The sequence below is a fragment of the Vigna umbellata genome, chromosome 11 (genome assembly GCF_029865625.1).
Source record: "Vigna umbellata cultivar VRB3 chromosome 11, Vumbellata_1.0, whole genome shotgun sequence".
NCBI classification, from domain to species: domain Eukaryota; kingdom Viridiplantae; phylum Streptophyta; class Magnoliopsida; order Fabales; family Fabaceae; genus Vigna; species Vigna umbellata.
The window spans coordinates 22068954-22141042 of record NC_142175.1 but is presented as its reverse complement, the minus strand read 5'-3'; the positions used below and the strand labels follow the sequence as shown (position 1 = coordinate 22141042).

General features: G+C 32.4%; 3 protein-coding genes and 1 long non-coding RNA gene across 8 annotated transcripts; 2 read left to right on the top strand and 2 right to left on the bottom strand.

Annotated features, from left to right (window-relative positions):
• Positions 1–9176: 9176 nt before the first annotated feature.
• LOC124841737 (uncharacterized) lies at positions 9177–10977 on the bottom strand. Its single transcript, XR_015783087.1, has 3 exons — positions 10742–10977; positions 9630–9707; positions 9177–9548 (listed from the first exon to the last, which is right to left on the bottom strand). It is a non-coding gene; the product is annotated as an uncharacterized LOC124841737 (long non-coding RNA).
• Positions 10978–12382: 1405 nt separating this feature from the next.
• Positions 12383–29026, top strand: LOC124846805 (polygalacturonate 4-alpha-galacturonosyltransferase-like). The gene is made up of 11 exons (XM_088102569.1): positions 12383–12639; positions 12729–12886; positions 25483–25517; positions 25619–25678; positions 25779–25901; positions 26016–26076; positions 26158–26204; positions 26680–27014; positions 27116–27473; positions 27641–28228; positions 28337–29026. Exons 2-11 carry the CDS (start codon positions 12754–12756, stop codon positions 28610–28612), a joined length of 2016 nt encoding a protein of 671 aa, XP_087958695.1. The 5' UTR covers positions 12383–12639; positions 12729–12753; the 3' UTR covers positions 28613–29026.
• A 26081-nt stretch (positions 29027–55107) lies between these two features.
• LOC124824344 (gibberellin 20 oxidase 2-like) lies at positions 55108–57229 on the top strand. The gene is made up of 3 exons (XM_047296770.2): positions 55108–55730; positions 56058–56379; positions 56597–57229. The coding sequence occupies exons 1-3, from the start codon at positions 55198–55200 to the stop codon at positions 56858–56860; spliced, it is 1119 nt and encodes a 372-aa protein (XP_047152726.1). The 5' UTR covers positions 55108–55197; the 3' UTR covers positions 56861–57229.
• Positions 57230–64676: 7447 nt separating this feature from the next.
• On the bottom strand, positions 64677–66956 carry LOC124824345 (phenylpyruvate reductase-like). Of its 5 annotated transcripts, none has more exons than XM_047296772.2 (3): positions 66830–66956; positions 65867–66360; positions 64677–65347 (listed from the first exon to the last, which is right to left on the bottom strand). In XM_047296772.2, the coding sequence occupies exons 2-3, from the start codon at positions 66344–66346 to the stop codon at positions 64847–64849; spliced, it is 981 nt and encodes a 326-aa protein (XP_047152728.2). In that variant the 5' UTR covers positions 66347–66360; positions 66830–66956; the 3' UTR covers positions 64677–64846. The 5 variants fall into 5 exon arrangements, with proteins under 5 accessions (XP_047152728.2, XP_047152730.2, XP_047152729.2 ...); XM_047296774.2 differs by having other exon boundaries at positions 65867–66373; positions 66830–66942; XM_047296773.2 differs by having other exon boundaries at positions 65867–66381; positions 66830–66923.
• Positions 66957–72089: the final 5133 nt, after the last annotated feature.

The following is a 72089-nucleotide window of genomic DNA, read 5'->3' as shown; positions in this document are numbered from 1 at the left end:
TTATTGAAATGTAATCATTTTTAATTAACCTCACTGCTTTGCCCGGAGCCTTAGGGTTCCTATTTTAGGGTTGACACTTTCTTTTGCATTTGGTTTAACATTAAATCATGTTTGTTTCATTTTTTTCTCGAGTCTTAAATATTTTATCAAATAACATGGATATGACAATGAATGTTTTGAAAACAATAATGTTGTTTTTCCTAATTTTGAGCACCCTATCGAAAACATGGAAGATGATTATGACTGACCCGGAATCCTCTCCAAAGTTAATGATATTTGTGAAGCAAGATTCTAAAGAAATAAAACCCCATCAAGTAAAGGTTGAAATCTTTAGTGTAAGAGAAGAAAGCGAGAGAAAAAAGGCAAAAGTCGACACTAGCACGAAGAAAGAGTTCAACACGAGTTACTACTCAAGCCAAAATGTCTTCAGAATCAAAGATGAAGTGCAAAAAGCAGTTCGATGCAAGATTTCTAGCTGGGGCAAGATACTCCCAATAGGTGGCAAGTATCGTGTTGAAGAAGGACTATAATGAGCAAATGCATGTCAACTATCATGATTTAAAGACAATTTCTCATTGCCGCAAACTTGAACAATCAAACTTCCTATCGTCGTCCAAAGATGAATGGGACAGTCAAGGCCGCTAATAAAAGGATATCAAGAGGAATATACCTTCAGTTACCTCACATCGGTACGCATATCGACTGGGGCAATACCTTTGGCATGTGGAACAGAAGCAGTACTACGCTTCGAGGTAGAAATCCCATCCCTACAAGTGTTAGTGGAAACCAGTTAGAAGAAGCAGATGGAGTTCAAAACCGGTTTGATCAGCTCAATCTTATTGAAAAAAATTGACCGCAACATGCCATGGGCAACTATACCAGCAAAGGGAATTCCAAGAAGGTGAATTGGTCCTAAAAAAGATTTTGCCAATACTAAAGGATCATAGGGGCAAGTGGACTCCAAATTATGAAGGTCCGTATGTAGTAAAGAAGACTCTTGGTGGTGGTGCATTTATTCTCACCAGAATGGATGGAAAGGGGTTACCTTTGCCAGTTAATTCTGGCGCAGTAAAAAATTTCTAATGATTCCATGATAGGGAATGCTTTTAAAGTGGAATTGACAATATTATATTATTCAATAAATCTTCTTTTCATCTTTCAAAATCCTTCCCGAAAATAATAAGCATCACAGGCATTCACAGGGTGCGAGCTTGTCCTTAAGGGATGTCGTGGATTTAAAACAAAAACAGAATATATAATACAATATTTGGGTCTCACATGATTTTTCACCCATACATTCATACATTCATCATAGTGTAGGCATCATTATAGGAAAAGCATGGCACACCATGCATCGCCAACATTCAACGGGAATTCGTATTTTCGATAGCATACAGTTCAAGGAAAATACATCAGTGACGAAATTCAGAATTTTCAAATAAAAAAGAACAAAAGAAAAAATATTTGTTTCGAGATTGTCAAAGCCCAGTTTTCTTTCTGGCACCAGAGAACTAAAAAAAAAAAGGTTTATGCATCTCTTCAGCGAAATTCATAGGGTAAGTACACCTCTTAAGCGAAATCAAAGGTGATACCCCCTCCACAGCGAGATTCATAGGGCAAGTACACCTCTTAAGCGAAATCAAAGGTGATACCCCCTCCACAGCGAGATTCCAGGGCAAGTACACCTCTTAAGCGAAATCAAAGGTGATACCCCCTCCACAGCGAGATTCATAGGGCAAGTACACCTCTTAAGCGAAATCAAAGGTGATACCCCCTCCACAGCGAGATTCATAGGGCAAGTACACCTCTTAAGCGAAATCAAAGGTGATACCCCCTCCACAGCGAGATTCATAGGGCAAGTACACCCTTAAGCGAAATCAAAGGTGATACCCCCTCCACAGCGAGATTCATAGGGCAAGTACACCTCTTAAGCGAAATCAAAGGTGATACCCCCTCCACAGCGAGATTCATAGGGCAAGTACACCTCTTAAGCGAAATCAAAGGTGATACCCCCTCCACAGCGAGATTCATAGGGCAAGTACACCTCTTAAGCGAAATCAAAGGTGGTACCCCCTCCACAAGGTTCGTGCGCCTCTCCATTTAATTTTACGAGGTTCATGCGCCTCTACATTTAATTTTACGAGGTTCGTGCGCCTCTACATTTAATTTTACGAGGTTCGTACGCCTCACCATCAAGTTATACGAGGTTCGTGCGCCTCTTCATTTAATTTTACGAGGTTCGTGCGCCTCTCCATTTAATTTTACAAGTTACGAGGTTCGTGCGCCTCACCATTTAATTTTACGAGGTTCGTGCGCCTCTGCATTTAATTTTAACGAGGTTCGTGCGCCTCACCATTAAGTTACAAGGTGTCAGGGCTCTTTAGCAAGGTCCACAAGGTTCCTACATGCTCTACCAGGTACGCTCCGAGGTAATCTTTTTCCTTTTCCTTGGACCCAAACGAAATTAGTGTCTTTATCTTTATTTAGCTTTTACAAGGATAACACAAAAACTCTAAGGTTCATGTTATCCAGCAAAATCCAAATGAAGAGGGGCAGCTGTCAACACCCAATTTCGTCCAGGTAAGTAAATATTTAAAAATAGTAAAAAATAAGATAATAATAATTAATGGTGGGTAAAAAGGGATAAAATAATGACTTTAATACAATATTTTTGAAATGTTAGTTTAATATGGTAATAATTTGAATTAATATTATGCTAATAATTATGAACAATAATTAAAATAGTATATTAATATAATTTGTTGCATCAGTTGCTTTTAAAGAGGAAAATATGATTTTCTGACCATAATGATAATCAATGTTTTGAATATTATTTAAATTTGTTTTCTAGCAACCATGACCATTTCTTTCCCTATTTTGTTTTATTGTCATTTAATTCACAATTAAAGTAATTCTTTCCCTATTTTTTTTTATTAATTCACAATTAAGGTAAGATTTCCATAATATTACGATGTGTGTATATAAATACACACTCTGCCATAAAAAAAAGGGGAGAAAAGGAGGAGAAAAAGAAGAAAAAAATAGAGAGAGACACTATGGAATAATGGAGATAGAAAAGGTATAAGAGAGTATAGAGAAAAGTAATTTATCACGCTAGAGGAACTCTGTCAACAGAAATTACCAAGGAAGAATTAGAGAGTATTGAAAGCTGAAAAGGTACGTCATCTTCACACCCTCTTTTTTTTCTTTTTGTTGCAATTTGAAGGTTTTTTCTAAAGGTTTTATTTTTTTTATATACAAATGACGTTCTTTTAAAAATCATGATTTTTGACATATAAGTACGCGTAGACCTATGGTCGGCTTCTTTCCTCTTTCCCACCGTTCTTAAAAATAAATAAAAAATACAAAAATCTTTAAAATAAAAAATATCAATCTTGTTAAACCAAATCTTTTTTCGGGTTCACTCTTCAAAAATCCAAATAAATCTATAATATTTTTTTACACAAACTCACAAACCTTTTTCTACATAAAGAACTACGTGATCCCTGATTGTCCATTAAATGGATGTACGTAGGACCAAGATCAATTCTTGTCGGGTTCATAAAACAAAAAATATATTTTTGTCTCTTAATAGTTTATTTATATCATTTTTTTTAGGGAAAATTAAACATTTAAAAAACCACTTCAATCTTTATACATTTAATTAAAGGTACTGCCTTTAGGCAGGCGCGATAGGGTGCTAACACCTTCCTTACGCGTAACCGATTCCCGAACCTGAAAATCTCTTTTCGCAGACCATGTCTTATTTTTTGGTTTTTCATAGTTTTTCCATAATAAATTATGGTGGCGACTCCACGAATCTTTTTCTCAAACCCGTTTGTTTTTTCGGGTCGCTGTCCCGTCGCGATCTCGGTTGCGACAGTTATGAAGGCCACAAGTTCTTCTTGCACTCGTATCTTCATTGATTCTCCACTGTGCACACCTACACAAAGAACCATCATTTCAACAATGACGTAAAAACTCTAGCTTCCATGACGTCATGTCCTTTACTTTGGTTCACCTGTTGCCTCCTCCTCTACATAGAGAATGACTTCCGCTTGAGTTCGGTCCAGGTTTGTTGACTTTTGGAGTTCTCTTCCCGTGACCATGAAACCCTTGTCGTTGCGTCAGAAAGTTTTAATCCTGCAACCACCACTGTGTCTTTTCACCTTCGGCGAAGCTTCCAAAGCTTACGATAAACTCCCAAATTGGAAAGGATGAAACCCTAGATCCTAGAACTCAAATCCTTGGGTTTATTTTGTACTCAAATCCTTGGGTTTCTTCTTTATTTATCTCTGCCAACCACAAACCTCAACAATAAAAGTTGTTGTTGCACATCATTCGGCCAAAGTGATTACATTGGTATTAAATTTAAGGTTATTCTTATATTAAATGAGATTGACTTAGATGATGTGATGAATTTTGTTATGGATGAGGTAGGTTGTATGCTACAAAGGGGTTTTAGAGGTCAGGTTATACAAATATACAAGGCTTTGTCACAACCCCAAGTCTTGATTTATCATGTGACAATGTCTAATGATTTAAAGAAGATGAATAACACTATGGTGAAATGTATAATGATTATCTCTATTGGAAACCTAATAGAGTAAAGTAAATAAGGTAATGAAACACATAGCTATTTGGTTGAGTCAAAGAAAAAGAAGCCGAAATTATTTGATATTAATAAAGAGTATTATCCAATCAAGATGTTTCTTTTGGTATTGAGTAAGTAGACAAAATAAATTTCTTGAAATGCTATATGAGAAAAATTCTTAAGACTCACCTTGTGTGACTTACCAAAGGATTTTTACAATAGGTAATAATACTTTTTCTTGTAGTGATCTTTGTCTATAAAGACTAGATAATTTTAGTTTAAGCAATTGAGATAAATACAGTATCACATCAAAATACTATGTTATGTTCAATTCTCTTTTACAAACTATTCAATATTTCATTTATCACTTATAATGAATCTACAAAATGAATCTTAATTATCCTACTTTTCTCTCTTAATGATTCATTTGTTTCAGCTAATGGAAATACATCTATTTACTATTTAGGGAGAAAACACCGGAACAAGACAATATAACTACACAAATTGAAAAAAAAAACTCTTTGCTTAATTTTCTATTCAACATTGAAGGGATTTGTGATGAAAGTGTGATAATTTTTTTTAAATAAAATTATATTTAATATAAACAATATAAATAAAAATAATAATAATTGTCTAATTTTATCAATTAAAACATTTTTTTATCTATTAAATTCCTTACATCATTTATTAATTTTCATAAACTTTATTTCCTTTTATCTCACCAAAACCAAACAACTTTTCTTACAATGAAAAACATAAATTGTCTAAATTGTTTTTATATGTGAAGACAATACTCTTTTAACTATTTTAATTAGCCAATTGAAATAATTGTTATATTAATATGTTAGTGAATAAATTGTCTAACATAATCGTAAGGTGTGGTTAATTAATCCACACAAGTAACAAATTGAAAAAAAGTTATTATAAGAATTTTTATAAATAATAATTTTTCATAACAAATATTTATAATTTTGCTAAAAATCGACTTTTCATTTGCCTCCTTGCAATTCTCATGCTACTATATAAAATCTTTTTATTCTGCTGTCTTTATGTATCTTTTATCATTTTGAAATCCTCACTGGTGGAGGTAGATGATCAAGTTACATCATGAAGGCATCTTTTATGATTTGAAAATGATCACATTTTCTTAACCTTAACCACTCTCTATGAATTGTACTAATATTTTAAAATTTAAGCAAAATTTAGGAACAATGCAGACATGATGTAAGGAAAAATAATGTATAACAGACCTATTGTTTAATAAGAAGTTAATTATAAACAAAATAATACTTTTATAACATGATATAATATTATTGTTGACCATTTGGTTAACTTGAACTGAATGGTTCATACAATTAAAAATACAACAAAAATAATCATGATGACCACTTCTGAGATCTAGCGATTGTAATCTACAAACCAAATGGTCATCTTTAAGGATGATTATACTTGATGGTGATTAACTTACAATAAACATTATTAGTAGCAATTGGGTCATGATTAGATCCTCAGTAATCTAAAATCCATTCAAAAATATATAAATATAGATTTGAGATAAAGAGGTGAGTAATTGTATTTATTACGTATTATCTACTCAAATTGTCATATTTTTACTGACTTTGGTATTGAAGTATCTTCTATAGATAATTTTTGAAATTGACCAAGAGATTGAAGAACAAATAATGACAAATACTAACATCAAGACATCCAGATCCTAGTAAAAGTGTAACCTCGATTCTATGACTGAAACAATTACATTTATTGAATAATTAAGGAAAAAAATATAAACATGTATACCGAATTTTAATTTAATATAGTGTATTGAAATTGAAATTTATAAGCTTCAAATTTAGAAATATATACTGAAATTTTTTGTGATTAACAAATGTAATAAGATGGTTACTTAAATGTAATGTAAGTATTAGCATTTAAGAAAAAGTTAAAAAGAAAAAACAGACTGTTTGAGAGCTGCTTGATGTGAAAGAAAGGAAACAAATTAACTTTTTCCCTTTAATTTCATATTGAACGAAATATTTTAAAAAATTATTTATCATTAATATTTTGAGAATTTCTCAGTTTCTTATCACTTTGAATTGGATAATTTTATATCTTTAACTATTAATATTTCGGTATTTTTATTTCACAAATAATAAAAAATAATATAAAACATTAATCATAAATCTAAATATAACTTATATATTAAAAGTTATTTATTGATCATAAATTTAGTTATATAAAACAAACATTTTTTAAACATACTAAAATACCATTTGAAGAATTTGAATTCTCCCATAAATTTTCTATATTGTCCTTCTGTTAAGAATTTAGAAAACACTAATTTAAAATTTTAAAATATTTTAAGTCTTTTTAATATAGGTTAAATATGTTTTTAGTCCTTAAACTATCAGTGAATTTGTTTTTAGTCCCTATTTCAAAATAAGCTACATTTTGATCATTTTCCAGGAAACCATAATTTTTCGTCCTCTAAAACCAACCACGTTAAAAAGAAGCTGAGCTGCCTATCGGTGGAGTGTCATGTCAATTTTTTTTCTATCACTCCTGTCATGTCAGCATCTCCTTCAACCTTTCTCCCCAGAACCCTAATTTCCCTCAGCCGCAAGCCGCCGTCAATGTCACACTGCCAACACAATACCAACCTAGAGGGACTACATACAGAGGAGCGCTTCGGTGGCATCAGAGAGCATGTGGACGAATCCCGTGGCCAGAATCACCCCGGCGACAAAGGCCTTGGCACCCACGAGGGCGGTTGTCGCGAAGGAGAAACGTGCTGGAATTTCTTCCCTGTAGTAGCACGTTGGAGGTTCTGATTTAGGGTTTGCTTGCAGGTTTTATAACGTCGCGAATGGAGGTGGTGAGGCGTTGTGGGGGTTGCGCGAGCTCAAGGCATGCGTTAGAGTTTCTGTTCTAGGTTTGATTTGGGGGTTTTTAGGTTGCTGCGTTTTCTAGGTTTTGTCTTGCAGGTCAGGAGGAGAAAGTCGCGAGGAGCTTCACCGTTTGGATGTTCGATGGCGTTGCTTGCGGCGTTGCGATTCTGATGGTTATGGCTGTGGAGGCTCGCGACGACGGCGAATGGTTGCTCATGGTGGTGATTCGATGCGAGCTTGGAGGATGACGAGGTTTTGATGGCAGCCTCGCGATGATGAAGGGAGAGTGGTGGCGTAGAGATTGAACTCCTAATGTTACTGCTCGCGTTGGGTGGTGGCGTGATGAGGTTGCCCGCGTCTGGGTGTTGATGGTGGAGGTGTGTGATGGAGGATGGCGGCAACTAGGGTTTCTGCGGCGACGGCTTCACGGCGACATGGTGGCTAGCCGACGCGTCATTGTGTTGGCAATGCGGCACTGATGGCGGCTTGCGACTAAGGGAAATTAGGGTTATGTGGAGAAGGGTTAAAGGAGATGCTGACAAGTGACAAAAAAAAATTGACATGATACTCCACCGTTAGCCAACTCAGCTTCCTTTTTAACGTTGTTGGCTTTGAAGGACGAAAAATTATGGTTTCCTTCTTACGAAGAAGAATCAAAATGTAGCTTACTTTGAAAGAGTGACTAAAAACAAATTCACTTGATAGTTTAAGAAGTAAAAGCATATTTAATCCTTTAATATATCAATATCAGTATATTTTAAAAACTTAATAAAGGTCAATACCAGCAACTTATAATAAGAGAATCTAAACTTAGTTTTCAATCATTAATAAAAAAAAGTATATACATAAGAAAAATACTATCCTATATAATAATCCTTGCATGCATATATATATATATATATATATATATATATATATATATATATATATATATATATATATATATATATAAAGTTAAATATAATTTTGCTCTCTGATTTCGTCTATGTTATTCAATTTGATTTCTTTTATTGATTTTTGTTAATTTTCATTAAGATATCATTTTTTGGTGATAAAGTTTAAATAATTAATGAAAGGTTAACATTGTACACCACATGTTAGCTTGTGTTTTCTTTTTAAGTATATTTTATTTTATTTTACTCTTTCAAATTGTTTTTAATTAAAAGAAATCCACTTCCCAAAGTCAACATTGTGTTAAGTTAGTGTTAGTGTGATGTGTAAAGTGAATATCAATGTTACTTATCAATAGTTTATATTAATTGAGTCTTAATTTTTCTTAATATTATTTAATATAGTTACAATTTTCATTAACTTAATTTAATTTGTTCCAATTTTTTTCATTTGAGACTAAATTTATTTTTTATATAAATATTATACTAAATCTTTTATTAAAACTTATATTTTTATTAAGAAAATTAATTATTAACCCTAATTATATTATTGGAAAGAAATATTATATTTATGTAGGGGTGGGCAAACTGCCCTACAGTGCACTGCACTATAAAAGTTTATAGTTAACTATAAACTACTTCAAGAAAATTGCACTGAACTAAAAAATAGTTCAGAGTAACTGAACTGAACTATTTTTTAGTTTAGAGTAACTGAACTGCACTAAAAACTCTAATACAATATCACATCAATTAAAATGAATTTCAATAACTATTTTTTATTCCCAATGCCCATTTGTTGACATCCCATTCATCTGAAATGAATTTCACTAATATAAAAATCCAGTAATCACACTCCAAACCAGGAAAAAAAGTCACCAAACTTCCAAAATCAGAAAATCAATTTCTTCAGAAAGAACATTTACAAAGCCAATGAAAGACACAATAATTAAAAGCATAGCAGAAGTGATAAACACGCTGAATAACATCACGTCTTTACAAACTCAAGAACTCATCCTAAACATAGAAAAATCGCATCAATCTCGTTTTATTTTCTCTCAAGCCATGGATCAAGCCAACACCATGCAAAGTTTGAGCCATGTATAAAATTTCAATAGTGTAATAAATGCAAAACACTACTTCCATGGATTTTCCTAAGACCAGATATGAGTTCACCACATCCTGCATAGTATTTTCAGTTGAAGATTAATACCAAATGACATTGAAGTAAATAAGGAAAATCAAAGGAAATAAATAATGGACCTGTAGTGTCCCTAGTGTCCCATTAGCTAAATAGTTAAAGATGGGTATACTTCCGTGAGAGTAACCATAACTTGACCTCTGATAAAGCAAAAGTAAGAATTATCAAATGCTTATAGAAAAAGTGGTTCAAAACTATTCATCTTTCCAGGACAATAAGAGTGACTTTTACTCTTTAGGAACAAATGTCACCTGACTCCAAGTTTTCCAAGAACAAAAATTTTGTTTTATTACAATTCTGAACAGCAAAACCAATTCCCTTCAGATTTCATTCAAAACTATGATTTATTTTGCCTCTAGAAAACAGAGTAACCTAACCATCAAGTTCACACAACCTATTGCTTACTATTCTGGAAATATCATTTTAATTACAAAATTATAATGTTAAAATATCATTTTCCCTGTAAACAAGTGGCAAATTCTTGTGACCTATACAGCTAACAACAATAGAAAAGAATTCTGCACAACAGTTTAACTTCATCCATTATTCAAGGGTTGAAAGATGAAGTAGTTAAAAATCCAAAAGGAAATAGAAGCTAAAGATTCATAGGTTATGAAATTCAAGATTGAGTTCTTTAACTCTTGAGAATGATGATTTTAGGAGTAAATATATGATGCTATGAAGAAGAAATACAATGACCTAAAGCTCACTACAAAAAGGAAGGTTGCTTTGGACTCTAAGGTTTTATCTGGATTGAATTACAAATAACTAATTCTCTTGTTTCTATTCATTCAAATTGCTTAATTACTAGAAAAGAAGTTAGCTCAGATCATGATAATAATGATGATACAAATAAAATCAAAGATCTACACCCGATTGAAAACCAAATAAAATCAAAGTAAAAATGAAATTGAAAACGAAAACTAAATAAAATTGAAGAAACCCTACCTGATCGTAGGCGATTGAGAAACCAATGTCAGATAAGAACAAATCAACAAATAAACAAATAAAATCTTCCTAAACAGCTCCCACAAAATCCAAAAGAAAATCAACTGTTACCCAAAACAAAATCAACTATTACCCCCACTGGATCATCCAAATGAATAGACCTCAAGTACATTGCTTTCCAATCTTATTTATCCTTTTTGAAAGGGAAAAGGGAAAAGATTTGTACCTTTAGGTTGCAGAGTGTTATTCCTTTGCTTCCAAGTGTTCACAGAACCTTCGATAGTGGTAGAACCTTCGACAGTTCGGCTACGGTTGAGTGCGGCAAAGTCTTCAACGGCGGCGGTGAGCCTTCGACGGCGGTGAGCCTTCAAGGGCGGTGAGGCTTCAACATTAGCGAGCCTTTGACACAGTGAGAAGGGAATGTAACGAGACCGGGAATAGGAAACCTAAACCACAGTTAACTAGTTAACTGTAGTACAAACAATTAACTGCATAAAGTTCAGTTTTTTTAAACTGAACTAAAGAATAGGTTAATTATTTTAAGTATAGTTTAGTTTAGTTTTTTTTCAATATAATAGAGTATAGATAACTATAGTTTAGTATAGTTCAGTAAATTTTGCCCAACCCTATATTTATGTTTAATTTTTGTTTCATGTAAAAGACATGATTATAATAAGTTTAAAATTAAAAGGAAATTTTTAAATCAACTATAAACCTATATTTTTTTATGAAGAAAAATCAAACATAAATATAATAATTTCCTTCTAATAATATAATTATAATTGGTTTAAAAATAATGAAATGAATATTAAATAAAATTGTAATTTTTAATAAAAAAATTTAGTATAAAATTTATATAAAAATTAAATTTGGTCTTAGATAATGACAAAATTATGACTGAATTAAGCAAACTATAAAATGATTATAATAAATTGAATAAAATTAACAAAAACTAAGTCTGACCATAAGATATTGACTAATACATGACATTAATATTGACTTGACATAAAACAATAATATTGATTTAACATGAAACAATGATAATAACTTGACACATAATATTTATTAACTTAACACATAAATAACTTTTTTCTAAAATAAAAATAATAATATACTAACTAAGCCTTAATATATATTTTTCACCTTCCATTAACTATTTAAGTGTGGTTATAAAAATATTAAATTGATAAAAGTTAAAAATTTAAGGGTTAAATATGTTTTTAGTCCCTAAACTATTGGTCGTTTCTGGTTTTCGTCCCTCTTTCAAAGTAAGGTACAATTTGATCCTCATTCTTTTCGAAAGGTTCGTTTTAGTCCTCGGAATTTTGGTTTTAGTCCTCATTTGTTGCTAAATGAGGACCAAATTTTTAAACAATGTTTAGTTTTCGAGGACTAAAACGAACGTTTCGAAAAGAATGAGGACCAAATTGTACCTTACTTTGAAAGAGGGACGAAAACCAGAAACGACCAATAGTTTAGGGACTAAAAACATATTTAACCCAAAATTTAACATAAAAAATCAAATTAAACTGACAAAAATAGAAGTAAAATTATATTTAATTTGAAAAAAATGAGTTCCATTTATTTAAATGAAAAGATAAAGTAAAAATGCCAAATAAGTCTAATCCCTCTCAAAATAATTTTTTTCATAAAAGAATTTAAATTTTATTTTAAAACGTAAACAACAATTCCCCACCTTGTCAAAACCCGAATAAGCTAATAATAGAAGTCTTGTTGTATTTTTTTCTTCTTTATCTCTTTTGCCGACAACGACGTCGTTCTGACCATCGGCGCCGTTATCCGATGGCGAACCTCCAACAACGAAGATTAGAAAATACTAGTATAAATATCATTCACAATGGCCCCGCTTGGAAAACACAACAGAAAGCGATAGAAAGTTACCGTCACCGTTCTCTCTCACTAACTTTCTATCTCACACGCCATTAACGCATTCATTTTCTATTTTTCTCTCTCACTCTCACACACACACATTAGTGTTAGTGTCGGTTCCCAACTTCGATTCACGCGCACAGTACCGACGCAACTTCTCTCTCTCTCTCGTGATGGATTTCGACTAGCATTGCGCTGTGAACCCTTGCGAGCTCACTCTCCAACCAGATCGAAGTTCGATTTCTCTTTCTCGCGCCTCGTTTGCTCTCTCTCTTTCAATGTTGCTTTTCAAACTGTTTCTCACTTCGCTCTTTGCTTTGCAGGTTTGTTTTCGCTCTCCGATTTGCAATGACGCCGAGGAGAGGGTTTTCCTTCGCCAAAAGCAGAGACAAGGGCTCCTGCTTCCCCGTTCTCGGTTTCATTCTGCTCTGCGTTCTTGCGCCTGTGGTTTTCTTCCTCGCTCGGGGACTCTACGCTGCTGGTTAGTTCGGTTGCTGTTTTTCTTTTCTTTGTTGATTGTTGTTTTGTGCGTTTGAAGATCTGTGTAGAGTGAGTAATATTGACTAGTTTAATGTTTTTGAACGGTTTTTGGTTTAATTGTGGTTTTAGTTGGGAAGTTAAGTGTCTGTGGTAGTAGTATTTTGAGTGATTAGTTGGAAGGGCGTGTGTGAGAGGGAGAGGGCTTTGTGAGGGTGAGTGTAATGCTTGGACAAGCGTCTGTTGAGCCGAAAACGATTTTAAATTTGTGAAGAGTGTAGAAACTACAACCGGTGGGCTTAAATGCTTGGAGATGCTGTGAATGAAATTTGTTGGACACGCGTTTGGATAGGATTTCTGGAAGTGTAGTATGTGATTAGAGTGTTAAGTTGGAAGGGCAAGGTCAAAGGGAGAGGGATTTGTCAGAGCGTGAGCGTGGTTTAGATGGTTATCTGTAACGCAGAAAATTACGTTAAATTTGTTAAAGTGTAGATACTACAACTGTTAACATTTTGTTTAGATTCAGAAAATCACGCCAAACATGCAATTAAATGCTTAAGCAGGCATGCTGTGACTGGAATTGGTTGGATACACATTTGAATGGGATTTCTGCAAGTGTAACATGTGGTATGACACGTCTGTAATGCAGAAAACCAGGCTAGATTTTTTAGAATGTGGAAGCTGCAACTGGGGTTGTTTGTTTTAGATGGATTCTAGGATGGGGGGAAGCAGACTCGAGTCTCCCACTAGCAGAAAAGGTTACCACCGACAGATGTGTGGCTTTTTTGATGGAGGGCTGAGATTTTTTTTTTTTTCATTTTTTTTTGTCTATCCCTGTTTATCCCTTGAAGTTTCTCTTACTTCATATAAGCAACTGAGGTTGTGCATCCACAAATCGGTTTGGAAGATAAGGTTTGCATCTGCTTATATATTATTATTTGATCATATCTCTTGTGGATGTGAGATTTTCAACACACCCTTTCATGCCAAGGATTAAACATTTCGAGTGTGTGACCAGAGGTGAACTTAATAGTGAGTGATGCAATAGGCTTGACAAACTTGACTAGAACAGGCTTTAAATGAGTGGGACACCATATTATGAAAGTGAAGTTTAAGCCTAATTCAACGTCACAAAATCAACTTAGTAAAGTGAGGTTTGAGCCTACCTCTATAGTATTATTTGACCATATAGTTGATGTGAGATTTGCAACATAATTCCAACAACAACAATCACCATGGCAAATATCCATTGCAATCGTCACCAGTAACCTAAACAGAAACCACCACCGATGAGGGGTAGATGGAAAAGGTGGTTGAAACGTTGGGAATAAGAGAAAAAAAAAATAGAAAAGGAAAAAGTGGAAAGGCAGAAAAAATTGTGACCATTTATTAAAAATAAATACGTTATCTAAGGGTCAGGATTTTATTAACCATGGGAGGAGATATGGATGGGTTTCATTCCCTTGCCTTTGCCTTGTTTTTAATTCATTGTTGTGGTGTGGACATTTAGAAGAAGGAAGGGTTTATGTTTTTGTTGCTTTTGAATTCCTAACTTTTTGCCTCATGGTGGTGAAAAGGCAGCCAATTTTTCTTGGACTAGTGAACTATTATATTTGTGCCTATGGTGTCAACAACTTAAGTGCTTTTAGTGTGGTTGAAAGATTCCTTGAAGTTTGTGTCTTGTTCTTGTCCTTCCCCTTTATTCCAAAATTCCTTTATTTTGAGATTGGGCATCTTCAGATTAGGGACTGTAGTGACAGTTGACATGATGGTCATTGAATTTTTTAGTTGTGATTGATGATAGTGTGAATATAAAGGCATGCCCTCTCACTAAATAGAGATGCTTAAAATTTGATCAGTAAAATGTTATGTTGAGATTACTTAATAAGATTGCACATTTATGTGATCCTCATATGGGAATCCATGCAAAGAGGGGCATAATGTTCAGGTTTCAATTTGATAGTTGTGCATGCTTAGTGTTGGCTCTTGTAATGGTACTTTTATTTGGCTTTATGTGATATTTAGTATCACTAGTGAAATGGAAAAAAGTTCATAAATAAGCACTTTCTAGCTGATGTTCTTACTATACATTGCACATTTTTTATAGTGTGTTTGGATACGGCATTTTAAGAAGGTAATTCATTTTTTTTTTAGAGAATTTAAAATGCTTTATGAAAAAATATGTTGTTTGAGTGAGGAATTTTGGAAGAATTTGAAATTCTAGAATTTCATTAGAGTAATTGAATTACTTAAAATTGAAGAATTTTAAATTCCACCTAAAATTTAAGAATTTCAAAATCTTCATATTCTTAAATTTGTATTTTGGTGTTCGTAGTTTGGTTGACCTGGGTGTGGATTGATTCGGCTCAACCCAGGTCTGGTTAGATTTGGCTTGACCTAGCGTGAGATCGACCCAACTTAGTTTGACGTGGTCCAAATTCGATCTCCGACCCAACTTGACTTGGCTAAAACCTGACCTAATTTGTCTCTAGCAACTTGTTGTAGACTTGGCCCGAGTTGGAACTATCTGAACTTAATTCGACATGGGCCTAGCCCAACTCAACTGAACATGATCCTGCTAGACTGGGCATGACTTAAACAAGGGTTGACTTGGTTCACTTTGGGCATAGGTTGACTAGGCTTGACCTGGTCTAGACTGACTCAACTTAACTTAGGCTTGACTTGACTTGGTCTTGATCAAGTTAGGCCAAACCTGGTCTTGATCAAGCTAGGCCAAACCTGGTCTTGATCAAGCTAGGCCAAACCTGGTCTTGATCAAACTAGGACCCACTTGGGCCTAGCCCAACTCAACTGAATGTGGTCAACCCTAACTCATGAACGTGGACTTGCTCTAACTCGATTGAAGTTGGGATGCCCCAACTTGGACCCAAATTGACTTGGTTCACTTAGGTTCGATTTGGACCTAAATTGACTCGACTTGACTTAGGCCCTGGCTAACTCTACTCAACTTGGGCTCGACTGGTATTTATCAAGCTAGTCTTAACTTGGTCTTGATTGAACTAGGACCTACCTGGTCTAGCCTAACTCAGTGAATATGGATTAACCCCGACTGGGATGAATTTGGACCCACCCTGACTTGACTAAATGTGGGATGCTTGTACTCGACTTGGGCTTAGCTTGTACCCATACTGACTTAGCTCAATTTGGGCTTGACTTGGGCCCAGACTAAACTTAGCATGCTCGGGGGACTTGGCTTAACTTTGACTCGTGTTGCCTCAGTCTGAACTTGCATGAGCTCGATCTGGTGCTTTATTACTTGGGTTTGGCCTAATGTAGTATTTCATAACTTGAAAAGAGTATTGTTTAATATAAATTGAGAAAAAGTTTTGCAAATATAAAATGAGAAAATTTGAAGAACTTTGACCAAAAAATAACATCAGTCAAGATTGATTATAAAAGATTATTGGTATTGATATTTTTTTAATTCTTAACAATTATTTGATATTTAAATAGTTTTTTGAATTTGGTAGTAATTGAAGTACATTATCCAAACAAAAATATTAAAATTCACTGAATTTAAATTGTCTTATCCAAATAGAACACTTGAAATGAAATGCATTAAAATTCAATGTATTTGAATGTCTTTAAAATTGTAAAATTCCTTATCCAAACACAAGGTTAGAGATATCTCTCAGGGGAGGATTTGAGAAGAAAACAATAAGATGAAATGGTGTCTTACACTGCTGGAAAAGGTGTTTCAGCCCAGGAGTAACCATGTACAATAGGGATGACAATTTGTTTTGGTTTCGGCAATAAATATTTGGTTACTGTGGACGGTATAGAAGTGGAGGTTTTTGAGGGAGAACTTATGTCATTATTATTTAAGGTAACCTTATTTCTGATCAGGATGATGATTTCATACTTGCTTTAACAACTAAAAGTGTTGGCCGATTTTGCAAAGACTCTCTGTTTGACAAGCTGAACTTATAATCAGCAGTGGATCTTCAAAATATATTTTGGGTGTCAAAATTATTTTTATAATTATATAAAAATTTTGGGATGTCAAATATATGAAATATACTTAAAATTTAAAAATACTAGTAAAAACAAAGGTGGTATGCTCATGTGTGTTCATTTTTTTTTATAACAAAAAATAATGAAATTATAATTATAAAAATATTATAAATAATTTTTACAATTTAATTATAGATTGTTTTTATTTATTTTGTAAATTATTTTTATTTATTTAGTAGATTATTTTTATTTACTTAATTTTAAAAGGTAGTTAATTTTTTTTTAAAAAAATTAAATTTAAAAAATCAGTTAAAATTTAATAAAAGAGTAACTTGAAGGGTAAAAGTGAGAAAAAGAAGGTGAACACCAAAAAGGGAATCTCCTTTATATATAGGCATAAATATTCTTATTTATATACTAATTTTTACATGTTTAAAGAAAATTGTTAGGATATTTATCCTATTTTATCATCATTATAGTGTGTCAAGGCTTACCCTATTTATCATGATTATATTGGGTTTATGATTACCCTATTTATCATTATTATATTGTGTCTGGGTTACCCTATTTATCATGAACTTGTGTATCAATTTATTCTTATAAATAGAAGATAGAAGATTGTGAGAGGGATCAATTAAGCCATTTAGAATTATTTTACAGTTTCAATCTTAAGTTGGTATCAGAGCGGGTCGATCCCGCTCTGGTTTCTGTCTCGTAATATATATCTGTCTAGCGCCACAGTTCTTCATCGCCCACCACCGTCCACCGCTGCCCATCGCCGGCCACCGTCGTCCGTCGCCGGCCACCGTCCGGCCACCGTTGCCGCCGGCCACCGTCGTCCATCACTGCCACAGTTTCCTTCGTCTAAACCCTTAGGGTTTTCTTGTTCCTCGCTAGTACTATTCGTCTTCTTCAGAAATGGCGTCTGACAATACTCTTTCCTTCTCCGGAAGTCCATTAATTACCTCCGAGAAGCTAAATGGAAAAAATTATCTATCATGGTCTGTTGCCGTTGAAATGTGGTTCCTTGGCCAAGGGCATTATGACCACCTTGAGCGAGATGGAAGCCATGTGCCTACTGAAAAAGCTGATAAGTGGAAACAAGCAGATTTCCAGTTGTGTGCCCTGTTATGGCAATCAGTGGAACCCAAACTTCTTGTATCTTTGAGGGCTTTCAAAACTTGTCACTCCTTTTGGAAGAAAGCCCAAAACATTTATGCCAACGATATTCAACGTCTCTATGACACTACGAACAAGCTTGCATCTCTTAAAATGGTAGACCATGATATGGTGTCCTTCATGGCTGAAGTCCAATCTGTTGTCGAAGAACTTAGGATGTTTTTGGAAGTACATCCATTAGAGGATATCAAAAAGAAACTAGACAAATTTTACATGGTGTTGATCCTTCGTGCCCTACATCCCGATTTTGATCATCTCAGAGATCAACTTCTAACTAGTCATGAGGTCCCCTCTATGGAAACATTGACCACTCGCCTTCTGCGTGTCCCGGTACCTCAAACTAAAGAAGCGCATGAACTAGTGGAACCATCTGTCATGGTTGCCACACGAGGAAGAGGAGGACGTGACACTAGAGGAGGAGGACGAGGAGGTCGGGGACGTCCTCAATGCACATACTGTAAAAGGATGGGTCATACTCAAGAGAATTGCTACTCCTTACATGGTTTCCCTTCCAAAACCGCCAATATTTCAAAGACTGAAACTTCCACTTCGAAGACTGAAACTTCTACTTCTATGTTTTCTGAGGATGAATATCAAGAGTATTTAAGGTTAAAGTCTAACAGTTTGGCACAACCATCTCAATCTCCCAATACATCAACAGCCTGCGTTTCTCAATCTATGGAAAGTCAAAATTCATGGGTAATTGACTCAGGTGCTTCTGATCACATTTCTGGTAATACCTCTTTGTTCTCATCTATTTCCTTTTGAGTAAAACCTCATTTCATAACCCTTGCAAATGGATCTAAAACTTCTTCCAAAGGAGTCGGTCATGTTTCTTTGTCTCCCTCCCTCAATCTCAACTCAGTCCTTTTTGTTCCTAATTGTCCTTTTAATTTAATTTCCCTAAGCCAGTTGACTAAAATGTTAAATTGTTCAATAACCTTTGATCATAAATCTTTTGTTATACAAGAGCGTGGTTCGGGGAGATAGATTGGAGAAGGATATGAAGCTGCCGGATTATACCATTTGGATCTCGTCCAAGGGTGTCCTGTGTTGCTTCTCCTAATCCTAAAGTGCTACATGATCAACTTGGCCATCCTCATTTGTCCAAATTAAGAAAGATGTGTCCTGAACTTAGTGGTCTCCAAACCTTAGAATGTGAGTCATGTCAATTATGAAAACATGTTAGATCTTCCTTTCCTAAAAGATCTCTATGTAATTCTAGTTTTTCCATCATCCATTCTGATATATGGGGACCTAGTCGTATCTCCTTCTTTGGTTTTAGATATTTTGTTGGGGGGAAGGGTTACGGGTAGAGCGTATACCTTTACGAGGGCAATAGGCAAGTCAGACTCATTTGCTGGAGCCGGAGGAGACACAGGAGGCGGCACTGGAAGTGAGTCATAAGGGAGACAATTGCGGCGACTATAAACCTGAAGGGGTGGTGGTGAAGGACGATCCTGTGGTGAATGAGAGTCTAAAGAAGGAGGAGACAAAATGGGTGGAGCATCACCAGGAGGATCACAGATAAGAGGAATATCAACAGTAACAGGGAGAGGTACAGAACTAGAAGATAGATGTGTAAAGTAAAAAGAAGATTCATCAAAAGTGACATCAGCAAAGATAAAATGACGATTGAGGGAAGGGGAAAAACACTTATAGCCCTTTTGTGACCGTGGAAATCCTAAGAAGACACATTTGTGAGACCTAGGAGATAACTTATCAAGACCAGGACTAAAATCATGAACAAAACATGTAGACCAAAAAACTCTAAGAGGTAATGGATGTAGAGGGTCTTGAGGAAATAAGATAGAATGAGGGATTTTGTTATCTAGGACGGAAGATGGCATGCAGTTGATAAGATAACATGCCGTGAGAACAACATCACCCCAAAAACGTGAGGGTACTTGACCATGAATGAGAAGGGTACGAGTTGTTTCAATAAGGTGTCTATTCTTGCGCTCAGCCACCCCATTTTGTTGAGGGGTATAGGCACATGAGGTTTGGTGAAGAATGCCATGAGAAGCCATGAAATGTTTAAACGGTTGAGAAAGATATTCACGGCCATTATCACTGCGTAAAGTGCGAATAGAAACCCCAAATTGAGTTTTTATTTCATTGAAAAAAGATTGAAAAATAGAAAACAACTCAGAACGATTCTTCATGAGAAACAACCAAGTACATCTGGAATAGTCATCAATAAAGGTAACAAAATACTGAAATCCAAAAGTTGACTTAACACGACTAGGTCCCCAAATATCAGAATGAACCAATGAAAAGGGGATGACGCTCTTTGTGAAACACTACGAGGAAAGGAACTACGAGTATGTTTACCTAACTGACAAGACTCACACGACAAACTTGATAATTTCGACAGACTCGGAACAAGTTGCTGCAGTTTGGCAAGACTTGGATGACCTAACTAAGCATGAAGAAGGGATGGTGACTCCATGATTACGCCAGCATGTGGAGAAGGGCTGAGATGATATAGGCCATGAGACTCACATCCTGTGCCAATCATGTGTTTCGAACTCCGGTCCTGCAACCAAACAGAATCTTTGGTAAATGAAATAACACAATTAAGGGAACGAGTTAGACGACTTACGGACAATAAGTTAAAAGGAGACCCAGGGACATAAAGTACATTATCAATGGATATGGACGGAAAAATATGAACAGTACCAATACCATGAGATGAGACTCTAGACCCATCAACCATCGTTACCGAGGGTAAATTATCCGGACATGACAAGGAAGAAAACAAGGACTTGTTACCAGTGATATGATCGGTGGCGCCTGAGTCAAGGACCCAAGATCTGAGAGAGTGAGTCAGACCAACAAAAGGGGTACCTGTGCGTATAACAGAAGAAGATGTAGTGGAACTAGAGTGCTGACGGTCCTCATACCATCTGAGAAATTCCTGAAAGAGTACAGGGTTATTTATGGTATTTGATGAAGTAGGATGGTCTGCAGACGGTGATCGGGGAGGTGGATCAGAATTAGCCATTGCTATAGGTCGAGGAGGACGTCCATGAAGCGCATAACATCTATCAATTTTGTGGCCTAGCTTGCCACAATGGTCACATTTTGGACGTCCTTTATCTGGTTGGCGAGACCGACTCCGATCATCAAGTTGGGCAGCCATGGAGAGGGAGAAACCCTAAAAATCCAAAGTGCTCCAATTGACGCAACGACCACAGATCCAGAAAGAGGGCGAGGAGGCGATCACGGCAGTGCTGATCGGCGGTGGAACTCTCCGGCGACGCGCCGGCACGCACGGCGGGAAGCGGCGGCGCATGGAGGCGCGTGGGTGGTCCATTCGCCGAGATCTTTGGACCACGGTGGTCGCCCGGCCGAGACGATTCCGATGGTGTGGTCGTAGGTCGATTCTGGAACTCCGGCGACGGCAGCGGCGGCGACTACAGCGACAGCGGCGGTGATGGGTATCGGAGACCGTGGAGTTGGCGGGAACTATTCCTGTGCTCTAGATACCATGTGAAATAATAGAGAAGATTAGGAGAAATCTCCCTTATATGTTTAGCATACACATAGGGTAGTTTATTTATAATGTAAGATAAGGGTTAAACCTTAAATACATAATGGGCTAAGCCCAATTAACATAAACACACAACTTAACATCTAACAACCTTTATTGATGAATATTCAAGATGTACTTGGGTTTATCTTATGAAAAATCGTTCTGAATTGTTAGCTATCTTTACATCCTTTTTGAATGAAATCAAGAATCAATTTGGTCAAGTAATCAAAAATATTAAGAAGTGATAATGCAAAAGAGTATTTCTCATCTCCTTTTTTGCCATCTTGAGTTCCCATGGTATCTTACATCAGTCTACTTGTTCTCATACACCACAGCAAAATGGTATGGCAGAACGAAAAAATAGACACTTGGTTGAAACTGCTCGTACCCTTTTGCTTGGTGCCCATATTCCTGTTCATCACTGGGGGATGCCATCTTAACTACATGTTATTTTATTAATAGGATGCCCTCCTCCTCTCTTGATAATAAAGTCCCTTTCTCCATTTTGTTTCCTAATGATCCTCTCTTTCATACATCTCCTCGAGTGTTTGGCGGTGTATGTTTTGTTCATGACATGTCTCCAGGTCTAGACAAACTCTCCGCTCGCGCTCTCAAATGTGTCTTCTTAGGCTATTCTCGACTTCAAAAAGGATATCGGTGTTACTCTCCTGAAACTAAGAAGTATTACATGTCTGCCAATGTCACATTCTTTGAACAGACTCCTTACTTCTCTCCATCTCTTTAGGATGTTTCTATCCTCCAGCAGGTCCTTCCTATTCCAATGGCTGAGTCAAATAGCCCCACTGTCTCTGTCATTCCAAGTCTTGATCACAATTCTTCTACACCTGTTTCTCCACATACTGAGATCATCCCACACAGGGCCCCAATGGATAGTCCACCTCCCCAAAACAATGGTGAATCTTCTACTTCAGATTCTTCTCCCTCGTCACCTCCTCCCACGCCTCCTGGTGCAAATGATTCAACATGGCCTATTGCCCTCAGAAAAGGTACTCGTTCCACTCGAATCCCTCATCCCATTTATAATTTTCTAAGCTATCATCGATTGTCGCCCTCCTATTTTTCTCTTTTATCCTTAGTGTCCTCTGTTGTTATACCCAAGAATGTGAAAGAAGCACTTGATCATCCTGGATGGCGACAAGCTATGATTGCAGAAATGCAGGCTCTTAACCACAGTAATACTTGGGAGTTGGTGCCCCTTCCCCCAGGAAAAAAGGTGGTTGGTTATCGATGGGTGTATGCAGTTAAAGTTGGCCCTGATGGTGAAATTGATCGGCTCAAAGCTTGGCTTGTTGCAAAAGGTTACACTCAGGTTTATGGTCTTGATTATTGTGACACTTTCTCTCCTGTAGCCAAGATGACTACTATTCGTCTCTTCTTTGCCATGGCAGCCATTCGTCACTGGCCACTTCATCAATTGGATATCAAGAATGTCTTCCTACATGGTGATCTTGAGGAAGAAGTTTATATGGAGCAACCTCCTGGTTTTGTTGCTCAGGGGTAGTCTGGTATGGTATGCAAATTGCATCGATCTCTATATGGCCTCAAGCAATCCCCACGTGCTTGGTTTGGAAAGTTTAGTTCCATTGATCAAAAATTTGGGCTAAAACGCATTGAAGCAGACCATTCAGTTTTTTATTGTCATTCTTCTCTCGGGAAATGTGTTTACTTAATAGTATATGTTGATGATATTGTCATTACAGGAAATGATGTTGTTGGAATATCTCAACTAAAAGAGTACTTGTGTAGACATTTTCAAACCAAGGATCTTGGAAGTCTCAAATACGTCTTAGGCATTGAAGTAGCGCAATCAAAAGATGGAGTTGTAATCTCCCAAAGGAAGTACGCTCTTGCAAGGCCAAATCTATCCTTTGCAGTTGGAGTGGTTAGTCAGTTCATGCAGGCTCCATCTGTTGACCATTGGAATGCTCTCATTCGCATTCTAAGGTATGTAAAGAAGGCTCCGGGGCAAGGATTGTTATATGAAGATAAAGGAAACATTCAGGTCTCTGGGTATTGTGATGCAGATTGGGCAGGTTCACCTATTGATAGACGATCTACTACAGGATATTGTGTTTTTCTGGGAGGAAACATTATTTCATGGAAGAGTAAGAAACAAAATGTAGTAGATCGATCAACCGCAGAAGCTGAGTATAGGGCAATGGCATCACTAACATGTGAACTTATATGGGTGAAACAATTCCTTCAATCCATACTATGAAGATGTATTGCGACAATCAAGCTGCTCTCCACATTGCATCAAATCCAGTGTTTCACGAGAGGACTAAACATATAGAAATTGATTGTCATTTTGATCGTGAAAAGTTGTTGACCAAAGAAATATGTACTGAGTTTATTGGGTCAAACGATCAACTCGCAAATGTATTGACCAAGTCATTAAGGGGTCTTCGGATTGAGTTTATTTGTTCCAAGCTTGGTACATACAATTTGTATGCTACAGCTTGAGGGGGAGTGTTAGGATATTTATCCTATTTTATCATCATTATAGTGTGTCAAGGGTTACCCTATTTATCATGATTATATTGTGTCTAGGATTACCCTATTTATTATGATTATATTGTGTCTAGGGTTACCCTATTTATCATGTATTTGTGTATCAATTTATTCTTAGAAATAGAAGATTGTGAGAGGGATCAATTAAGTCCTTTAGAATTATTTTACAGTTTCAATCTTAAGTAAAATTTTGGAGACCGAAGGGTCCAGTCAAACATAGCTTAGATCTCCCACTGCCTATTATATGCTATCTATAACAAGGGTATGTAATGAGTTTAAAGCTCAGTAAGCTTTAACATAAGGGGACTGTTAGAATACAAAGAAAATTTCTTTAGTTTATTAAGAATATCTTAAATTATTTTTTCGTTTAGTTTGTAATCTTAGATTATCCTTAGGATTAATTTCCCATCCTATAATATCTTCTAGAATAACTACGTAACAGGCTGAGTGCTCTGGCATATATGCTATAGCTTGAAGGGGAGTATGAATTTGATTAGATGTGTAGTTTATCTTTTATATAAGGTAACCGAAGATTAATTTATCTTTTAGATAGTCCTTAGATAATATTTTATTTTTTGTGTATGTCTCTGTATATGGATACAGATTCTGTAACTCAACCCAACAAACTGAATAATACAGATTCATATAAGATTTATAAAGGTTTATCTTCCGTCCTTGTTGGTAAATAAAGTCCCAGATTGCGTGGGATGAAGAGAAGAAAGTATATATCAGTTTGGTTCTTGTATTTAAGAATTTCTTTTTTATCATTTTGGATCAATTTCCATACTTGCATACAGCTCATTGAGTCTACACTTTTCCTCTCATTGCACTTGTGCGAAATTCAAACGGTGAGTTCAATGCCCAACTGCCTGTGTCAATAAAAACCAAATTGGGCCTTTTAAACCCAAGTAGAAGAATCACTAGTCCAGACGAGAGGCCTCTGAGGCTCTGTTGAGGACAAGCTAAAGAAATGAAATAAATCACACATGGGTTGACAAAAACAATCCAACTGAATAACTCACTTATGTATTACTCACTAGGTCTGCACTCCTCACAGTGGGAAAAACTCAACACCCTGAAAAACTTTGTAACTTTAACAATTCATATAAAGATATCTTGTAATGTTAATCTTTATTAATTTGTCTTCTCTTAGACCTTAGAAAAAGTTGTCATGTATCTGCTGACATATTATACACTCTATCTTCATTGATTGTTTGTGGATAACAGAAGTAACTTTTAGTAGTATGCTTCATTTTGCTTGATTGAATTTAATATGTTGAAAGTGATTTATGTTCTTATTAATATCTCTATTTATTTCTCTAAATGGAAATAATCATCAGTTCAAGTTAGTCTGATACTTTCAGTGGATTGTGCAGATCTAGATTATATTTCGGATGTTCCACGTAAACAGGTAGCCTGTTTTATGTGAAATTGTTATGTTATAAAACAAATACTTGATAAAGCTTCTAGGTTTTTCTCTTCTGCCTTTAAGTAAATGTTTGACTGCTATAGGTTAGCAATTGGAGAGAATGGCAGGCATTGCAGGATCTTAAGTCACTTCTTTCGGAAGAGGCAAGCAAATACTTATAAAGTTTGGGCTATTCTTCCATGTTCGTCAGTTTTATTTCATGTAAGAATATTTATTGGTTTTCTAATAAATATTATCTTTTAGGTCCTTAATGTTATTGTATCCAGCACGAATGATTTGGGACCTTTCAGTCTTGACAATCTCAGAAAGAATTTGTCTGCTTCATGGAGAGTTGTTGGATTAGAAACTTCAAACAGTACACATGAGGTTTGGAAGAACAATGTGCTTCTTCCTGGAGCTCTCAATCCTAATTTTTGTTTTTAAAAACAGAAGGCGTTTTTGCTGTGTAGATGCTAAACGTGTATTTCTTTTTTGTTACAGCTAAACCAACCAACACATGTTAGACAAGAAAAGCCAAAGATGAAGGATGGAAGGTCTTCAGGTGGTATCATAATCTATATTAATTAGTATGCTCGATTCTGCTTCTTACTTTACTTTCTAATTTTCTTTTTGCTTAATGCAGATGGTATTCCTTTGTGGACTGATAGTCCTGCACATGAAACCCGAAGGGTGAGCATCATTCTTTGAAATTTGTCTTCAATCTCACTAGTTTTTTGTTGGGGTAAACCATAGTTTTGTGTTAATTTGCACAGTGGATATGTACTATGCCTTATTTTCCCTTTTTTTTTGGCAAGGGAAATGTGATTTTTCTACCTTCAATTGCTTGAAATTTGTGCAGCAAAAGATGTCATTTTATTCAGATCTTATTGAACCATTGAATTTTATAATTTAGTACTCACTTAAATTAGAAATAATATTTTACAATATCTGTATTTATTCTATTCTTTGTAGATTTACTCACTAAACTAATTTACCCAACACTGGTGCTACGCCAACTTTCCCATTGATGAAAAAGTAGGAGTAGCACTTTTTGTAGAAAAGATAGTAGAAACTTGCCTTAGATTGTTTGGGCGTGTATGGAAATAACATATTCAGACCACAATTAAATAAACTTGTTTCATGTTTTTTATAATTTTTTTTGCAGCATTTAATAGAGAAGAGGCGGGAAAAGCGTGCTGCTGAGTTGGTAAAAAAGGATAATGTAGTAATTGTAAAACTTGAAAACGCAGCTATTGAACGCTCAAAATATGTTGAGTCAGCTGTTCTGGGGAAATACAGCCTTTGGAGGAAAGAAATTGAGAATGAAAATGGTGATTCTACCGTTCGGTTGATGCGAGACCAGATCATTATGGCTAGGGTATATTTAAGCATTGCAAGGATGAAGAACAAGGTCGAACTTTATCAAGAACTAATTTTCCGGCTCAAAGAGAGTCAACGTGCCTTGGGTGACATAGTTTCTGATGCGGATCTACATCACAGGTTTGAAGCCTTGTGTAATTTTATAGAAGGAATGCATTTATTAGCACTTTAATTCTTTTGAATTTGCTGACTTAACTAGTTGAGCGTCTAATTATCTCTAGTGCACATGGGAAAATAAAGGCTATGGGTCAAATTTTGTCAAAAGCAAGGGAGCTATTGTATGACTGCAAATTGGTCACTGGAAAACTAAGAGCAATGCTACAGACAGCTGATGATCGAGTTAGGAGTTTGAAGAAACAGAGCACATTTCTCAGTCAGTTGGCTGCTAAGACCATACCAAACGGAATCCATTGCTTATCCATGCGCCTTACCATAGATTACTACCTCCTTCCTCCTGAAAAGAGAATGTTCCCTCGAAGTGAGAATTTGGAGAATCCCAGTCTTTATCACTATGCACTGTTTTCAGACAATGTCTTGGCTGCCTCTGTTGTTGTCAACTCAACTATTACGAATGCAAAGGTGACTTGGACTGTCTTTTTAACAATACTATGTGCAAGTGCATTGTTTCCTTTATTATATATTCCAAATAATTGTGCCTTGACATTAACATATATTGCACGTGAAATGTATCTATAACATATATCCGGCCCTCATTGTCTTTATGTTTAATATCTTGGACATTGCAGGATCCTTCAAAGCATGTTTTTCACATTGTTACTGATAAACTAAATTTTGGTGCCATGAACATGTGGTTTCTATTGAACCCTCCTGGAAAAGCTACAGTCCATGTTGAAAATGTTGATGAGTTTAAGTGGTTGAACTCGTCCTACTGCCCAGTCTTGCGGCAGCTCGAATCTTCTACAATGAAAGAGTATTATTTCAAAGCAGGCCATCCAAACACACTTTCTTTCGGTGCTTCCAATCTTAAGTATAGGAATCCAAAATATCTCTCAATGCTCAACCATCTGAGATTCTATCTTCCTCAGGTTTATCCAAAGTTGGATAAAATTTTATTTCTTGATGATGACATTGTTGTTCAGAAGGATTTGACTGGATTATGGGATGTGGATCTTAATGGGAAAGTAAATGGTGCTGTTGAAACGTGTGGTCAGAGCTTTCATAGATTTGACAAATACCTTAACTTCTCTAATCCGCATATTGCAAGAAATTTTGATCCAAATGCCTGTGGTTGGGCATACGGGATGAACGTATTTGATCTAAAGGAGTGGAAAAAGAAGGACATCACCGGTATATATCACAAGTGGCAGAATATGGTAAGCAGTTGAACGAAACATTGGTTTTACATAAATTGTCTATTCTCACACAAATAGAATATCGATACAAATTTTTCACCGACTTTCGTTTTTTCTATCTGGTTCTAGAATGAAGACAGGGTGCTGTGGAAGCTGGGGACATTACCTCCAGGGCTAATAACGTTCTATGGGTTGACACATCCGCTAGATAAATCATGGCATGTACTTGGTTTGGGTTATAATCCAAGTGTGGATCGATCAGAGATTGATAATGCAGCAGTTGTACACTACAATGGTAATATGAAGCCATGGTTAGAAATTGCCATGACAAAGTATCGGTCTTACTGGATCAAATATGTCAAGTACAGTCATCCCTATCTTCGGACCTGTAAGCTAAATGAATAACCCTTCATAATTTGGTCCCAAATACAGAGAACAATTCTCTCTATTTTCTCCAGGCTTCCCTACTTTCTCTCACTTTTCTGGCTTTGCTATTTCATCTGCTAGAATGATGATACATGTCTTAGAGCATAGGATGGGTAGGGTAAGCTCGTGTTATATATTTGTCCCCGTCATCGATTTTTTCTATCAATTCATTTAAATTGTTCACTAAACTCACCCATTCGAAACAAGGTACAGAAGTAGTGCACCTTGTTTACCATAAAAACTCCTCATTGTACCATACTCTGGTTCTTGGATAGGACTAGAAATCAAACATCACATTTCTGTATTCTTTGGAACTTAATTTCTTCTGTTTTAAGGGTTTATTTCTATGTATAGATGTTTTTAGACTCTCAAATCATGGACTTTTCATTACTATGCCTTGCTATTCCTAATTCTCCTTTTTCATTAATTGAGTAAGCTTCCACTGCCCCACTTTGGCACTTAGGTGAGTTTTAGTAGAGTATAATTTTTTTGTTGCATGTATTTATTTATTTGTTTAATGGAAACTAAATACGAATTTAATAAGATTTCTTCAGTAAATGTAATATTTTATGCATTTTTTAAGTATGTCAATCTTATAAATATTTTTTTATGAATGTACAATCAATGGTTTCATTTACATTATGCATATTTTTTTTTTGGTTTAATCCTTTACTACATCCCTATTTATGTACGAATGTCTCAATTGGGTCCTCGTATTTATTTTTATCTCAATTAGGTCCCTATTTTTCTAAAATTGAGTCAATTGGAACCTTGCCGTTAATTTCAATAGACGGCGTTAAATTTATTGAGTCGTGGCACGCTCACGAAGCAAATTTTAATGACGTGGATCAAATTCATTTCCACGTGGACCTACAGCACCGTCCAGTACTCTCCTCTCCTCTCCTCCTCTCCCCCTCCCCCTCCCCCAACCGAGCACCGTCCAGCACTGAATGACCAACACCTATCTTCTTCAATCACCTCCAACATTCACGGCTACTGGAAACACCTTTCCATCAATCTTCATAACTGACTCCTCTCTGCTCATCACCCCATCTTCATCCTTACCTCCCAACCACACTCCCCTCACTTCCAATACCATTATCATTCACTTTCACACGGCTCTGAAAATTCAATTCTCCACCCCTCACAATACTCACTTGTATTCACTGGAAATCATCAAGAACCACTCGGACAAACCCACCACCGAAAGCATCACCATTTTGTCTACACTGTAACCCAATCAAAACAATCAAGCACAGAAACAGAAAATAGATAAATGAGAATAGGAGAGCCCATCGGTGGCGGCCTCCAAGGCTGACGGCGCCACGGTTGGAAATGGATCCGGTGGCGTTTGGGTTTGCCACCGACGCCCAGATCGGAAAAGATGGTGGTTGGGTCGCCCAGATCCGGTGGCGTTTGGGTTTGCCACCGACGCCCAGAATGGTAAGGATGCGACGGAGTTGAAACCCCGCCCGGTGGCTAGTCTTCTTCTGTGCATTACTCCTGATAGATCCGTGCTTGTTGCAGGTTTCGTTGTGGGATTTGAGATTTGCATTCTTGGGTCCCCTTCGGATTTGGGTTTTGAAAGAACGCGTCTTGGTGATTTCATCTGGCGGTTTATGGACTATTGAAGAAGCTAAAATGGTGAAGATGGAACTCATGAGATGGGTTCCCTTGGTCTTGGTTGTTGTTTTTCTAGTTTTGGTTAATGGGTCGTTTTCCTTATACACTCCTCCTAATAGCTATCTAATTGCATGTGGTTCTTCTCAAAACATCACCTTTCAAGGACGCACTTTTGTTCCTGACTCACAGCATTCTTCACTTGTAATGAAAACTGGGAATTCTTTTGTTGCTAGCACCAATTCTAGTGCCCCTTTTCCCATTTACCAATCGACTCGGGTTTTCACCGAGAAAGCTTCTTATAGGTTTGAGATTCAGCAAGAAGGTAGGCACTGGGTTAGGCAATGGGGGACAAGCACCATCTGGACGACAGCAGCGATTTCACCTCCGAGGACGAAGGCACCGAGGCTATCCGAATCGGCGACACCTTCAACGCCAGTTGCTATGTCGTTCAGTCTAAGCTCGGTTGGGGGAGGGGGAGGGGGAGGGGGAGAGGAGGAGAGGAGAGAAGGAGAGTACTGGACGGTGCTGTAGGTCCACGTGGAAATGAATTTGATCCACGTCATTAAAATTTGCTTCGTCAGCGTGCCACGACTCAATAAATTTAACGCCGTCTATTGAAATTAACGGCAAGGTTCCAATTGACTCAATTTTACAAAAATAGGGACCTAATTGAGATAAAAATAAATACGAGGACCCAATTGAGACATTCGTACATAAATAGGGATGTAGTAAAGGATTAAACCTTTTTTTTTCAAATAATAAATTAGTATTTCTGAATTTATGCTAAATCAGGACTTGAACCCAACGAAAAAGATGCATAAAAGGTAAGCAAAATTAAGACATTACAGTCCATACAAAGTCAATGAACCGAATTTTCATTATGAAAATGGTATGGTGATCCACTTAGCAGAGCACTGGAAGCAGCACCATATTCCCAGTTCCTCGGTGTAGACCTATAACTAGAGAAGGAGGACCTCTTAGACAAAGGCATTCATAATCAAACTCAGTAAGAACAACTTTGAGCACAGGAACACATGGATAAATTGGTCAGCCTGTTATCTCATTTTGTTTCATACTGCAATTGGTCCAGTGGTTCCCAGAATGATTTGCTTATCCATGTTTTTATCTTCTTGTACATCTGAACTCATAAGCAGAATTGAAACATGAAAGCAAAACTTCTCATAAATTATAATAGTACAAAACATAACCTAAAACAAAAAAAGCATGAACCATATCCCATCCTCCATTGCCAATTCCAAATTCTCATAATTTCATTTTATTATTTAAGGGGTGTTTTTGTTGTTGTTAATAAATCAATAAAATAGGTATATGATGCATAAAAATAATAGCTGATGTTTTTTTTTTACCTTTAAATTGGCTTTCGGAAGCTATTTTTGGAGTGTGTCAAAGTTTAGCACTTCCTAAATTTCCCTTTTGAAAATCTATAGGAGTAAATAAAATACAAGTTATCTATTTATAAAAAGAACAAGATTCATGGAATCTGAATCCTCTTTTGCCAATAAAATATTCATGTGATTGACCCCGTTTTAAAAAAAATTCCGTTTATAATAAGCAATATGCGATATGGGTGTTTTGAGATTGATGTTTTGTCCAAATCCCATTGTGCTTGAATTGACAACTTTTTATCTCATTCATTTTTGGTGTCTAACTTTATATCTCCTTTTTTTGATTTGCAACTCAATATCAAATAAGAATCGTCTGTCCCCCGCTATCGCGTAGACTGAACCACTCATATATGTCACAAAAAATGTATTTTTATGCCTCCATCGCAATTACACCTCTTCAATTTTAACTACACTTTTTTGTATATATATACCTTACACTTAAGATTCAAAAATTCCAATTAAACAATTCAATATTTGTTCAAAGTTTCAACAACTCCTATATTTTCATTAATACATAACAATTATTATTACCACTATTATTCCTATTATAAACTATAATTTAGTAAAACTCTGTCCACAAAATGACCGGTGAAGTAATTTTTTGAAAATTAAGGAGAAATTTTAAATACATTATGAGAGTTTTTTTTTCGTGGAGAGATTTTCGAAAGATTTGATAACAATAAATTATAAATAAATTTATATAAAGGATCACAACATTATTTTCAATTCAAAATATTAAAATATTAAAAGAATAGAATTATGAAGTGGTATTGCTTTCCTCTTATTTATTTTTATCTAATATAAAATTTTCAACTCATTAAATTTATGATAATATAGTGTTTGTAATATAGTTCGTTAATTGATATTAGAGTTCTATATCTCTAATTTGTATAATAAAGGTTTTTATCAAATATAATAATCTATGATCTAAACAAAAATTTAATTCTGATTGAAAGATAGAAGGAAGTGCAATATTTAAATTTTTATACTTAATCAATTATTGACATTATTTTTTTGTCAAAAAAAAAAAGGTTTAGTGATTTTATTTTATTAAAATACTAAATTAGATTCTTTAAAACATCTATATATCAGAATATATAATAAGTTCAATTGTTATGTTTGAAAATTTAATAACAATATTTATACAATATAACATTTGAAATAATCATTCATATAAATTTAAATTAAAAATTGTAATAATGATGTCCAAACACCTTTAGAAAAGAAATATCAGAATTTTTTTGGCACATATATATATAAATACTTGAAAGCTGTGATATCTTCCTCTAAATATATTTAAGAAATAATGTTATAGGCAAACAATTTTATATTAAATTGAATTTTGTTATTAGATCCTCTATTTAATAAAAAAAATAGATTATCAATATAACTATCGTGGATCTATATTAATAATAAGATACAATATGCTAACAAATAATTTTCCTGATATAAACATTTTTTTTTATTTTCAATATACTGAATGAAAGTATAATACATAACTCTATTAATTTGAATTCATAACATTATAGTACACTTTAATTAAAAAAAAACATTACACTACACTTTAATTTTTGTTAAATAATTTTTTGAGAATGTAACCACTTGGTAGGAGGGTTTTGTTCTTCATAATAATCTTATTCGAACATGACTTTCTATAAAAAAAATACCTGTCAATCTATGCTAATAAAACTTACCTAAACATTTAGTGTTTTTTAATCATCTATAAATAATATCATTAAAGTATAAACATATGTCAAATATTAATCATAAATTGCACTATTTGAAGAAAAACTTTAATTATGATTAACCTTATTACAATTAATTAGTTTCATAATAGATCTAAAAGATTGAAAAAGTCTGATAAACTAAAATTTTGTCAGAAAACTTATAAATTTATTACAATGTAACATCTTCCTTAATAGTATAAAACAACTAAATAAAATATTATAAAGTTTAATAACACTTAGAAACATATATGATATTAATGTAATTTTCATCATAATAATTATAGTAACATAATATATATCCATTAACTATAGACTAACGACTTTTCAAAATAAAATAATTCTTATACAAAAACATTTAAAGAAAATTCCAAACTACTTTGTCACATCTTCGTCTTCTCCAAAGGCGTGTTATCACCTACCTTGTGAGCTTCTCATACTGTGGAGTAATTATTGTAAAAGAACAACATAATATACAAAAATGCAAGGTAGTGAACAAAAACATTATCATAAAATATTTAAACTATATAAAATATAAGCTAAACATGGATAAGGTACGATAAATTACATATTTTCACACAACAGTTGACACTAATTTAATAATTAAGATACATGTCTTTAACATCGAAACTCATTAGAGGTACAAATCTATGGTGATTTCTAGGCTCTATAAAGCCTATCCTCAGGGGGTCATTACATAATGACACATAAGGTTAATCTCTTTCGCACCTAGGACCAAACATTATCCTTAGAATCTCTTGTTACTCTTCAAGACATAACACATTCTACTTTATCTAAGTGTGAATGGTTATTTGAGCATTAGGATACCTTCTCGTGGAATCTCATGTCAATGTAACACTAAATTTTATCATCACAATGAATTTCTCGTTGAAAACTCCTCCAACATTATCACTATATATATCCACAATAATCACCACCACAATTAAACACAATGATAATCATAGACATCCATAAAGTCTGTTATATAAATATATCTCAAACTACCAAAGAAGAAAAGAAATACAATATACACACTTAAGCTTAGAGGTGCCGCTCAACGCCAAACCTTTCACACAAAGGTAAGCTTGATGTATTCTTCTCGCAAAACTAGGCACTCAAAGGTATAGTTTTGGCGTTCAATGGTATAGAGTAGAAATTTACCAGACCTACAATACCAACATGATGCTCGGTGGCACCCTACCACCGCTCAACGCTAAAGCGTCACAAAAACAAAACGTGCAACAGCACCCTAACATCGCTTAGGGCTATACCAGATATTATAAGTATAATTTGCACTTTTTAAGAGGATTTTACTTGTTTGATTAATCAAATCGGTACTCTTTTCTTAGTGAATTAGTTCAAAATAGTTGTAGGCGTGAAAATTAGTACCATTTGACCAATTGTTCATATTATAACTCTCTTAAACGCATAAAATTCCAATCCAAACTAACAAATCACATTTCAAACAATTCACAATACACAATTCAATATCAATCATGCTTACAACAAAACCAATTCATTAAAACAATCACAGTTCATTTCTAACTTGGAATCAATCAATGGCATGCATTAATAAACTTAACAATACCAATATAAAAGACTTAAGTACTAGCTTCCCTTACCTTTGATAATAGACCAAGGAACTAAAATTCCTTTTAATGCTCTCAAATGCACATGAAATTCTATATGTCCCTAAGAACAACATAAACATGATCTTGATATGTCGTTAGAACCATTGATCAATAGTAAAGAAACAATTAAGCGAAATTTTGTCCAAATGCAAAGGAAGAACCAACTTGAACCTAGGAAAGGAACAAAAAATTAACTTACCCAAACCGAGAAAATGATCAGTTAGGAATGGAGAGCTTGTCACAAGGATTACTTAAGCGGTCTCCAATTTTCAAACATATAGGTGTGAGTCAAATAATCTAGAGAAAAGAGAGAGTTTTAGGAAAATGTTTCTTAAGAGAGTGTATGTTTTTAAATAATGAAAATCGTTTATAAAAACTCTATTTATACTTTAAACTTTTTAATATTAAAATATTTGAGTATCATCATTCTAACACGGTTAAGAAGTGGACTTTAAGCCTAACTCAACCCCACAAAATTGGTTTGTAAGGTGAGATTTGTATCCCACTTATATATTATAATTTGGCCTTATCTTTAGTTCATGTGGGACTTCCAACACACCCCTTCATGCCGAGGTATAAACATCTCGAACATGAGAGTAGAATTAATGAGTGGTCCGATAGTGGCCCGACAACGGGTGGAACAGAATGCCCACATAGATCTCGCTAGGAAAGGCTCCAACCATGTCTTTGATACCATATTAAGAAGTGGGCTTTAAGCCTAACTCAACTCAACAAAACCGGCTTGTGAGGTGAGGTTTGCACCCCACTTATATATTATAATTTAGCCTTATCTCTAGTCGATGTAAGACTTCCAATACACCCCCTTCACGTCGAGGTATAGACATCTTGAGCGTGAGAGTAGACATTAATGGGTGGTCTGATAGCAGGTGCAACAGAATGCTCACATAGATCTCGCTAAGATAGGCTCTAAACATGGCTCCAACCATGACTCTGATAGCAAGATTTATGTGGACATTCTGTTTCACTTGTTATCGAACCGCTATCGGACCACCCATTTATGTATACTTTCACGCTCAAGATGTCTATACCTCGACGTGAAGGGGTGTGTTGGAAGTCCCACATCGACTAGAGATAAGGCCAAATTATAATATATAAGTGGGGTGCAAAACTCACCTCACAAGCCAGTTTTATTGAGTTGAGTTAGACTTAAATCTCAATTCTTAATAGCCCACTTCTAATAAACACATTATCAATTCTAAATCATGATTTTCTAAACTCTTACGCTGATGTATTTACCTATGAGTAATTTTAATAATAAATTTTTGGATTAAAAATAATTATTAACAAAGCTAATAAATACTTAAGAACTCGTATTGTTAGATGATTTAAAATGTTTTGACATAAAAAATAAAAAATAAAATCTCTATTGAAATTTATTTACGAGACTCATGTCATATAACACGTATTTTTGCGTACATACAAAGTTGATAATATGTTGAAGGTGTAAAATTTTGGTATTAATATCATTAAAAATTATTAATATAGTCATCTAAAAAAAAAGTTAAAAGGAGATTAAAAAAGAGTGGGATGATACGGCATTTGAAAAAGTAAGAGGTAAGAAAAGCAATTTTGAATAAAAAAGAAAAAGAAAAAAAGTACAATGATTGTTGTGAGTAGGAAGAGAGGCACATGCATTCTTAATTCATCCAAAAGAGTTCAATGATTTTGTCCTTCTACTAGCAAAATATCAACCAACAAATAATTATTATTTTATTATTATCATCATAATAAAAAAACAATAATACTACTTTTTAATATACTAATATTAAAAGACAAACAAAACACACTTATGTGGTTACTTTTAACTTTTCTTCATTTGTGTTAGGATTTAAAAATAATACTAAGAATAGAAAAGAAAAATAATTTATATAATTTATAGATTATGTCTTTATCTCATGAGTTCGTAACAAATAAGGCGACTTTGCTTTGCTTTCGTCAGTCAATCATTATCATTCATTCATCTCAACGTCAACGTTTACATGTCCGTACCAAACATCATACCAATTATTGTTTTCCAAATTATTTCCTTAAATAATTTAAATATCTACCAAATTATTATATAATCTTTTAAAAAAATTATTAATAAAAAATTTAACTTATTCAACGGAAGAATGTAACTGAAATTTACGTGTCGCGAAAATTCTTATTAAGACATTGAGGGTTCTATATTCTTAAAATGAATAATCAGTCTTAATTGGTTAATTAGACTAATTATTTCAAATGTACAGCCGCTTAACGTGTTTTGTAGACCACATAAATTAAAGATGGATAATACATTAATTAGTAACCTTTTAAATTGAAAGTTTTCTCAAAACATAATTATACAACTAGAGACACATGTGATCTGGTCATGTAAATTTTTTTTATTATAGATGATTAATTTAATTAAAAAAAATTAACTAGACAGTAACCTAAAAAAAAATAAATAGTAAGATAATTAATTTAGTTTAAAAAATAGTTAAATTCAAATAAATAATCACTTACAAAAAATGAAAGTGATAAAATAATTATTTTAGTTTAAAATATTATGTTTAAAAGTAAAATAGAAAAAATTGATACACTTTTTAATTATTTATTTATTATATTATATTATAATAGATGATATAAATAAATACAATACATATATATATATATATAACATGATATATTAATTTCATTACATTATTTCACACACCAAGGAATCATTATCAATTAAAATACATAAGATATGGTTACATTTGTACAAATATTTATGTATTTTAGTTGATAATGATTCACTCATAATTTATAGTGTGTGAGACCGTGTAATGAAATTAATATATGCATATTATATATATATATATATATATATATATATATATATATATATATATATATATATATATTTGAAGATGGACTCACATGATAGAAAATCTTAGCATTCAAATTGGATCATTATCATCCACCACTGCAACAACTGTGAGTCATCATTCCTATTATCGGACAACCATGAAATCCTTGCGAAATTCATCAAGTTTAAAGCCACAACAAACCATCACAAGCTTCTACCGTTGTTTACCATCAACCTCGCATTACCGCCAGCAACGCCATCACAAAACCCTCTATTGAACCCCAACACAATTCGTGAACTTCCATCTTTACTCTGTCGTGACGAATCAACAACCACCATCATCTTCCTTAGGCCACCACCGCAAGTATAGAAACGTTAAAATCTTTGTTGTAATCCGCAAGCTTCAGCACAATTGCAAATCAAAATCCAAGAAAGCCTCAAATCTCTTAAGCAACCAAAACATCCTGCAAAAAATGGAAACCTAAATCCTAAAAATACAAAAAGCCCCAAATCTCATCCTGCAAAATAAAAAGGAAACCTAAATCCCCGAAACACAAAAATATTCAAATCTCTCGAGTAACCAGAACATCCTGCAAGAATAAAAGGGAACCTAAATCGCAAAGAACAAAGTCAATTTTCTTTCATAGAAACCACTTTCATTTACCATGTTCCCACATCATATTTATTATATTTGTCACGTACATTCAAAAGTGATAACTCATTCAATATTGACTTAGGTGGACATTACACCATCAACAATTTAGACGTCGTTAAAAAGATCAAATTGAACAAAATTTACAAAAAAGAAGACATTTTTGAACGTTAAAAAACATTCAAGGACACTTTGAATAAAAGTGACGAATATAGATCAAAATATGTATTAAGCAAAAAAAAACTATGACTATTCTCTTTTAAAGTTTGAGATCAAAATGTATCAAAATTTGAAACATAAACACATTATTATTTTAAGTCCAAATTTAAAAACTAAAAACATATTTAACCTCTAATTATTGAATAGTTAGAATATACTAAGTATTTACCTAAAATGTTTGAATCAAATACATATGTTTCCCTAATATAATTGTTTGTAAGATTCTTTGATATCGTTAATAGATAATAAATGTTAATCATCATGTATTTTCTTTCATAAATACTTCGAGATTATATAATTTATTTCTTTTTCAGCTAACTTATGTACTTTGTTAAGTGACTATAATAATTGTTTTTTTCACATGAGAACACACAAGCATGTGGGTAGGGAACAATCTCATGAGCAACAATAGAGAAGAACTCATAATTATGATTTGGAAAAAATATAAATAAATAAATAAAAGATATGAAATTATGGGGTTAGAAGTGTTTCTTTTGTACTAGACCTCTAACTTTACCAGCGAAGCATGTGCAATAACAGAAAACATGAAAAGTATATATGGTGAGGAAATTTTGACGTACGAAACAAAAATTTGGTGGCGGTAAGAAGTGGAAGATTAAAGAGTTTATATAATAAGAAAAAGGATGGAATTGGTACGAATGGAAAGTGTTGTTTTTATGGGATTTTGCAGAGTTACTTTGTGAAAAGAAAGTGGCATTAGCATTAGCCTAGGAAGATGTTCTTCCTTACCCAACCACAACAGATGCTCCTAAGATACACACAACTCTTTTGCTTATCCTATCTTATCTCTGCCCTTTTTATTCTTGCTTTTCACCTACACATTATTCTTGCAGAGTTATTTCTTGTTTTGAAATATTCAAAGGAATTAGGATTTTAATTTTGAATTTATAATTCAGTTATGTGGGAGAATCCCAATAAATTTAAAATGTGTGCATATAAGGTGTCACTATATCTAAAACAATGTAAAAGACACACTATTAAATGGATAAGAGATTTTTTCAAAAAGATAACATTATGCTCACAAATGGGTTAAAGATACATTAGAGAGAAAATTATATTAAAGAATCACTCATTAAAATACAATTTTGATCTAAAAACACAATTCAAAGCAACATTTTTACATTGGAAGCCTTAGGGTCCGACAAAATTTTACATTGACCATAGGACATTCATTATAATTTTCCTTATAACCTCTGTGAATAGTTTCTTCTTCCTTGGTTCCTATTCTTCAACAACATTCTTCTTTGAGACTAGTGGTATAGACCTTCATCTTTTTTTTGAAATTACATTGTATATGCTTTTTAAGGTTAATGATAGAATTCAAATTATTTTACTAAAATTAAGCCAATTAACAATTAATCTTTTGTAATTAAGTTAATCAAATTTCTGTAATTAGGTTACTAAATCTCATGTACTTATGTTCTACATAGTCACATAGTTGATTTATATCACACTAAAATGTATATATACATATTCCAATGAATAATAATTTACACATTCAAATTATATTTCTCTCTTACATGGTATCACTAGCCTTTTTTATTTTGTCTTATATCCTTGCATAGTGTAGTTGTCAACAATCATTGTTTGGTTCTACAACTTGTCTATGGTTTGTTTGAGCCTTTTCATGGAGTAGCAACCCTGATCTATCATAGCAACCCCGATCTGTCAGAGCAACCCATTGCCTTTTGTCCTTTGGGCTCATTTTATGCTGACTCTTGAGGAATCTGACCTAGCAAAGATGCAAACCACGACTTCTCATATCGCCATGCACACTTCCTCCCTAAGGGACATTGATCACTCTTTTTTACAACACTGAAACCGTTTCAAAAAATCATTCTAGGTTAGGTCGCAATTGCAACAACCAGGGTCACTCTGGTAGACGTGATCAACGCAATTCGCTTAAATGGTTCAATTGGTTCATTCGACTTTCCTACTGTAATTCCTTCCCGTCATGACAGTCACCTCAATATGTCCCTTGGAATCCTTAGGGTTGGACTCCCCCTCCTTGTCTTTATCCCACATCTTAGTGCACTCGCCCCCACAAGAACTTTAAAGCAAGCTGGAGCCTCATCACATTGAACGACGTCACAAGATAATCTATTGTCTTATTCTAATTTGAACAATTTAAATCAGACACTTATTGATAGTGGTCAAGTTATTCCAATTCAAACTCTGGTCACACAACCCTTCCTACCTTAAATCACAATAAACCTCTCAAACTTAACCACATCTTATACATACCTACTAAAAAGTTAATTTTTGTGCAACAACTCATTACTGACAATAAGTTTATGTTTCCTTTAATCCTTTTGGCTTCTCTATTATTCATTTCAAGAAGGGGATCACTCTTTTGAGATGTGACATTGTTTGTTGCCTTTATCCCATCACTAATCCAACTCATTTTCCTAGTCTAGCTTCTAGTGTCTGGCACAATCGTCTTGATCATCACAATTCTTCTATTTTACAGTCTTTTCATAAGAATAAGTTCATTTCCTCTGAACATTTGAACTCTAAAACTATTTGTGATTCATGTGTGTTTGACCAACATGTTAAGTTGCCTTTTGTGTGATCCAGTAATGTTATTGTTAAGCCTTTTTATATTTTACACAATGATCTTTGAACATCACGTGTTATAAGTTTTTCTGGTCATCACTATTATGTTTTATTTTTTGATGATTACTCTGATTTCATGTGGATATTTCCTTTAGGTAATAAGTCTCAAGTTTTTAAAAAGTTCATATCCCTCAATAATCAAATTCAAACACAATATTCGTAAAAATTTAAATGTTTTTAATGTGATAACAGACGATAATATGAAAATACTTTGTTTCATTAGTTTTGTGATGATAATGACCTTCTTTTTCAATTCTTTTGCTCACATACTTGTTCCCAAAACAGAAAAACAAACCGTAAAATATTAACCATTAACAACATGATTTGCACTTTATTCGTTCATTCGTTCTTTACTCCTTCATTTTGGCATCACGCCTTTCAAATGACCATTCTTCTTAATATACTTCCTCAAAAGATTTGGTTTAATAGGTCTCTTGCTCAACCTTTGTATCATTGTGATCCCTCGTATACACATTTGTGAGTCTTTGGTATTCTTTGTTATCTTTTATTTCTCTCTATTACTATTAACAAACTACAATCATGATCGACTTCATATATTTTCTTAGGATATCTCCTTAGTCATAAAGATTATAAAAGGATTATAAATATTTTGATTTGTTAAAAATATAATAATATCATGACATATCACTTTTGATGAAACATAACTCCATTTACACATATCACTTGCTCTCTTGTCTCTACTTATAATCATGGATGATATACATTTTTTTCATCCTTAGTATATATAATTATATATGTGTGTGTGTGCGCGTGCATGTGTGCGTGTGTGTGCGTGTGTGTGGAGTTTGCTAACTTATGTAATATTTTAAAAGTGTACTAAATTTTAGTTGACAAAATAATCTCTATTCATATAAAAAGACATACTTTAAACACAGAGATATTTTAATAATTTTTATTTTTATTTTAAAATAAAAAAAATCAGAAATTATTTTTAAATATTTTTAACCTTAAAATTTAAAATTCATAATATATAAAAATATTTTTATCAACTAAAATTTGTATACTTTGAGAGGTTACATGAGTTAGCAAACCATATATATATTATTTTTCTTTTACTTTTAATAATTTTTTTAACAATTTTTTTGTTTTTACTGCCCATAATAAAAAATATATTTGAACTAAAAAGTCATAGGTTTAGGTCATTCAAAACCTTCTCTTACGTGATGTCCACTTTCTCTCCATTTATATTCCTATTTCTTTTATTCTGAAATTAAATACCCACAACTAACTAAGCCCACAAGCTAGTGGAAGTCGTATATTATTGTTACACTGACAAGGATCGACACAAATCACCAACTAAAAAGTTGATGAGTTCAGCCCTGCGATCAACTTTTTCTCATTAAAAGCCTTGTCTAAGGATGTTTACAATTCCAAGAGTAATAATCACTTTTTAAGTATTTTTTTATAATAAAAATTTATCCCTTTTTGGTAAAGAAAAGTTACCTTGGAATAAGTGATAAATAAGCAATAAAGCACACACACTTTTTCTGGTCCATTGTCTTGAAAATCCAAGTATACTAATTTTATACACTTTCCCACCAAACATTTCCCCATACCATACCCTAAGGTTTTGAATGTTTGTGAACTGTGATATTATTGAAGTGGCCACAGACAAATTATGTTGCATGGTACATGGTCGATAGAAAATAAAAAACAATATAATGCTAACTTTAGTGAGACAGAGATCTTTTCATGTTGGCCAACTTTTTCTGGCATTATAATAGAGAAGATGACGAGTTGAGGGAAGAGGCTGTGGGACATGGCTAAGTCTGTGATAGCTGTGTTCTAAGTTTACTTTTTCCACGTAAAGAATAGCCATCACTTTTCTTTATCCAAAGTTTGGCTGCAAATGCATGAATTCTGCTACCTATCTTTTTCTATTCCACATCTCATCGATCATATCTATATCTTCATACCATATCCCAGTTTGCACATGTTGTCACTTGTTAACACAACCTCAAATTCGATACATGCATGAAGGACATGTGATGAAATAACTCTGTTTGTGTCTATTCACCTTATAAGGTCCGAAACTCCGAATCTACCACTTCATCTTAGGATTGTTTTGCCACAAAATGAGACAAATTATCAACCCATCCTAATATTGGAAACCACTTTTTCTACATCTAAATCCAACAGTTTTTCTTCTCTTCTAAATCGTTTGTAAACTTTCCATATACAAAATAAATCATCACAGGATTATTTCCAATCATTACTATGCATACCGATCAATATTCTGAAAAAACATAGAAAGTGTTATGCTGGATTATTCTTGTCTGAGCAATTTCACAAAATTTCTTGAATTCTTCGTCTCATTCAATGTATAACATTAGTATTACTTTTAAGATTAGTTAATGGTTTTAATTTTTTTTAACATTGGTATAACATTAGCATAACTAATTTGTCCACATCCAATTCTCTTAGTTTATTTGTCATTTTTCTGATGATTTAATTATTTTTCTTCTAAACTTATATTTTTATTTTATATTTGTAAGATTGCTCAGGAACACCTCTTCTTCATGGTATATTCCTAATTTGAATTTGTAAAAGGCAATTCCTTTTGTGGGAAATTGTGTCAATAAATACAATTAACTAAAATTTTCATTGTATTCATCACATAACTTCTAACTAATCTCATAAAAATTAATTGCGTTAATAAATTTTTTATAATAAATGCATCTTAACGTAAACAGAGAGAGAAGATACATGTGCGATTAGTAAGATTAGGTGACCAACGCGTCAATTCGAGTACACATGGCCAACTTTAGCCAACTTGCTGTGGTTGGCTCTGCTTTAGGAATAGCAGGTAAGACTATATATTAAACAAAAAAATATATATATTTTTTTGTATCTTTATTCTTACAAAAGAAACCAAATAATTTACTTTGTATGATATTTTTAACATAATTATTAGAGAAAATAGTGTATACACAATAGTGTTATTGGTAAGTTATGTTATTGATACATATAAATGAATGGATAAAAAAAATTAACAAAATAGTTAATACAGAGAACGTAGATTATTCACTAGTACCTTTAAAATACATTATGTGACGACATTAAGGTAACATTAGTTCCCCCAATACAATTTGAAATTAAGTAAACTTACAAATTAAACAATTTTAGTGATTAACATGATAGACTTAATTAATAATTTAGTCTCATATTTAGATTTTTATTGGTTTGGTCTCTATATCACTTAATAACTTTTGTTAATTAAAATCAATTTGGTATCTTAGATAGTGTTAAAGGTTGTTTGAAAGGTGACCACGTGTTAAGAGGTTTAATTATTATTTTGATTTGTATATTTTTTTTGGACTCAATTAAGTCTTTTTATTGTTTAAATATAGATAATATAGTTCATTTCGTGAAATTAACGTTAACATTCTTAGGAAGTGAATGTACCTAAATCTAAACCTTATTTTCCCTCTTCAATCATAATCTTACTAAGATGGTGTCTTTCAGATCAAAAATCGATTCTTTTATATTTAAGATCACAAATTTAAGATATTTGTTTTTGCTACTGCATTGTCAAAGATGAACAAATAAATTCAATTGTAACTTTTGGATTCATTCTCATGATCTGTGGAGGATGATACTGACAAAAAAAAACCTACATTATCTCACATTCCAAACCATATTAATGTCAATTTAACTAAAGAAACTACATTATTTCTAATTAGAAAAATATAGACGTAGTTGAGTAAAAACCAATAAAAACTATAATAAAAAAATATAAATATAGGAATAAATTACTAATTAAATATATATAATATTTGGAAAGAAAAGGTGAATGAAGAATTGATATTTTGAAGAGGGAAATTTAATAAATGAGAGGGCCTCTTGCAAATTCACGTACATGTAATGTCTGTATGGTTTCTGTAAAAAGGACATGGTACCTAAACCAAAGTGGCCATTGACATGACCGATTCCAACTGGTGAAGGGTTTTACTTGAGAATTTGAGAATTATGAATTAGATAGTGCTGAAATTGTTCCGTGACATGTTCAATCAAAATAATTGCCAGACCCAATGGTTATCATGCAAAGCCTTTTCAAACCCATCTCCATTGCCACCAATGTCTTGGAAGATCTATGTACCATGATTCATACACCATAAATCAACTACAACTTTTAAATTATCTATATTTCTAACACAATTTCACCATAATTCTAAATCTTCCGCCCTTTCAGTAGATATGCATAGCAGAATCACTATGTAATAACATTTCTATCTCACTCACCAATCAATCCATACAGAGAATATCTCATACCACGTTTTCATTCTAAAAAATAATAAAATACAAAGAAAAATATAAAAAAAGTTCTAAAAGAAAAAAGAGAGTGAACAGAAAATATGAATATGTGTGAAAGAAATATGTGTGATGAAGGAGATGAGGAAAAGGGTATGAGTATGTAGAATACGAGTAGTGAAGAAAAATAGTGTAGATGAAGAGTATAAGTATGGATGAAAAGGATAAGTGTACGGTTGAAAGAGATGAATATAAAAAATTAAGATAAGTGTGAAAAGATTTATATAAAAAAGAAATCTTGTACCGTGTTTTCATTCTAAATAAACTAAAATATAAAGAAGAAAAAAAGTTCTAAACGAAAAAAGAGAGTGAACAAAAAATATGAATATGTGTGAAAGAAACATGCGTGATGAAGGAGATGAGGAAAAGGGTATAGATGTAAGTATGAATATGAGCATGGATGAAGAAGATAAATCGTGGTTTAAAGAGATGAATATAAAAGAATAAGATAAGTGTGAAAAGATTTATATAAAAAAAATTACAAAAATTAAGTGAGAAAATTTATTATCTTAAAATATGAATCTTTGATTAAAAACATATATTTTCATGAAGATGCATGAATATATGACATATAAAGCTTAATTTAAATAAATATAAATTTTAAAAAAAATGAGATTATCTTTAATTAAATCTTATTGATTTATAATATTTATTTAGTTATTATTGAGTCGTGACACTAATATAAATATTTTTATTTTTTTTTAAATATTTAATACCATCTCGGAGTTTAATATTAAGTGAATTATATTAATGGTGGTTAAGAGAAGTTAATTCAATACTAACACAAATATAAATTATTAAAAAAAGCCTAAAAATATTTTGCATTAACTTATAATTGGTTAAGCCGACTCTATTAGTAGCTAGATTATTTAAAAAACAAATTTATGCCTTTTGAATTTTGTTAAAAACAATTACTTTTCTGTGTTATGCCAACTAAGCTGACTCTAATAACACCATAATTCGGCTAAAACTATTATAAAAGTTAATTTAACGCTTTTTCATATATTTTTTTTATATTGAGACCTGAAATTACTTCTAATCCAATAAATCTTAAAGCAATGAGTTTGATTTTTTTTTCTTATATATTTTTCATCTTAATCATCTTCCCTCAATGTCACGTTCTTAACTCCAACTTGAATTTCTCATAGTACAAACTACAATAATAAATGTGAAGAAGAGAATTGAGTGAGTAGTTATAATATTAATACATATTTATAGACTTTTTTTACCACTTAAATAAAGAATAAGATAATCCAATGCAATTAAAAAATACATAATTAGTTATTACGTACATGTAATTCGTACATAAATATAATTGTTTGCTCGTATCAGATATATTACAGTTATATGATTATCATATTAATCATATCTCAAATGACCCATAATAAGAAAATTAATTGTATGAAAAAAAAACGCGTATGAGAATAGGTAATATACATAGATGAGCTATAATTAGGTTGATCTAGGAATTACGACATACGATGGGAAATATTAAATATATAAGTTTTAGAGTTAAATATGTTTTTGATACCTGAACTTTTAGTGAAATTTGCTCTTCAAAATTTTGGCCTAATTTAGTCTCCAAACTTTAAAAATGTGTGAATTTAGTTCTTTTAACTAAATTTTTTTAGGTTTATTTGATGTTTCAAGTGCGTTTCATGATAGCATTTGAGTTCTTTATAGCATTTGACACATTTTTGCTTCAATGTTAACTTAGAAATGCGTTTGAAACATCAAATAAAGTTAATAAAATTTGGTTAAAAGGAATAAATTCACACATTTCTAAAGTCTGGGGACTAAATTAGTCCAAAGTTTTGAAGAGGAACTAATTTCAATTTTCACTAAAAATTAAGGGATCAGAAACATATTTAACCCTAAGTTTTATCTAACTAATAATTTGACAACAAAAGAATTATTTGGATGAGAACTATGGTGTCTGAATAGATAATTATATATATAAAAAAAATCTACAAAAGCTATCCATGTCAGTTCCTATTCCGCCCAAAAATCTACATCTAACAATTTACACTTGATTTTCAATTTTTTCTATTGAAATGAATAAATTAAAAATATGTATATACTTTTTTAAAGTTACTCAAATGTAGCAAACTTGAATGCTACTTGTTTTTATCTTAGTTTACTATATAAGAAAAATACTGTTTTTCTAGGTCAGATTCATTATTTTGTTTCACGTGCCTCTTTTATTATGAATATTTTACTTCAAAAATATATCTTCATGTTAAGCTTAAACTATGAAAGAACTTTAACATACATGAAAGATATAAAAGTGGAGAAGTAGAAAATTTATAATAATATAAAAGTGGAGAAAAAGACAGACAGAATTAACTGAGGAAGGAATAAAGTTTTTTATTAGATCAAACAAAAACATAATCAAAAGGAAACAATGACCAATTCTTTTGCATGTAACTGGAAAATAAAATGTTCATTATTCTGTTTTGTCGTTTTTAAAAAACTACGATTCCTTAAATAGATTGTCAAAAAAGTGTTTGGAGCCTTTTAATTATTGTTTGGTGTCTCGAACAAAAGACCCACGTTTTATCTTTGAGACAATAATGAGGTATTTGAATACATCAATAGAAAGAGAAATTGAGACAAAAAACATTAGTTCATGAAAAATTCATATCTATCTCTCATTATTGTAGTTTAAAAAGACATATACTTATGTAAAGAAGAACGTCCAGAAAAAATAAAAATAAAACATAAGCTTAACAAAAAAATACATACTAAAATCATTCTTCATCTAAATAAAAAAAATAATGCATATTTAAGAAAGTGTATATAAGTTATAATATTACGTTAAAAAGGAAACTTTAAAGTTTAATTCTAATTTTATAAAACGATGAAATTTATATTTATCATATATTTATTTTAAATTTGTTTTATTCGATATGAAATTTCCAACTATATATATTATTTAAAAGAAGATTAATTAAAGACACGTCAATTAAATATTAAAATCATTTTTTAAAATTTTAAAATAATAAGTTTATAAAATTTTTGAATTTTGATTTAATATAAAAGTAAAAATTGATGTTTAGATTCTAAAGGATATTTTTGATGAAAGTAAAGAAGTGATATGAAATCATGGGGTTAGAAGTGTTTGTGTTTTGTACTAGTTAACAGCATAGTAACTTTACCAGCTAAGCATGTGCTAGAACGAAAAACATGAAAGGAATGGTGAAGAAATTTGAAGGTACAAAATAAAGAAAGTGGTGGCAGTGGAAGATTATATTTATATAATTAGAAAATTTGAGGGAAAGTAAGAAAAATGGTGGAATTGGTACGAATGGAAATGCTTGTGTTTTACGGGATTTTGCAAAATTTACTTTCTGAAAAGAAAGCCCTAGCTAGGAGGATGGATCTTCGTTTCCCTATCTTATCTTTGCCATTTTATTCTTGCTTTTCTCCTACACTTTATATTCCCTATAATTTTTTTAAAAAAAGAAAATTTCAATTTCATTCTCATCTATTATAAATTTCCATTTCATTTCATACTTAAGTTTTTATCTTTCTTTACCACTTCTAAAGCTTTCTAAGAAAGACCATGTTAGAAATGAACTTTAAGCCTAACTCAACCCCACAAAACCGGCTTGTAGGGTGAGGTTTGCACCCACTTATAAACTATGAATTGACTTTATCTCTAGTCGATGTGGGACTTTCAACACACCCCTCTCACGCCGAGGTATATACATCTCAAGCGTGGGATTAGACATTTTTAATGGTGGTCCGATAGCGGGTGGAACAATAGGTGGGTCAATTCATACCTCGGCGTGAGGGGAGTGTGTTGGAAGTCCCACATCGACTAGAGATAAGACCAATTCATAGTTTATAAATGGGTGCAAACCTCCTACAAATTGGTTTTGTGGGGTTGAGTTTCTAACATGATATCAGAGCCATGGTTAGAGTCTATCCTAATAATGGGTGTAAACCTCACCCTACAAGTCGATTTTGTGACTTTGAGTTAAGCTTAAAATCAACTTCTAACACACCCAAAATTACAAGGTCATATTCCTCCAAACACTACCATCAAAATTCAATCAAGGAATCTATTTTCAACAAACACCAAAGTTTCTCTAGAAATGCCTAGAGCTCCCATTTCAGTCCACACCTCTTTTTTCTCCTAAAACCTTTCTATAATTCAAACCAAGTCTTCAAAGGCCTTCCCATAAGTGACTCCAATCAAACCCTGCCCATAGAACATCAAAACATCAACAAAAAAAAAACTATCTTATTACAATACAATGCTTTGATATAGGTATATTAAATTTTACAAGACATCACATATTTTAAATTTGATTGTTTTTCTAATTTATAAAGAGTTTTATCACACTCTTTATAAGAAATTTTATAAAAAAAAATGATAAAATAGAATATAAAGTTCTATCTCACATACTTTTAGATTTATGTTTTAAACTTAGAGTACAATCAAATCACGAAGGCTGGAGACAATTTTAAAATCATGAATAAAACAATCCCTTTTAATTTTGTGTCATAAAGAATTTTTAGATTCATGAATTCGATTATAAATAAGTTTATTATCAATCATTTGAAACTCGATTATTTTTCACAAAAATATATAGACAAATGTTTTTCAACAAACATATATTTTAATTAAGTGTTTCTCATAATTCAATAGCAATTTTAGTGTAATAAAATATCTTATAAATGCTATTAGTCGAAACACTTAAAATATGTATATGACAAAATATCTTTATTAGGAAAAGATGACACTAAATATGATTGAAAGATCAACAATTTTAAATATCACAAAAATTTTGAATAATTATTTAATTAACAATAATCTCACTGAAAATAAAAACAAGTTTCAGACACCAAAGGATAAATTTTAGGAGAAGATAAATTGGTTTTCAATTCCTATACCATAGTTTGATGGAGAAACACAATGCTTTATCTAGATTTCTTCAATTTCTATATCATCTAATGAATGAGTTTGATGGAAAAATACAATGGTATGTATGAATATCATAAATTACTTAATCCAAAAGTTGAGAGTAACTTTGACATTTATATGTAAATCTTAATATAATGTAATTTTCATTTCTATTTTTTAAAATATCTTTAATTGATTGATGACACTTTTATAAATGTTATCAGCAAAAGGACATCTTTCAGCAACAACTTAAACCTAATAAATATAAAAATGTAATTTTATTTCTTTAATTAGTAGCGAATACCTATGGATACGACGAGTAGTGGATAGTATAATATCCGAATCTAACCCGTTAATAAGAAGATACTAAATTATCCACTATCCATAAATATCTACGACCAGTAGGTATTACTATCTAAAATGAATTTTACCTACAAATATATGTCATCTTAATAATAAGTATATATATCTTTTAAACTAAATGTGTACTGAAAAAAGTAAATACGACTTTTCTAATGATAAATATTTAACTTTCTAATTAAAATTTTATATTCCTAATGAATAATTAGAAGTAAGATGTAGTTTCATATGTTTAATAAGTGTGTAATAAAGCGTTAGGTGAAATCCTACATACTTCTTATCTATTATATTATATTAATTTTATTATGATGTATCTTAATAGTATTTAATTATTTTGATTCTTAAAGTGTAAAAAAGTATGTTAGGTTGAATTGGCAAAGTGTATTAGCTTCTTTTTTAGAGTTTTGTTTGGAAAGTTAATTTAATATACTATAAAATTAAAGGGACAAAATGGGGTCATGGAAAATACTTACAAATGTTTGTTCATCACCAAAATTAGGTAATAAACAGGAATGACAACAAGTGAGATCAAAATATAGATAGTATCTACTTGCCATTCGACATACATGAAAAAATCATACTTATTATGCGTCTTGTTATTGGTTGGATGCTTGCATAAAACAAACATGTGGATTTTTCTCAACTTGTGAATATCCAATAATACTGGCGAATATTTTAAAAGTAAATTATTTTATGAGTTTTTAAATAAGGTTGAAATTAATTTACAATAAATAATGAAGATAATAGGATTGAGCAATTGATTGATAATATTTTATTAAATGTTATTAGCAAAAAAAACATCTTTTTACATCGACTTAAACCTAATAAATATAAAAATGTAATTTATTTTTTTTAATGAGTAACGGATAAATGTGTAATAAAGTGTTAGGTAAAATCCTATGTACTTCTTATCTATTATATTATATTATATTAAATTTATTAAGATTGATATGTGAAGTGTATAGAAACTTCACTCTTTTTTATACTTTTCTTTTATATATTTTTGTAGTATATAAATCTGCTTAGTAGAAATAATCTAGAGAAAATTTTAGAAATTTTGACCGAGATGACTTAGTTTTAATATTTTTAAGTGAAGTTAAGTATATAAATAGTTTTTCTATCATAATATAAATTTCTCATTATTAAACAAGATTATATATATATATATATATATATATATATATATATATATATATATTTATATTCAGATAATTATACAAACGTAAAATTATATATATTATAAAAGATCATATTATAATTAGTGTTATTTAAAAAAAAATTACCCAAAAAAACTTTCCTCCCAATACAATACATATGGGAATCTATATAAAATTAAATGAGAATTGTTGTAGCAACAATGATCTTTATGGCTTGTACATTCAAATTTGGGCATGAACTTTAAGTAACATTTGATGAAGAAAAGTTCTCCTACATTTGGTGAAGAAAATGTTCCACTCTAACCTATAGTTTCAAAATGAAATATTACTATAACTTTTCATATTTCATGATTTTTTCTTACAAATTTGTTATAAAATTTTGTAAGAAAAAAATTGTTTATCAGTTTTTTAATTGACAGATAATTTCTTTATGAATAATTATTTCCTACAAATTATAGGTCTTTCCTACAATTTTTTTTTATAAAAAATGCTTTGTAAAAAATGTTTTAAAAAGAATTGGTAGTAATTTTTTTAAAATTATTATTGATAACAAATTCTATAAGTATTTTCTAAAAAGTTAAAAGAAAATTGACAAGAAATATGTGTTTTTTTCACAGTGAATATAGTTTTTATATAAATTAATATATAAATATTCTTTAATATAATTTTTCTAAAAGTATAATTTCATTTTATTTTACAACAAACTAATTTTAATTTTTTAAAATAATTTCTTTTAGTATTGAAAACATTTTGAAAATTTTGAATAAAACTATAAATTATTTCTACCTTTAGGAATACTGAATAAATAGTTGGTGAACAACATAACAGTAATTATGATGATAAAGGTTGTTAAAGTTAAGAAAATATAGAGAGGCTAATTATGACACCTGCTATGTAACAGTGATAATTATGATAATTAAATGAAATTAAAGAAAATAATTTTGGTCAAAGCATAGGTTGGAAAGTTGCATGCAGAAGCATAGGGAAGATAAAATCCTTTCATTGGCACACTAAAAAGTTACTTAATGGGAGCAGACACAGAAGAACCCTAATAGGAGATTCAATCTTTTCAAACCTACTCATTTATTATAACTCATATCTCAAAAATTTTATCTTTTCTTCTTTCTTTAATTACCTAGTATCTGTAGCTCTAGGTTAGATCTTCCTTTCCAATTTTTTTTTTCTCATTATTATTATTTTTCAATTTTCCTCATTTTTCTTCATTTTTATTTTATCCTTTTTGTAAAATTGCGTGTCTTTTTCTGAATCATTAGTTTTTTTCTCTGAGTGCTTTCATGCATCTTCCTATATATACTTCAGGAATATTTTTTATATTGTTCTGTTCCTTTTTTTTTAGTTGAATAGAATCCAATAAGTTAATTATTTGCATTCTACCTATAATTTTACTCCACTTGTTTTATTCTTCTTTAATTGTTAATACAATATTATTTTTCACTGGAATATTCTGTAATTCAAAAGTGTCAAAATCATATTTTTATGTTTACTGAGGAAAATCTTTTCCTACAACTAACGGCTCAAAGCTAGAAAGAACTAGAAAGTAAAAACTAATAATTAAATTAATAAACAAAAGTAGAAATATAGATTTAAAATAATTAAATATGTTTTCAGTTTTTAAATTTAGATGTAAAATTAGAATTTATTCTTCTCCTAAACTTTGATGATCCCTAAATTTTAAAATAAATTAATATAGTTTTTCTATTTTAATTTTGTTAAATTTTTAAGTTGTTGTTTATCTATTTATTTTTAAAATTTAAAAATTAAATTGCGTCAAAGCTTAGGATAAAGACAATTTTTAATTTTTGTGCTAATTTTAGGAACTATAAACATTTTTAGTCATTTTCGAGGAAAAGTAAGTAGATCTATTTGAAAGAATAAAGAGAGGAACATGTAGCAGTTTGTTTTAAGGAATAAAAAGATGAATGTGAAGAGATTTGAAAATAAAATTTGTTAAAATTTTAAAAAATGTACGCGATAAACAAAAAATAGTATTTTAATAGATAAAATTATTGATTACAATTTTAACCTTATAATTAAAATTAATATAAAATAAATTGTAACTGTAATAATAATAATTGTTATTATTATAATATTATTTATTATTATTATTATCATCATCATAATATTATCAATATCATTATGATAATAATAATTATCATTACTTATTATTAATACTATCATTATTAATTATCCAGAAGATTTAATAAAGTAATAATTATTATTAATTTTTTTTCAATAATTTTAATTTCACAATTAATATTATTACTAAACGTAGGTGTTGAGTTGTCTTCGCTTCCCCATCTATATAAAATGAAAATATTAAATTTCTTTTAAATTCATATGTTCAAATCACCTTAAATCCCTAAATCCCTAGAAACGAACAAGTTTCATTCATTCTTATCCAATTTTCAATAGTCTCAAATAATAAATATCCAAAATTAAACAAAACAATATAGTGAGAAAAATAATTGATATATAATATATAAGTGATAAGATAAAGAGAGAAAAAATAAAGATAGTCTATTAACAACAAAAATATTAATTTTGTTTGAATAATATTGAGTTAAAAAAATTTAATAGGTTGAAATTCTTTAAAAATTGAAAAAAAGTATAATTGAGAAAGAAACCTTATTTAAAAAAAAAAAACTAGTTATTAAATATAAATGTGAAAACTTTTCATTCTAGCAATATATATATTTGATTTATGAATAATTCCAATTAATTTTTACATGACTTATACTTAAGTTGTAAAATTTATAACAAAAAAAAAAAGTTAATAATTTAATATAGCATGAAAAGTAAAGAAAATTAAGTGATTTAGAAGTACCTAATCCCTTTATCTTTATGATGTTTTGCAATCTAGCAAAACAAACTAATAAGATTCTCTGATATCTGTTCCCCGACTTCCCCAATGAATCCTCTTGGCCTTTATCAACACTCCATTTCACCACCTTTATATAAACCTCTTCCTTTGTCTTTCCCTTTCACTCCAACTCAAACCCTTCCCATCTTTCTCTCTCTCTTTCTCTCATATCACTCTTCAACAAAAAACTCTTCCAAATCATGTTGATCCCTCATCCATCAATGCTAGTTGCACCACAGAGCAACGACATTGAAGTTCAACCAGTGAACTTGGATGCACCTCTGCAAAACCACTCCAACATACCCTCTGAGTTTGTGTGGCCTGACGATGAGAAACCATGTCTTCAGCCACCGGCACTCAAGATTCCACCCATTGACATGAAGGCCTTTCTCTCCGGAGATCCAGAGGCTGTGGCAAACATTTGTGCAGAAGTCAGTGAGGCATGCAAGAAGCATGGCTTCTTTCTTGTTGTCAACCATGGAGTTGACAAGAAGCTCCTAGAGAAAGCTCACAAGCTCATAGACGCTTTCTTCTGCATGGAGCTTCCAGAGAAGCAGAGGCTTCAGAGAAAGTTAGGAGAACACTGTGGCTTTGCTAATAGCTTTATAGGAAGGTTCTCCTCCAAACTTCCTTGGAAGGAAACCCTTTCTTTCCATTACTCTAATGATAAATCCACCAGAACTGTTGAGGACTATTTTCTGTCTTCCATGGGAGAAGATTTCAGAGAGTTTGGGTAAGATTTACCGAATGCAGTTTTCTTTCATGTAAAGATGCTTTGTTTTTAGCCTCTAAAAGACCAAATAAAAAGTTCTTTGTCTGTTCTTTAAATAAATCATTTGAATTGCTATGAAAGCCAAGCCAGGTGAAAAAAAAAACCCTTTTCTGTTAAAAATCCTTTACACAGATAAGGTAAAATCCTTTTCTGATTCATTGCCACAGCTTTTCCTTTTGTTCTCTTTCTTTCTCTTTCTCTTCTATTTATGAGTCTCTTCAACATGCATGCAGACACATCTGAAACCCTCTAACCCTCTTTTTCTTTCCTGTTTTTCATCTGCAACAGGAGTGTGTTTCAAGAGTACTGTGAAGTGATGAGCAATCTGTCTCTTGAGATCACGGAGCTTCTGGGAATGAGCCTCGGAGTAAGCAGAGAATGTTTCAGAGATTTCTTCGAAGACAACGAGTCTGTTATGAGGTTGAACTACTACCCACCATGCCAAAAACCTGAGGTAGCTTTAGGAACTGGACCTCATTGTGACCCCACTTCCCTAACCGTTCTCCACCAAGATCAGGTCGAGGGCCTCCAAGTCTTTGTCGACGGAAGATGGTACTCTGTCGCCCCAAAAGAAGATGCGTTCGTTGTCAACATTGGCGACACATTTATGGTAAGGATCATATAATTACAAGGTTGACATGTTGCTTTTTGCATGATAATGGAAACTGCTAATAATTGATGTGTCTTGTAGGTCCATAACTGTCCTTAAAAATAATGAACCGAATTACAACACTTAACGCATACACCAATCAGTTACTATGATTAAGACGGATTAAGTTTGAGATAATATAATGTTGTTTATCTTTATCTTTATCTTTATCTTTCAGGCTCTTACCAATGGGATATTCAAGAGTTGCTTGCATAGAGCTATTGTGAACAACCAGATTGTGAGAAAATCTCTTGCTTTCTTCCTTTGTCCACATAAAGACAAAGTGGTGACTCCTCCAAAGGAACTGATTACCAACGAGAATCCAAAGAAATATCCAGATTTCACATGGCCAACTCTTCTTGAATTCACACAGTTACATTACAGGTCTGACGTGGAAACACTTGATGCCTTCTCGAGATGGTTACTAGAGAAAAACAAGTGAACAGGTGGCCCCCACCAGTGTTCCATGGCCAAGAACACTCTAAACTCAGCTTTAACTTGTATCTGTTTCTGTGAGGAGGATGACATCATGTGAAGTTAAAGATAGTGTTTTTGGTGGGCTGGTTCTCAAGAAAAAGATAAAATAAACATGAATAAATGCTGTTAGTGTTGGGAGAATAAGTGCAAATGGAAGAACTTAGGCCATCTTTGTAGGAATAAAGAGTTTATTTTATGTAGTGAAGTTATTCCATGTTGTCACTACTGATGCATTACTAGTTGTCTTAAGCTTTGTTCTAATTTCCTGTTATGCATATCATGTCCAACTTTTAATTATTCAATAAATTGCTTTGCATTCGTGTCTTCACAGTTATCAGATATGCTTTATGCCAAATCTCCCAAATCTTCACTTATTTGTTTAATTACGAGTTTAACTCATGATAAATATTGATTGACCTTCTTTTTCGGACTTATCAATTTTCTTTTTCAAACAAATTAAGCACTTTTCACTAAACAAATATTAATTTCACATAAAGAAAATTAACATATATTTTCCCTTTTAGATAATTTGCAACTGGTTGAAGATTTAGAGTGTTTACCTGTTGTTAGTAGAAAAAGCTAAACGAAATAATTAATAATACTATAAATACATGATAATCAGTTTATTCAAGAGTAGAACTAAAGTAATAAAACAGAAAATAGTGTGTTCTGTCCTTCTGACTACTCACCAAACATTACCTAGGGAACCACTGATTAATAAATCATGAAAGCATGCACTTACACTTTTGATGATGTCATCCATATCCTTAAGATTTATCTAGACATATATTTCTTTATCAACATAAAATAATTATTATGTATATATTATAAGAGATCTAATCCTTGTCAAAGAAAAATACAACCAGAGAGGGTTGTAAGATATAGTTATTCATCTAAAATAATCAAAGTAAATCATATCCCCAATCTACTCAAATATAATTACATCTATAGAAGACATCATCATATATATATATATAAAGAGTTGACACTTTTTCTAATTAAAATTTAAAGACAATAAATTTATAAACCTTTTTATAATATATTTAATTTTTTTTTTATCTTTACAAGACATAAATTTACACTTAAAATCGTAATATTTATCAAGATATAATATACTTTTAAAAGAATCTCAATCTGAATCAAAGAGTCTAAACATTAATGGAAAATTAAATTAATTCTCATATGTTCTTCCATCTACTTACCAAACTTGAACATGGATGTTAATGTAACTGTGTTATCAATGAATCGGAAAAACCACTTTCAATTGATTCATGGCAATCATAAACATGTGTATGACATGTTTGTTGCCTCAAAAGGAAAAATGAATTGGGTGTGTTGATTTATTCATTATGATTTTTTCTCTTCTGCATGCAAAACAAACAGTATTTCATTTGTGTTTTCAGACGAGTCTGATTTACTTTTATGAGAATTTTTCACATTTAATCAAGATCTTTAATAGATGCATATTTTGGCCAACATAATAAATCTAGTTTGAAGTGTTGACCACATCTCCATCAAACGTAAAACATTAGTTTCTTTTTTCTGCATTCAAAAGGGTGAAACCAAACTCATGCACGCCTTTTCAAACCTGTGAAACATGGTATGATGAAATTATTTAATGAATTATTATTATTATTATTATTATTATTATTATTATTATTATTATTATTATTATTTGTGATAAGGACAACACACTATGAAGAATATGTTATGTGAAAATGGTGGCACACAATTTGAAACTTTACCGAGTGAGGTTGGACTGAATTGGTGCTTTTATATCCAACACGACAAAATGTCACTTTAATAACAAGTTGGACACTGCATGCAATTGAGTCATTATAACCTTAGCAGCAAACTTTTGTTTCTAGCAATGCAACACGGTCCAATGGTTTTTTAATTCATCACACTTCACGAGAAAAACCACAGAACATACATGTTTTAACGTGCCATTAATTATATAATAATCTATCATTATTCCACTTGATCGAACTTTAATTTTGTTCAATTAGTGTCACATCAAAAATACATATGGATTACTCTATTCTTTTAAGCATTAATCTTAGTTTATATGCATAAAGTTGTTAACTCCTTTAACAAAAGCACAACAGAAACGACTAACCATCCTAATTACTCAAATCATGTTTAACAAAAGTTTTAACAATGATTAGGGATAAGCTCAAAATTATTTAAAGTACTTATCTCATTATTCTTCCCTAAAAGGTAGTGCATGATGAATTGATTGATTATCAACTCAAGCTTATTATAGATAATGAATATAAATAATAGAATCATTAATTAATGGATTTAAACATTACAATTCCAAATTTTTATATTTGTTAAAGACTTTGTGGATGAACATGCTATAAGGTTTCATCATTGGTATTGGTATAATTAGTTTTAAATTGTTAGTGAAACTCAAATGTAATGTTATAAATTTTTTTTTCTTTCTCGGACTTTAGAGGTGTCAATATCGTGTTCTGCATGCTGTTATTTTAGATGTTTTCTACTATGCTTATTTCTAGAGAATTTTACTACACATTTATAATTGGCTAAGTTAACAGTTTATAATTTATATTTACATTTGAACAGTTTAATTAATATTTCAACTTTAAAAGAATATTTTTGATTTCAGGTAGCCTTTGAACAATATTACTTTTAGCTTGTATGATTTCTTACTTACATATATAATGAAAAATCTTCGTACCAACTGCATGAAAGAGTGATAAAAAAATTTCGAGTCACAATTTAAGCAAATTACCGTTAATATTTTAGTAAAATATAGAATGTTAAGTTAATTTAGACTTAATTTAAAAAGACTTGAATTAAGTTTCTTAATTTTATATAGTTACTTTTTTAATTTTTAAATTAAAAATGATTTGTGTCCTTCCCACTCATCAAACCAATCTCATCTTTTTTTTTTATTTGAGAAAATAAAATCATTAACTCTATATACAATTCACTCAACATCGAAGATTTTTTATTACTCTCTTGTTCAATTCATGTTATTGTTCAAATCTGTAACTCTTTTCTAGTAGAACATTAATAAGCATTTATAAAAAAAAATAAAATAAAAAATTACATGTCCATTTATACATGTTTTATTTTATAATTATCACATGTAATAGTTGATAATTTATTATTCATTGGCAAAACGTGTAACAAACCTAATGGACCGACGGAAAGAGACCAACCCATTTTTCAGTAATTTTTTTAGATGACTAAAATAATTGTATTTTTTAGGATCAATTTTTTCAGATGTTTTCAAAGGCTAAAAATATTATGACAAATTAAGAGACTAGAAATATATGTAAGTAATTATAGATTAAAAAAAGTAAACAAATAATTATGAAAAAACCTAATTAAAAATATTAAGTCATTTTTGTATTATTGTGCAAAACATAGTTTCCACTTTGACTTCAATTTTAATTTTATGCAATAACTTATTAGATGCAGAACAATGCTAAAGTATGGTTGATTTCATAACTATCAAACACAAGATAACCTCTAGAAATTCAAGCCTTAATTAAAATTTATGATAAAATTTTAATGTAATATATCTTGTTAATTATCATCTTATTTTTTTACAGGAACAAAATCATTAGTAAAATTTCTATTTGGTATATTGTCTCTCTTAATGTATGTGGGGAAAGTTTATTTACCTTTTAAAATAGTTCATCTTAAATATGATTTGAATAATTTTATTTAGCTTTTATAAACTTTTTTATATGTAATCTAAAATTCTTGATATGTGGACCAAATTATATATACATGTATTTCACACACATGGAAATGGAGATAAAAATGAATACTTGCACCTTTTTGATTTTTTTTAGTTACAATTATATAAGTTTTAATGTTGACTAAGTGATTATGGTTTTGTCTTTAAAAAGTATTTTAAAGAATATAAAGTGTATTTAAATTGTTTTAAACATTGACTCTTAAATAATATTACTAGTAAAAAAATTGATTTTTAACTCGCGCTATAGGCTTCGGTTTAGGTGAAACCGAAGCCTATCAAAACGCGGTGACATTTTTGTAGTTTAAGCGAACTTATACGTCTCGGTTCAAGGGGAACCGAAGCATATAAGGCATATTACCTCGGTTGATACTACAACTGATGCCCAAAAGCCCACTTGTCCCCTAACATGTCTCTGAAATTTGAAGTCTGCGCAGAGCTTATGGCTCCGGTTCATTCAGAACTGGTGCGAAACCATGTTTATTCATCGGTTTAGGCAGGAACCGAGGTGTATAACCATTTCATATTTTTATTTTTATTTTTTTCTAAGGACTGTATGCCTCGGTGGAGAGTAGAACCGAGGCATAAATGTGTGTATTGCTTCGGCTGAACCGAGGTAGTATTGCTTACCTCTTAACCCCGCTGCCTCAAAAAAACTTAACCTACAACAGTGTTTCATTTCCTTCTTCCTCGAGAAACAACCGCCCCTTTCCCCTTTTCCTCTTCTTTTCTCGTGAGCAACCAAATCTACAAGGCGGCTCCAAAATCTCCCCCTCCACGCAGAGACTCAAGGTGACCAAACCCGAAACCGAAAACGAGATCCCTTCGCCTTCCTCTTTGTTCGCCAAAACCCTATCACTGGGAGCCACCACCACCTCGTCGTGTGCGACGGCTGCGAGCGCGACTTCCACCTCTCCTGTGAGTGCGTAGCCTTTGGAGGGAAGAGGAAGCGGTGGCCGTTGGGAGTGAAGTGAGGTTGCCGATGAGCGGCGACCATGGAGGTTGAACGGGGTTGCGTCATGGAGACGAACATGGAGGTTGGCAGCGGCGCTAGGTGGTGATGAACGGAGCTTCGTGATGGTGCGTCAATGGAGGTTTCTGGTGAAGAAGGTGAGTGCGGCGACTTGTGATTGGGGTTTTTCTGATGTTGATGGTGGTGATGCGAATTAGGGTTTGATGACGGCGGGGTGAAGATTGGGGGAAACTATTATGCTTTGCTGCGAGTTCTCTACACACGATGAAAGGAGGCTGTCACGATTTGCGTGGATGCTGGCTGTGGCTACTTCGAAGGCGGTGGTGACGCGATCTGCTGGTTGCCTTTCTGATTGCAGGTTGTGCGAAGGACGGAGAGAGCTCTCGCGGTGGTCATGGCAGCGACACAACGCGACACAATGTGGTTGCTGATGGTGCGCGAGAAGCGTGGTTATAGGTGGCGTCCTGGTTCTCTGGCTTGGTTTCTATTTCCTTTAGGTTGCCATGGATAACGGCGTGATTCTGGAGAATGCCATGGTGGCTGTGACGCGTTGGAGAAGAAGACTTCGCGTGGTGCCCTGTGGTGGTCCGATAAAGGTAGCACGGTTGTTGGGTGGTGGTCCGATGTAAGAATGGAGGCTGAAACGTTAAGAAGGAATTGTAGAGACAATCATACCTTTGTATTCTCTCTGTTTACCTATATGATATATTGTTGAATTATAGAAAGCTCTGGGCTAGGGATTATTGATACTTTCCGGATGGATGTTTTCTTAATTTATTCATTAGATACTCCCAGTAAAACTACAGCTTGTAATATTTCTTCTACATTGCCTTGAAACAGTTTCTTGATTCAAAGTTATTTTATTTTATGAACTGCGTTCTGTGATCTTATATGCTAGGAGACTACCGATATAGTAATGGATGTGAGTTTCTTGATTCAAAGTTATTTTATTTTATGAACTGCGTTCTGTGATCTTATATGCTAGGAGACTACCGATATAGTAATGGATGTGGCAAGCATAATCCCAGGGAGATGGCACAAAAATGGGTTCAGCCCTTCCTTCTACTACCTCGGTTCAACTCCAAACCGAGGCATAAAACCCCTCTACTGCCTCGGTTCACCAACAACCGAGGCAAAAGCATACATCTTTTTGCCTCGGTTCAGAATCGAGACAAAAAGTGTCGCCTGTATATATCTCGGTTGCAGAACCGGTACAGATAAACCAAAATAATCGCTGTCGTTTCCCTTTACTGCACTAGTGTATAAAATTATTATACATAGTTGAAATACTTATATTCATATATTATATAATAATAATTATTAATGTTTTAAAATAAATTGTCTCCGATGATTGAATTGAACCTATCCCCTCTTTTTGAATAAATACAGAAGGTGACTAACTTTAATGGTTATGACTAACTTTAATGGTTATGACTAACTTTAATGGTTATGATGCAAAGGAAACTATAGGAAAGTTATAAAGTTAGTGAGAGGGTATACCTTAAAAGAGATTATCACAAACATGTTATGTTATGATATGATGTTTTGTTTTGTTCAGGTAGAAAAAGTAGAAACTAATCCAATGAATTGGGCAATGGGTACAAAATATGTTTGAGATTCTAAGGACTTATGCAATGAGTTGTTTTAGCACTTACGATAACAAACAAATTCATCAAACATGTCAAATAATTTGTAAAGTGGTTCGGACCTACAATGTTTTCTATCTACGGTTTTTTTCTAACCCAAACCTCGTAATTTTTTACATAACTATTTTACTTTTCATAAAAATGATTTCTGGATAATCTATTTTTAAAATTTTTCAGAATAAGTTTTCTAAAATTTCTGTAATATAATTTTTGAAAATATTTTTAGAATAATTTTCTCATATTTTAAAATAAGTTTTCAAGAATAAATTTGTTCAATTTACTTTGTGGAACATATACGATAACTTCTAGAACAGTGACACTAGATGGCGTGTGTAGTGAAAGAGGTTTTTTAGTCTTTTGCTAGTATAGGATGCATCCAGTAATAATGTAGGTGCAGGAAGTAAAAGCTCAGTCAAATTGAGCTTCATATTTAGAGACGAAATTAATTTGGGCCAAATTCTGCACATCGTGATCCATATCTGATTAATGATTAATGATTAATAAGATTTCGTAAACATATATTTAGATTTTGCATTCTTCTCAATGAGAATAATAACAAATAATATAATAACATAATTCAACTCATCACTTGATAATTTAAATTGGAAATAACTAATTTTTCAGAAATATAAGTTTTGAATAGTAGTAAAGTGCAGGCAATAATTTTTTATTTATTTCTGTGCTGAATTAGGAATCATTAAATTACGGAAACGAAAAAAGAAAACTGTTATTGTTTGGATGGGTTGAGATCTATCAAAGTTGGATGGAAATAGTTCTAATAATTTTTATATTTATGTTTTAAGTTTTAAAAATCAAAGATTTTTATGAAAAAATATTTTTTGAAATAAGTTGGGCAAAAAGTTTATATCGTTTGTGAAATTCTTTTATTTGTATAAAGTCTTTCTTTCACTCTATTATTATTATTTTCCTTCTTTTTTCTCTTTATTTCTGTTATTTCTATTTCGTTTTCTTTTATTTCATTCTTAATACAGTATTACTCTGAATATGGTGCATTAAGGAGTGCTGTGATATTTTTCCAATTGCCCTCCTAAAAAAAATTAATTCACTCAACTTTCCAAAATAATCTACGAGCATTCTAATTTTGCCAAGATTTTTTTTTAATACACAGATTCATTTTGTATAAAAACTATCAAATAAGCCCAGATTTTGTCTAGATTAATTTTTCATAAGTCACACAAAAATTGAGCGTACTTTGAAAGTCATCTCAGAAGTTCTTCCATTCTGATGGATTCTTTTTTGTAATCGTTTAATGCTTTTTTAAATGAACATAAACTACTTCTCATAACGTATGAGAAGATAAGTAGTTTAATACCTTTATAGTAAATGTGAGCTCTTTCTTAAGGTTCATTTTCATTTTGTATAAAGTGAATTTGTTGTGACTGTGAAGCATTCTCTTCTGATAATATATCATACCTTCACTTATCTAAATTCATTCCGGATTTACTCTCATAATATTTTACACTGTTTAACACTTTAACAAATTCACCATTAAAAGTCTCTCAAATGCTTGAAGTTATATGTGATTATCAAAAGAAAAAGGGACAATGACTTCTTCACCTTAGCTTACAGGATCTGCTAGCTGCTACTTGAAAAGAAAACTTGCAGAGTTTCTGCTGCAAGTTTACATGATTCATGGAAAAGATCTGAAGTAAATGAAGAATGATGTGGGGAGAGGACCACATTATCCAAAGAAAAGAGATCAGTGGGAACAATAGGCTCATTCTCAAACACATCCAAGCCAGCACCCCCTATCTCCCCTTCCATCAAACACTGCACCAATTCCTTTTCATCAATCAGACCTCCACGCCCAACATTCATAATAAATCCATCTTTCCCCAACGCCAACATCACTTCCCTATTCACTATGTGCCTTGTTTCTTCATTTAATGCGCAACAAAGCACAAGAACATCACTATCACCAGCAAGCTCAACAACATTAGAATAAAAGGGGTATGAAATAAATGCCTTCTCCTTTCTTGAATTGTACATCATACTGCAACCGAAGGCCTCAAGCCTTTCGGCAACTGCTGTGCCAATTTTTCCCAATCCAACAATCCCTACTCGCTTTCCTTTTAGCTGAAACACAAAGCTCAGTGCTAGTCACCATTCATGATGCAAAATTTATGTTTTATTTGTCTATTCTAATGAGTACTAAAAGAAAACTTCTTCACATCTTACGAAGGACTTTAAATCTAATTTAATTCTGCAAAACTGATTTATTAAATAAGGTTGATTCTCTTACTTAATAAGTCTGTTTTATCAATGCTTGATGTGAGACTCCCAATCAAACATATGCATATGATTATAGTTGATATTGTTAAAAAAGACATGTTTTGAGTGGATTTTAGCAATCACAACTGTGTAGGTTTTACTCGTTATGTAATGATCTCCGTTCAAGATTTGGTACTTTCCGATAGATACTTACTAATAGTAGAGGGTTATAGAAAAACAGTGTTATATTTTGGCAGTACTCCACTCATTGAAAATCATCTTTCAGGGACAAAAATAGGAGATCGGAAATATTTGCACAAAACAGATACACCATGTTATGAAAAGCACATGCATAGATAGAAGAAGTAGAAGAATGAGTAGTACCTTAAAACCAAAAGAAAGATTCAAGGGCATAGACGGACCCCGTTTCCGAACATGTCGATCAGCAGCAGAAATTTTGCATACTACATCAAGCAACAACCCAACAGCCATATCAGCAACATCCCCGGCATGATCTCCAGCAGTAGAGGCAACCTGAATACTATGACGGCTGCATTCAACCAAGTCTATGTGGTCGGTTCCAGCGCTGGTGGTCACAATGATGCGGAGTGATGGGAGGAGCCGGATGGCATCTGCTGAGACCTTCTGTACAGGGTTGCACAATATGGCTTGAATTGATGACGGGTCAACCTTTTGCTCAGTGAGGAATTGGTGGAGAGGAACTTGTGAGGAGAAAGCTTTGAGGAAACGGTAGTTGTGAGAGTTTTGAGCTTCAAAAATTGGGAAGATTGTTGGAGGACCAAACACTAGGAGTGGTTGAAGCTCCTTATCATCTTTGAGGTTGTGCTTGTCTTCCATTGCCATTGATGGTTGAGCTCCTGGAAATTGGTACTGTCAAACTATAGAAATATTTATTCTTACTTTCAATCTTATTGTAAAATCCAAAACACTGCAAACTAACAAGGACCGAACTAAAAGAGGAATGGTACTATTTCATTCTATATGCAGTGCACGTTCAGCCACAATAACCAGATTTGGGTATACTCACAATGCCCCATTTCTTCATAATGTTTTCCATTTTCTGTTTTCAAACTTGAACACAGTATGTAGATATGTAATACTCATTCACATTCCATTAAGGGGTTGGCAGAAAGTGGAATAAAATTCAAAACCTTGAGGAAACATGTACTAGAGATGAAAATTGGAAAAACTGTATCAAACGATGCAGAATTTCCCAGCTGGAAAATTTGTCAAACAGTTCATCCACAAAGAACAAGTAAATGTTGATGAATGTAACGTGCTTATACACAAAAGCTGCATCTAAACCAAACCGAATTAATTGCTTACCAGAAGATATAAGCTGAGAAAGCTTGCTTGAGAAGTAGTGGTCGAGTTTTGACTTTGGTACGACAACTCCACCATGTGCAGTGGGGAATCTTTGGGATGAAAAGTTAATCCGATATAATAAAAGTACCCAAAGTAATTTATTTTTTTTTAGAAAATGACAGAATTGTTTTATAATAAACTTTTATGTCTTGCTTGGTATTGACTTAAATAATTCTAATATTTTAGCATTTAGGTAGTTGTCTCCTAGTTTATATATATATATTATATATATATATATATATATATATATATATATATATATATATATATATATATATATAATAATATATATATATATTAGAGCTGTCAAAATGGATCACAACTCGCGGGCTAACCCGGTCCACCACAGGTTTGAGTCGGGTTGAGTTTGAAAAAATTGTATTTTTTTTTAAGCAGATTAGATTTCAACCCGGTTCATTTAAACCCGGCTCATGTGGGTTGAACCCGTGGTGGACCGGGTTGGCCCACCAACCCACCTACCTAATTTTATTTTATTAAATTTTAATTTTAATTTTATAAAAAAATATTTATTATTTTGTTTTTGTTTGAAAAAATTATTTAAGTTTCTTATTTTCAAAATTAATTAAACACTCATGTTAGGAGTGAAATTTGGGAGTGAAATTTGTTTAGATTTAAATTATAGAAAGTTTGTAATTTTTTTATTTAAAAAAAATTGTAATTAAGTGAGCTAGTGAGCCAACCCGTTTACCCACCAACCCGTGGTAGGTCGGGCCGGGTTCGAATTTTTCTGGCTCGTTAATAAGTGAGTCAAATTGAGTTGGCTCATTAAGTGACCAAGTCGTGGTGGGACGAGCTGGATCGGGCCGGGTGGCCCGTTTTGACAGCTATATATATATATATATATATATATATATATATATATATATATATATATATATATATATATATATATATATATATATATATATATATATATATATATATATATTGACGTTTATCAAATAAAAGTAGAAAAAAACATTTTAGTATCATACCTCAATTAAGGAGATTGATTCCAAGTACAATGTTAGGGAAAATAGGGCGATTGAGAGTAGATATGTGCAATTTGTGAAGTTGATGATTGTCATTATGATGATTGAAGTGTGTATATAGAGAATATTTTGGAATCAAAGGATTATACGGGTTTGATTGAAGATAGAGTACTAGCAGAAGTAGAATAAGTTTAATCTAATAAGTGTTATCAAAACGGGTGGACGAGTTGATTATTTAGTGAGTCAATCCAATTCGACCCATTTATTAGCGAGTCAAAAAATTTCGAACCCAGCTCCACTTACCACAGGTTGATGGGTTAAATGAGTTGACTCACTCACTTAATTATATATTTTTAAATAAAAAAATATAAATTTTTTGTAATTCAAATTTAAATAAATTTCACTCTAAAAAGATGTTAAATTCCAAAAACAATTCAAAATAATCAAAAAAGTAACATTCAATTCAAATGTAATCCAAAAAAAAAAAACTCAAAAAACAAATAAATAAGTTTATAATAATTTTTGTGTCATTTATCCATTTATAAGATTAGAATTTTGATTGGATAAATTTATAATATTGTACTCTCTTGAAACAATTTTTTCTTTATTCCCATTTACAATACAATAAAAAATGTTAACAAATAATATTGAAACATAAAATAATTAATAATTAATAATTAAATTAAACTAGGTGGGTTGGTGAGCCAACCTGGCTCACCACGAGTTCAACTCGGGTGAGCTGGGTTCTAAGTGGGCTAGGTTGAAAATTGGCCTATATAAAAAAAATTCATGTTTTTCAAACCCAACCCAGTTCGAACCCGTGGTGGGCCGGATTGACCCACGTGTTCTAACCCATTTTGACAGCACTACTAATAATATCTTTATTAATCTAGATGAAAGCTTCAAAATAAATGTGACATTTGGGTTGATTTTTGAAAGGATAACGATATTCTGACTCTAGATTTGAACAACGTTTTGACATATGTCGGCATGTGATTGGTTTATTTGGACAAGTTAAAAAAAATGACATGGAAATAGATGAATTTGGGGTTCAAGGGGTTTTCTTCTTTCTGGGTTTCATTTTTTAGGATTCAAAAATTTGATTTCTAAGGTGCGAGAGAGAGCTTATTGGGACAACGATCATCGAGACGAGAAATCGCCGTTGCCGTTCAACGAACCTGCAACTGCCGCCGTTGACCGAACCTATATCCGCCGTCGTTGGGGCCGAACTTACCGTTGTTTTGAAGCACCGTTGAAGGCGGAAACAACAATTGACGTGGGGTTTCTAGCTCTGTGCCGTTCATTTCGCTGAATTGATGTTTGGAAGCATCGTCGAAGGCGAAAACCATCGCTGAAGACAAAAAAGCACCGTTTGTAAGTTTCTGTGCTTCGTTTTGTTTTTTCTTTGTTGTTTTTGTTCGGTTATTTTCACTTGTTTTAATTTTTTTGGATCATTTTGGGGTTGTTCTATTTTTGAGGTGTAAAGTTAGTATTTTTTTTACACGCAAAATATTTTTTGGGTTTGTGGTTGTTGATCGTTTATTTTGACATCTCTTTTCTACAATGTTTCCTTTGACAGTCATGGATTCCATTAGACAACAAGGTCAAAATAATGTAAGTAAATATGTTGTATTGAAAATTTATTATTTTCTTTGAATAATGTTTTTTAATGGTTGATTTTGTTAAAAATTATTTTTAGTTTCGTTTGCGCCCGTGGTGTGACACCAAAGCTATAGTTGAGATAAATGGTTTCTTAAGAGACAATGATCGTATGCGTATCGGCGAGACTTCGTTTAAGTGATGTCTTTATATGCAGAGGCCAATTGACATATACACACCATTGTTGAAGGAAATGGTGATCTAGTGGGTTGGGCGCAACAAATCCTTCCTTCTCAAGCAAAGAATGGTATCGTGACTGATATTTGCATGGGTTGGGCGCATTTGTCCCTCTGCTTCTGAAGTAGAAGGTGAACCGGATGAGGCAATCCCTTCTTTTGACACTGGCGCCTATACAAATGCGGAAGGTATTTTGAAGGAAGAGAATGATGATGTTCGCACAAATGTTCAGGACGTTCGACCTCTCTTAGCCATCCCTCCATGGATGCACCCGCATGAGGACGATGCTTTAATGGCCGTGGATGCCAAACAATTATACAACTTAGTGATTCCATTTGACCTTCTTGGAGGTAATGAATTTTAAAATTGGTAAAATTTTGTTTCATATTTTGCAGTGACATGATGACATATCATCAGACTTAATTTTGCATGTCTTGTGGAAGGATTGTTGTTGAAATTTGTGGTCAAATCCTTAGGAAGCAGGAGTGTTACTTTTTAGGACCTGGGAGGCAAGTGGACAACATAGTAATAATGAATTTGTGTGTGGTATTTTTTGTAACAGATTTTATGTTAGTCCATTGATGTTTAATTATGAAATGGATTTTGTAGGCGATGCTGTTTGCAACAACCATCTTCATGTACTTTGAGCGAAGGTCCATTGGAGTTGAGGAAAGGATAATCTTTAATCCATTGTATATTGTACAAGCAATTTGTTATATTTTATGTTGTAAATTTTGTATAAACATAAGATATGAAAGATGAATTTGTCATTTCGTTGTAGACCCGAGTCATATACGACTCATGAAAGAAAAAGATTAATCGTAAAGTCTAGGCATTGGATGACTACGTCAACTACTTTCATTCCCAGATCATTAGGTTTGGTGACATAATTAATGTTGAATTTGTGAGTGGAATTAAATGTCAGGCAATTTAGTTTGAATACAATGTAGATGATTTATTATAAATTTTTTGACACACACATTTGTTTGTAGTTGTTTGTCCCAATTGTCTATGACGGGCATTAGTGGTGCTACGCCATGAAGATTCCATCGATGAAAATGTTTGAACATGAGTCTCTCGGGAAAAATAGAAAGGATCACAACAAGATTGACACTTTGATTGTAAGTGTTGTAATTGACCCATCCATTTTGTTTTTCTAATTTGATTTTGTTGATAGGGGGAACTTAAACCCGTTATATTTTAGATTTTGATGATGAACAATTAAGTTATTATTAATGGGTTCTTGCAAAACAAATGGCATAACAAATGTTTTATCTTGATCATGTTTGTGCTAGATATGTGAATCCATTATTATTGATTGAGTCATGCTTAAAACAGATTGATAATCTCATTTCTGGTATAAATAATCGATTAAATAGGTACATAATCTGTTAGATTTAACTAGATCCCTTAGGAAGCTAACATAGGCAAACTACTCTATTATAATCGATTATACAGGGTACATAACCGATTAAAACAGAGAAAAAGCACACTCTATTATATAAGTGAGATAATCAGTTAAGGATGACAAATAGATGGCTAATATAGCTAATTGTGGAAATAATGGATTACATAAGTTTGATAATCGACTAAAACAGAGAACTTAGTCTAATCCATTACATAAATAACCTAATCTTTTAAGATTGTTAAATGAATCAATAGTAAGCTTAAGTGTTTAAACAATCTATTATACACATAGGATAATATGTTAAAACAGAGAAAAAAATTAGTGATTATGCAATTAACATAATTGATTATACTACGCAGGATTTGAAAATCCATATATATATATATATATATATATATATATATATATATATATATATATGACTTGAAATATGTTTCAATAACGTTACAATTTTCAAATACTAAAATTCTTGTTGAACTTTGATTAAAGGTGGTTTCAAGAAACATTCTTGGAGGATCTACGCTTCATTGGTTGATTACACATCAAGATTCATTTAAGACTTTGTGCTAAAGTGGTTCTGATTCAATATGCACTTGGAGAGTGTTTTTTAAAGATCAGGTTTATTCAAACAATTTGTATTGTGTACCTATGTGGGTTTGCCATGGGTTAAGAGCTGTGATTGCTCTTGGTTTATGGTAAGAAATTGAGGTTGTTCATATCTTGGGTTACTATTTTGATTTTGAGTGGTGAGAGGAGTGCATTGAGAGGGTTATCTATGTATTCTTGTATATTCAATCATTATAATGGAATCCCTTCAACTAAGGTTGTTGAATGAAGACTGGATGTAGGCTTGTGATAGCCGAACCAATATAGATTGTGTGTGTGCTTGTTGATTCATTACTATTTGTGTATTGATTTCAAGAAACCAATAACTCATAAAGATTTCAAAAAGATCATTAAAAAAAGCAATTTTAGAAGAATCATT

Bases quoted from the DNA above. Each gene is read 5' to 3' on its own strand.
- LOC124824344 (XM_047296770.2), top strand. From the start codon at position 55,198: ATGTTGATCCCTCATCCATCAATGCTAGTTGCACCACAGAGCAACGAC. The intron at 55,731-56,057 runs GTAAGATTTACC...CATCTGCAACAG, and splicing joins GAAGATTTCAGAGAGTTTGG to GAGTGTGTTTCAAGAGTACT. The intron at 56,380-56,596 runs GTAAGGATCATA...TTTATCTTTCAG, and splicing joins ACATTGGCGACACATTTATG to GCTCTTACCAATGGGATATT.
- LOC124846805 (XM_088102569.1), top strand. From the start codon at position 12,754: ATGACGCCGAGGAGAGGGTTTTCCTTCGCCAAAAGCAGAGACAAGGGC. The intron at 25,518-25,618 runs GTAGCCTGTTTT...TGACTGCTATAG, and splicing joins CGGATGTTCCACGTAAACAG to GTTAGCAATTGGAGAGAATG. The intron at 25,902-26,015 runs GTTTGGAAGAAC...TTTTTGTTACAG, and splicing joins CTTCAAACAGTACACATGAG to CTAAACCAACCAACACATGT.
- LOC124824345 (XM_047296774.2), bottom strand. From the start codon at position 66,904: ATGGTGGAGTTGTCGTACCAAAGTCAAAACTCGACCACTACTTCTCAA. The intron at 66,374-66,829 runs GTAAGCAATTAA...ATAGTTTGACAG, and splicing joins TTCTCAGCTTATATCTTCTG to TACCAATTTCCAGGAGCTCA. The intron at 65,348-65,866 runs GTACTACTCATT...TTTGTGTTTCAG, and splicing joins ATCTTTCTTTTGGTTTTAAG to CTAAAAGGAAAGCGAGTAGG.